A 71,254-nucleotide genomic window follows, 5' to 3' on the forward strand; every position below is an offset into this window, starting at 1 on the left:
AAGCCCAGCCACATTCCCCTCTGCTCCAAACTACCTGCTGAAAAGTGAGCGGGGCAAAGAGCTGCTTCTATCTCCAGCAAGCTGGAGGCAGGCTGGGTGTCAGCTCAGGGAGCATGCAAGAGACTCCCTGCTTTAGTGCTGGTGTCTGGCACCACAGCTGCCGCAGGGCTATAAATGCAAGAAGAGTCTTGCTGAGTCTCTGCAGCACTGCTGGAAGCCTGAGACTCCATCAGGGCTGCAGGCAGGCATAAGGCAGAGGGCAAATGCATAAGCGTCAGGACCAGTGGGTGACATTGGACAGCACAGTGAAGGGGTGACATAGCAGTTGCTATCGGAGCTCTGTGCCACCACAGCGTCCCCACTGCACTGGGGTGACCCTTCCACTGGCAAGCACCCCGGCACCATAGCACAAAGCATCCACATCACGTGATCTGGGCTGTAGCTCCTAGTGCCCGGTAAGCAAGCACCAATCAAGGATATTAACCAACACAGACAGCATTTTCCAGGCTGCCAGCCAAAGACTGGCTAGCCCCTACAAACCCCACAGGGGGAGCCCGATCTGTACGTACATGGAACTCTCTCAATAGCCTTTCTTGGTGGAGAAGCACCCTGTAGTATACTAAGCATCCTCCTCAGCCTCTGGCACACAGAGGAGAGGAAACCTCTCTTGCCTACTTCTGCTCTCACTCAGGGAATCTCAGTCAGCAGTAACCCCACAGCAGTCCCTGGATCTGGCATTGTGAGCTCCGAGCCTATTGGATCAGGAAGTGGTGGACAGACCTTCCCATAGCACTGTGAACCTCAGAGCCAAACACACCCATGGAAAGGAAAGCATCTGGTAGCTGGTTACTGACTCACTGGAGCACTTTCTGCACAGAAAAGCTGGCTACACCAGGGCAAAAGGGGCAGGCTGAGCCCAGGCAAACCTGTTAAAAACACCAGCCATCCCATTTGCAGAATCAGCTTTAGCTGGAAGTGAAAACTCTCCCTAACCCCTCTTCCGGGGTTCTTCCTGCGTCACCTCTCCCTGAAGTCTTCTGCCACAGCTTCCGCTCAACAGGCTGGCAATGTGCCAAGAACATGTGATTATTTCTTCAACTCCATTAGTCTTTTTTATCAGCTTGCTTCTGCCTTGGATTGTGGAGAAATAGCTACCTTCACAGCTGCTGCCAAAGCTTTTGGTGACAGGTGAAGAGCATGAATTCTCCCCCCCTGCCAGCAGGGTGCACGTACACCAGCCCTGGTTGTAGAACAAGCATTCGTTTTGGGGCACAGCGTTCGACTTCCTTAAACAGCACACCGAACCTGAGCAATGAGAACTGGGCTGAGCTTCTCTAGCCGACACCTGAGCATGTTAATTCAGTTAGCCTGTTACTGGTATGTTCTGAAACAAGCCATTCATTCCACATGCTGACATCTGAAAGGTGGTTTTCAGATCTGTAGCAAGTTTGCTGCTTCACAGCACAGTATTCAGCTTCTACCTTGATAACAGGATGGACCCTTTGTTCCTCAGTCTGCTACTGCACACAGCATCAGTAACCCAGGCTTCTCAGTAAGCCAGACTCTGCCCTGGTGGCGTGACCTTGGGGGTAACAAATGGGATGCCGACATAACACTGATAAGGCAAGAGGGACAACGATCCATGATTTTTCCTTACCTCTGCTGACAAGCATCCAGGCCTTCTTTTATAGGCTCTTTGTAACAAGAAAAGCAACAAAACCTGCAGCATAGCAAGGAATAGATGTTTGCACGACAGGATGGAGGCTACCCCATTGTGGTCAGCAGGATGTTCCCAGAAACACACTTCCCTGTAGGCCGGCAGCCTGTTTCACTAGAGTCTCTGTTTGTGTCTCTTTTTCTCATCTAACTGTTAGATCTATAACTAGTTTGCTTTTGATTTTGTGTGTCAAATGTGCAAGGCTTATTTTAAGTTAAAATTTGGCCTAAATGCATCTATGACTTGGCTTTAAAAATGGATGCAGCTAGTTTCCATAATCTCAGAAACAGGAACCTGATGATGACCCTGCTGGCTCTGCACTGTTGCTGATTTGGGGCTAGGGATATTACAGGTACCTGGCCATTAAACCTAGTCAGTCAGGAAATGAGTACTAATGACCGAGAGACTTCTTAACCAGAGAGGCAATTCCTGCTTTGGATTTTGACCATGATGGTTTGGGGCAGAGAGGGTCACTACGAATCAGAATGTTGCCACCTCCTGGAGCTCCAGCCCTTTAATGCTGTTTATCCTGAGTAAGTGAATTCCCGAGTTGAAGCTGGCACAGAGAAGTGTGGAGCTGTCACAGACAGCCAGGGAAGCAAGGGGTCCGGATCCGTCAAGGCACAAGGTGACCAGGCAGGCTGTGGAGAGAACAGGGAAACGTTAGTCAGTCAGATGTGTTTTGTTGTAATTCAGAAGTATATTGAAACAACAAACAACTCACCTACAGAAAATAGAGGCTTTTTAAAGGGGTGTGTGTGCAGTTATAGGGCCCTTCTACAGACACACAGGAATGACATTGAAAGGAACCCATGGTCCAGCATATGAAATCTGGCCCCACTTTGTCTCCAAGGTCAGGCACTTCTTTCATCTGACATTACCACCACAGCACCCTGCTGTAGGAGCCTTCCTAGGGCTCCCATTGGCCACGGCCCCTCTGCAAGCCAAGTGTTAGCAACTGGTATTTCTAGGATTAAAAAAGGGACATGATCAAGGTTCCCTTTTGCCCCTCTCTCAACCCAAAGAAGTGAGAGCTTCTACTGCTCAACAGTCCCATGACAGATACATGAAAACTAGCACAAAACCAGGCCCCAACTGGGTCATGCCATCTCTTTGCTCTTCTGCTCCCCCCGCAGTGGTGGACAGGAACAGAGATTAAGGGGAGATGACATAACAAACAGGTGCCACGTGTATCCGGAGTTTAGCAACAGCAGGTCACCCAGATTGCGAGCTGGGATTTCAGACTGTTGCAGTGTTTGTTTTGCAGGGGCTGCTCTCAGGATCAGCTCCTCCTGTGCCTCCAATTGGCTGTCTCAGAGTGCTGATCCGAAGCCCATTCAGGTGCCAACATAGCCTTAAGAAACTCCTGCAACCAGGGACGGCTTTAGGTATTTTGCCGCCCCAAGCACAGCAGGCAGCCTGCCTTTGGTGGCTTGCCTGTGGGAGGTCCCCGGTCCCACGAATTCGGCGGCACGCCTGCGGGAGGTCCGCCGAAGCTGCGGGACCAGCGGACCCTCTGCAGGCATGCCGCCAAAGGCAACCTGCCTGCCGCCCTCGCGGCGACCGGCAGAACGCCCCCCATGGCTTGCCACCGCAGGCATGCGCTTGGCGTGCTGGTTCCTGGAGCTGCCCCTGCCTGCAAGCCTGGGACAATGGAGGAGTCAGTCCTAATACACACTGACTGTGACAGCAATGGGGTTGGCACAGTTTGAGACACATTCTCAGGTACCCATTACACAAGGGGCTGTTAGGAACTGTACATCCTCTCATAATAGCTGGTATGTTACAATAGCCTGTGGAAGGATCTATGCTTGAGGGTTAATTGTATTGCTTAGGCACTATAATTTAGCAGATTTCCAACTCAGGACGTTCCTATCACACAAAACATGCTGTTCTCACAGTGATTTGTCTGCAGGATCCTGTTTCACCAATATATTAATTCCTTTGGCCTAATTGTTGCTGGATTTATTGTTCTCGGTCATGGGGATGGGGGTGGGGGTAGGATCACGTTCAGAAAGAAACCTCAGAACTTTAGAGCCTTACTGCTTTGCAGAAGGTGCAGCTGAGACCTGTAACACATTAGTCTCAGTGCAGAAAACACAGTCAGCCCTCATATTAATTCAGCACCTCCTGATGATTTTGATCACCACTAATGAACATTAAAACAAGCCTCTCTTCCAATGCCAATAAAATTCTTCATTACTGCACTTCTGGAGATAACCCTAATTAATGCCACACAGATTCATTGCCCTCCCCCTGCTTATTTCTTTATTACATTTTTTTGGCAATATACATTTGATCACCAAATTGGGGATTGGGAAGGAATTTTCCCCAGGTCAGACTGACAGGACCTTGGGGGTTTTCACCCTCTTTGCAGCATAGGGTGCAGATCACTAGCTAGGATCATCTGGGTAATATCTCACTCATTCAATTCCCTGTCATTGAAGGATCCTTGCGCATTGGCACATCTTGGTCACCCACCAGCCGCCCTGGTTCTCTGCCTATGGTACACAACAGTTCATTCTCCTGAGGGCTGCAATACTTTGGTCTGATTCTGGTTGTGGGGACTGGTGTGCAGGGCTGTTAGATTGACTTAGACTTGAACTTATTTCCAACACAAAGGAGGTTTCAGCACAATATATATTTTAAATGGAGAGTAGAACATCAGACATATGCACCTCTATCTGGAGACAGCCTAATGTTGTGTCTTCTAGGACATTTGTAGTAGCTCCTCCCATCCCAGTGGCACCAACAGTGACTTTCACAGGGTATTTACGAAACAGGCAAACAGAATCAAATTCATTCAGTGTTGTTCTGTATTTGTACAGCCCCTGGGTGCTTGGGGTCCTGGCCCAAGACTGGGGTCCTAGGCACTATCATAACACAAATTAATAATACATGATTTTGCACTCAGAGTCTTAGTTTAGCTACTATTAAAACAAGTGCAGATATCAACTGCTGGTTAAGACTGAGGCTAACATACCAATAATGCCATTCAGCACACTGCAACCAAGCAGGAGGATTAAGGCAGTTTATTGGGGGATCCAGCCTGAGCTCAGGTTCCTTCACTGCCAGGGCTGGAGAGTGGCCTCTACAACCAGCAGACTGTGGAATGAGATCTGGGGAACTACAGGCCTCACCTCAGTCCCTGGAAAAATCATGGAATCAATTCTGAAGCTAATGGCATTTTGGGCTGTATAAGTAGGGGCACTGCCAGCAGATTGAGGGATGTGATCATTCCCCTCTATTTGACATTGGTGAGGCCTCATCTGGAGTACTGTGTCCAGTTTTGGGCCCCACACTACAAGAAGGATGTGGAGAAATTGGAAAGAGTCCAGCGGAGGGCAACAAAAATGATTAGGGGGCTGGAGCACATGACTTATGAGGAGAGGCTGAGGGAACTGGGACTGTTTAATCTGCAGAAGTGAAGAATGAGGGGAGATTTAATAGCTGCTTTCAACTACCTGAAAGGGGGTTCCAAAGAGGATGGATCTAGACTGTTCTCAGTGGTAGCAGATGACAGAACAAGGAGCAATGGTCTCAAGTAGCAGTGGGGAAGGTTTAGGTTGGATATTAGGAAAAACTTTTTCACTAGGAGGGTGGTGAAGCACTGGAATGGGTTACCTAGGGCGGTGGTGGAATCTCCTTCCTTAGAGGTTTTTAAGGTCAGGCTTGACAAAGCCCTGGCTGGGATCATTTAGTTGGGAATTGGTCCTGCTTTGAGCAGGGGTTTGGACTAGATGACCTCCTGAAGTCTCTTCCAACCTTGATATTCTATGATTCAATGATTCTATGGGTGTGTGCAGGAAGCTGAACTGTCTGTGGGTAAAGGGAGAGTCTATGCTGTTTTCCAGTAGCTCTCTCCTCTCTGTATTCTAAACTGGATGGTAGATAAGCAACAACTAACACAAGCTTCCCAGTATAATAGTGCTTAGAAGGTATTTGCTCTTTGTTCTCAGATCATAGTAAGGCCAAACCTCATCACATGCCTTAATCACTGTAATTCCCAGTCACAAAAGTGAGTATGAACATTCAGGGCTGGCTCTAGGTTTTTTGCCGCCCCAAGCAAAAAAAATGTTGGCTACTCCCTACCCCAGCCCTGGGCTCCCCCACACCCTCCTGCTGTCCCAGCCCTGGGCTCTCCGCCCAGTTTTAGGCCCCCCTCCCACCCGCAGCCCCCTGCCGCCCCAGCCCTATCCTATGACTGTCCTACATAAATGAGGAAAAGTTGAGGTGCTTTTATTATTCTTTTGTTCCACTCTTTGTTTCTATGGGGAATTTGCCAATGCAATATCACTGTCTTCCTTTTAAACAAATAAAAACTAAAAAAAAAAAAAAGGGGGCAATGGCTGTTGAAAATAGCAGTTCCAGTCCTAATAACCCCTGGGAAGCATTTCTTGCTCAATTTTATCCTACTTTTTCTACAGCAGGTTACAGTGGCTCAGTATATCCGATTTGGGAGAAATGAAGTACCAGCTGCCCAAACTGAGCTTGAGCACTCCTGAATTTTGAGGGTTTTCAAATCTGGAAGGCAGATGCTAGATTCCCTTTCTGAATATTAACTAAATCTGGAAAGGAAAAGACAATTTCTGCTTCCATGGCTCAGAAGTGTAAATCCTCCTGCGTGCCTGGTACTGTATCTAAAGCTGCCCAGGTCCAGTAGAGCCTCCCCCCTTACTTTTCATTTTAAATTCTAGTGGGATCCATGTATCTCCCTTGCCAGGCTTCAGATAGAGAGGGACTCTGTCCATTTAGTCCACCCAATTCTTACTTTGGGGGCTGCAAGGTGAGGTCACACCAGTATCCCTAATCCAGTCTGGGGATGTCTTCTGAAGGGGATATCTGGGCCAAAGTCTTCTACTCCTTGGGCATACGTGTTCCCCATTCTAGGGTTACCTACCATATGTCCATATTTCCACGGACATGTCCGGCTTTTTGGGTTTTAAATAGCCGTCCGGGAGGAATTTGTAAAACTCTCAAAAAGTCCAGGATTTCCCTTCCAATCCAGAGCGTGGCACGGCTGACAGGGCGGCCCAGCCAGATGCCCTCCTCTACTTCTCCCCTCCCCTGCAGCCTCAGCATGCCACGCTGGCAGCACTCTGGGGGGATGAGGCTGCGCCTCTGCGGGGGAGCACAGCAGCGTGTCTGACTCTGCGCGGAGCCACACTGCTCTAAGCAGTACGGTAAGGGGGTCTGGGTGGTTTGGAGAAGGGGCACGGGATCCCAGGAGGCGGTCAAGGGACAGGGAGAAGGGGGGGTTGGATGAGTCAAAGGGGGACCTGTCAGGGGGTGGGGGTGTGAAGAGGGGTCGGGGCAGTCAGGGGACAGGGTGCGGGGGGGGGGGTTGGATGGGGCAGAGATTCAGGGGGACAGTCAGGGGCAGGGAGTGGGGGGAGGTTAGATGGATATGGGGTTCTGGGGAAGGGGCAATCAGGGGACAGGCAATGGTTGGACAGGCGTGGGAGTCCCAGTGGTCTGTCAGGAGCAGGGGTGTGAATAGGGGTCAGGGAAGTCAGGGGACAGATAGGGGGTGGAGTTCTAGGGGGGCAGTTAGGATGGGTGGGTCTCAGGAGGGGGCAGTCAGGGACAAGGAGAAGGGAGGCTTAGATAGGGGGTGAGGTTCCAGGGCGTGGTTAGGGGTCCTGGGTGGGGGTGATCAGCGGACAAGGAGCAGGGGGGTTGGATGGGTTGGGGTTCTGTGGGCGGCAGTCAGGGGGCAGGAAGTGGGAGGGAGTGGATAGGGGGCGGGGCGGGGCTACCCCCATGGAGTGTCCTCTTTTTTGAATGTTAAAACATGGTAACACTACCATTCACAGTGCCACCAGTTCTAGCAGTGAACTCTCCATTCACAACAAGCTGCAGCAGGAGGTCTCAGCTACCTCACTCCCTCCCCCTCCCTTTCCTGTTGAGAGCTACCAAGGAAATCCTGGGAAATGTAGTTCTTTCCCTGCTCCAGGGCTGGTTTTATAGGCAGGGAGCTGACCAAGGAACTTCAGCTCCCAGGGCCCCGTTGGTTCTCAGCTCCTATGCTGGATCCCGCTTGCCCCTGCAAATGTGCCATCCCAAGCACCTGCTTGCTTTGCTGGTGCCTGGAGCCAGCCTGCGAACATCAACCAAAGTGAGCGGGAATGTTCAGTAACCAGGCCCTGGCCTCAAAATGCAGTTACAGCATCTAGTCCAATTGGGACAACTCCCTGGCATTTCCCTTCACATGTTATCCTGTCCTCCCAGCTGCTGGACTGTCTCATGTGTAAAACTCCACCCTTTATAGCATCCTTTCACTTGAATCAGGATGTGACTGAGTTCCGAGGTTACAAACCTGAGCACTCGTTATTTTTGTGATATAGAAACTGAGTCCAAGCTGTTTATCACAGCTCATGAAATAGCCATTTCTGTCAAAACCCCATAGGCTGGATCTGCGTCAGTTACTTACAGAACAAAGCAGAGGTCCCCAAACTGTGGGGTAGCATGGAGGAACATCTGGGACGGTGCGGTGGGGCCCAGGCCAGCCCCCATATGCGGTGGGGAGGGAGCGCCAACCACTCCCTCCCTGCCCCCACCTGCATCCCCTTCCCCAGCCTCGGTGCAGCTCCGCACCCGGCCAGAGCTCCACTCCCGGCCCCTGCCAGCTCCCAGCCTCAGCTGCTAGCTGCGGCATTGTTCCCGGTCTGGGGCCAAGGCCAGCAGTGGAGCTGCACCTGGCCACAGGCCCAGCTGCCAGCCCCCACTGCAGCCCAGCTGCAGCTCCATTTCCGCTCCTGGCTGTGGCCCTGCCTTCGGCGCTTCTGCTGGTGCCGATGAGTACTCAACCCGCCCCTGCACCGCCCCGATTCCAACCCCTTCCCCAAATACGTGCCCCAGCCCCGTCTCTTCTCTGCCTTCTCCCCTGAGCACGCTGCGTTCCCACTCCTCCCCTCTTCCTCCAAGAGCTTGTTATGCCACGAAACAGCTGTTTTGCAGTGGCAAGTGCTGGGAGGAGAAGCGTGGACGCAGCGTGCTCGGGGAAGAGGCAGAGGTGAGGTGAGTGGGAGCAGGGAACTTGGCAAATTTTTCCCCTATGGCTCCCAGCACCAGACTCATCCCCAGTTTGAGGCCCCAGCCTTGGCCTCCTTAATCCTTTCCTTGTCTTTCCCCTCCCCCCTCACCTGGAGCCACATCCCCACTCCTGGCCCCGGGGAGGAGGGGTGTGGACATGGGTAAGGGGGGCGCAACTCTCCAATGTTTGGAGACCGCTGGGATAAAAGTTCAGTAGCACATCACCAACCATCTGAGAGAGGAATAAAGAGGGACGTTTTAACACCCCGTCAATACGTGGTCCCTCCTAGGAACATGGCTACACTCACAGATGTAGAGTGCTGGGAGTTAAACCAGGCTTTGGAGACTGCAGCAGGGAAAACGCTGCCCTGTGTTTACACACTCAACTGGAAGCATCCTGGTGTGGCCACATTAGCAACTCTTGCAACATGCATAATAGTAGTTATCCCAGCGTGCAAGTGGCTGCAATGTGCATTTCAAATGTGACAGGGAGTGTGGTGTGTGTGTGTGTGGGAAGAGTGGGTTTTTGGGGTGCTGAGAGTGTGTCAGCATGCTATCTTGTAAGTTCAGACAGCAGCAGACCCCCCTCTCCCCACACACTCACTCACAGCAAGCAGCATTCCTCAGTAATGTTGCTTTGTCCCGGAGCAGATAAGCATACCGGATGTCAGAAACGGAGCTTTGAAAGGGCACATCTGCATTCCTACAACCGAGTTCAAAACAATGACAAGAGTGGCCACTGGACTAAAGGGGATTATGGGACGTTTCTGGAGGCCAATCAGAGCGCAGTAACGGAACACCTCGTTCCCACTGACGCTCAGGTGTTTCAGCCAAGGCACAGCAAACACTATGCTTCTCGTGGAGCTGGATTACCAGGAGCACTACAGCTGTAGAGTCCAGGCGCGCTAAGTGCCTCGCTAGTGTGGACGGCTCAGGAGTTAGAGTGCATTAACGCAGCCCCGGGCGCCCTAACTCGCAAGTGTAGCCAAGCCCTAAGTCACATTTCGAGGCCGTACCTCCGCTGTCTTGGTTCCAGATCTTCACCATGCAGTCATGTGATGAAGTGGCAACGACTGGGATCAGACCAAGACCCTTGGGAAGGAAGACACAGGATGCTGTGGTTTGGAAATGCCCCTTGAACTCACGCACGCGGCTTCTTGTCTGCCTTAGGTCCCACAGCTGCAAAGGAACAGACATAAAGAGCTCAACCCGAAGGCCATTTCACCAATTTGTTACTATTCCTTCACCACGCTTGGCTGCTTTACAAAGAAAAAACAATCATTACATCTCCCGGGTACCCCCTTGCTGTCCTCACTCAGCACCTGCCACCACGCTGATACTGCCATCTATCTCGAGCCTGAGACAAACATACCCACGGAGGCTTACACGAGCGTTCCAGCTTGGTGCTCCACTCCCCTCATCTTCCCATTGAATTGCTGGCAGATAGCCTGCTGCCAGTTTTAACTCCTTCACACATCTGTTCTGTGTTTGCTCTCCAGTCTTTATCTTCCACTCCTCCCCACAGCGGATGTGGGATGGCGTATGCCACATTCCTAGAGCAGCCAGGGTACAGCCATGCAATCACCAGGGCAGCTGTGGGACCCAGCCCCGTGCAGTTTTATTTTAAATGCAGAGTCAAACTCTAGACTGACCGAACACAATAGGAATTTTGCTACTGGGAGGGATCAGCATTTGGTCCTATAACTCCCCTGAAAGAGTCAAAACCCAGTGGGATGATTTTTCATTAGTACGCATTTCAAGAGGCATAATTCCCTGTGGTGAGAAGAACACCTCAACAGCCCAACACTGTGGCATTTAATTTCAGAAAGGGGAACTATGCAAAAATGAGGGGGTTAGTTAAACAGAAACAGAAGGTGCATGGACACTTTTCAAAGACACCATAATAGAAGCTCAATTTAAATGTATACCCCCAAATTAAAAAACCCAGTAAAAGAACTAAAAAAGAGCCACCGTGACTTAACAACCATGTAAAAGAAGTAGTGAGAGATAAAAAGGCATCTTTTAAAAAGTGGAAGTCAAATCCTAGAGAGGCAAATAGAAAGGACCATAAACACTGCCAAATTAAGTGTAAAAATTTAATAAGAAAAGCCAAAAAGGACTTTGAGGAACAGTTAGCCAAAAACTCAGAAACTTCCTTTTATTTGTTTTAAACCTGCTGCCCATTAATTAATTTCATTTGGTGGCCCCTAGTTCTTATATTATGGGAACAAGTAAATAAGTTTTCCTTATCCACTTTCTCCACATCACTCATGATTTTATATATCTCTATCATATCCCACCTTAGTCGCCTCTTTTCCAAGCTGAAGAGGCCTAGCCTCTTTAATCTCTCCTCATATGGGACCCTCTCCAAACCCCTAATCATTTTAGTTGCTCTTCTCTGAACCTTTTCTAATGCCAGTATAGCTTTTTTGAGATGAGGAGACCACATCTGTACGCAGTATTCAAGATGTGGGCGCACCATAGACTTATATAAGGGCAATAGAATATTCTCTGTCTTATTTTCTATCCCTTTTTTAATGATTCCTAAAATCCTGTTTGCTTTTTTGACTGCTGCTGCACACTGCATTGTCGTCTTCAGAGAACGATCCATGATGACTCCAAGATCTTTTTCCTGACTCGTTTAGCTAAATTAGCCCTCATCATATTGCATGTATAGTTGGGGTTATTTTTTCCAATGTGCATTACTTTACATTCAGACTCATTAAATTTCATTTGCCATTTTGTTGCCCAATCACTTAGTTTTGTGAGATCTTGTTGAAGTTCTTCACAGACTGCTTTGGTCTTAACGATCTTGAGCAGTTTAGTATCATCTGCAAACTTTGCCACCTCACTGTTTACCCCTTTCTCCAAATCATTTATGAATAAGTTGAATAGGATTGGTCCTAGGACTAACCCTTGGGGAACACCACTAGTTACCCCTCTCCATCCTGAAAATTTACCATTAATTCCTACACTTTGTTCCCTGTCTTTTAACCAGTTCTCAATCCATGAAAGGACTTTCCCTCTTATCCCATGACAACTTCATTTACATAAAAGCCTTTGGTGAGGGACAGGTAATACCAAGGTTAAAGCCAGTCCAGCGCACAGGCTTCACTTCCTGGCAGGATTGCTCTCAGAGTGCCAAGGTGAACCCGCTAAGCCCTGCTGCCCGCAAGACAGGTTACCGTCTATAGGTATCAATTTCTGGAGAGGTCTAGAACAAGCAGCAATTTGCTGCCCAGCCAGAAAACTCACTGTGGCTTCGCAGCCCTCCCCACTGAAGCCATTGCTGCTACTGATGCAGTACCGTCCATCCTGGCTTACATCACAGTAGGTCTGAATATACTGCTTTACCGGGAACCTATGGGCCACCTGCAGCTCCCGGCTGTCCCAGATCCTGGAAAGGAGGAAAAAAGAACAAGTGAGGGAGAGTTAATACAGTGACTGAACTCCTCGCAATGTCTGGCCAGTTATTGGGGCAGAATCTACAAAAGAGAATGCAAGCTGGCTATTTTGAAGCATGCTCATGACAATATGCACAACCCAATCTCTTCACACCTCCAGCCTGGGCCTCTTTGCCTCTTATTTCAAGGGTTACTGAGCTCCATGACTCAACCTCGTGTTCTGGCCCAGACCTGCCAATTCTCTGGTTCTTCATGGTGTTCCACATGTGTGAACCAGAGCCCTCCTTCCCTCGACTCAAGCTAGAGTCATTCCTCCCTTGAGATCTAGCCTCCACGCCTGCAAGCTCCATGGGTTTAGCACAATGGGCCCAGTCTTGGTTGGGGCCTTGAGGAGAAGCTACCGCAATACTCATGTTAAACAACAACGTTTCCCTCTTCCACCCACAACGTGTTTTCAGCCCCATTCCCTTTGCCCCATCCATCTCCCACCCTGTAGCTTGGCTGCATGGGGATTTCCATCTTGGCCACTTTGAAATGCCGGTTTCTTTTCTTTGCTGGTGGCACCTTTACCTGGGAGAGAGCTGGGCAGCCCTGGACACTGCTCCTCTTATAGCTGGTCACCCTCCTGCTCTGCTGCATATCACACATTCTGTCTGCAAACTCACCAGCAATGGTAATAATATTGATCAGAGATGACAAAGACATGCCAAATACTAACACAGGTTCTACCCAGTGGCAAGTGGTATTGCTCACAGCACTGGTGTCCTGATCATGTGCTACCCCGCCGAAGATCATAGTCTCCACGAAATATGAGGTTAGCACAAGGTTTGCTTCTAGCAACAGAGCTTGGGAGACAACTTCACTAACCTACAAAGCCACTCCCTGCTGTGGTTTTTGTGGCAGACTCCAAACAATAACCTCCTTATTACCCCAATTCAAGCAGTAATGAAGTTCTCTATTGGTGTGTCTACTTCCCCTCCAGGGTTAGAGACACTTGGCCTGCCAAAAGATGAGTTGAGGAATGACAGATGCCACTGCCGCCCACCCAGTGAAGGAGAAAGGCGCCCAACAGCCATAGTGTACTGGTCTGGGGATGCCCAGGCACTCATCCTGGACCCAAGTGAACAGCTCTGCAGTCCTAGGCTATTAGCAGCCCCCATCCCACCAACAGGCCTAATCACCAGCACTGTCCATGGGATGGTTTTACAAAACTCTGGGACTCCTTATCCAGGTTCTCCTGAATACACCAAGTCTCACCTCTGCCGGTGGTCCCCACCGCTAGGCTTTACCTGATTGTTTTATCCTCTGACGTCTGAATGACATACGGCTCTGCAGGAACCCAGCACAGGTGTGTTACCTGCTGAAGGGAAAGAAGTACCAGAATCCTGTCCACCTAACAAAGCCCAAACTGACCCCTGCCCACACACAGTGTCACTAGAGAAGGTTTTGGAATTAACTGATAAACTTAACATAAACAAGTCACCGGGACCAGGTGGCATTCATCCAAGAGTTCTGAAAGAACTCAAACATGAAGTTGCGGAACTATTAACTAAGGTTTGTAACCTGTCCTTTAAATCGCCTTCTGTACCCAATGACTGGAAGTTAGTTAATGTAACACCAATATTTAAAAAGGGCTCTAGAGGTGATCCCGGCAATTACAGACCGGTAAGTCTAACGTCGGTACTGGGCAAATTAGTCGAAACAATAGTGAAGAATAAAATTGTAAGACACAAAGAAAAATATAAACTGTTGAGCAATAGTCAACATCGTTTCTGTAAAGGGAAATCATGTCTTACTAATCTATTAGAGTTCTCTGAAGGGGTCAACAAACATGTCGACAAGGGGGATCCAGTGGACATAGTGTACTTAGATTTCCAGAAAGCCTTTGACAAGGTCCCTCACCAAAGGCTCTTACATAAATTAAGCTGTCATGGGATAGAAGGGAAGGTCCTTTCATGGATTGAGAACTGGTTAAAAGACAGGGAACAAAGGGTAGGAATTAATGGTATATTCTCAGAATGGAGAGGGGTAATTTGTGGTGTTCCCCAAGGGTCAGTCCTAGGACCAATCCTATTCACCTTATTCATAAATATTCAACTTATTCATAAATGACCTGGAGAAAGGGGCAAACAGTGAGGTGGCAAAGTTTGCAGATGATACTAAACTACTCAAGATAGTTAAGACCAAAGCAGACTGTGAAGAACTTCAACAAGATCTCACAAAACTAAGTGACTGGGCAACAAAATGGCAAATGAAATTTAATGTGGATAAATGTAAAGTAATGCACATTGGAAAAAATAACCCCAACTATACCTACAATGTGATGGGGGCTAATTTAGCTACAACGAGTCAGGAAAAAGATCTTGGAGTCATCGTGGATAGTTCTCTAAAGATGTCCACGCAGTGTGCACAGGCGGTCAAAAAAGCAAACAGGATGTTAGGAATCATTAAAAAGGGGATAGAGAATAAGACTGAGAATATATTATTGCTCTTATATAAATCCATGATACGCCCACATCTCGAATACTGGGCACAGATGTGGTCTTCTCACCTCAAAAAAGATATTCTAGCACTAGAAAAGGTTCACAAAAGGGCAACTAAAATGATTAGGGGTTTGGAGAGGGTCCCATATGAGGAAAGATTAAAGAGGCTAGGACTCTTCAGCTTGGAAAAGAGGAGACTAAGGGAGGATATGATAGAGATATATAAAATCATGAGTGATGTGGAGAAAGTGGATAAGGAAAAGTTATTTACTTATTCCCATAATACAAGAACTAGGAGTCACCAAATGAAATTAATAGGCAGCAGGTTTAAAACAAATAAAAGGAAGTTCTTCTTCACGCAGTGCACTATCAACTTGTGGAACTCCTTACCTGAGGAGATTGTGAAGGCTAGGACTATAACAGCATTTAAAAGGGGACTGGATAAATTCATGGTGTTTAAGTCCATAAATGGCTATTAGCCAGGATGGGTAAGGAATGGTGTCCCTAGCCTCTGTTTGTCAGAGAATGGAGATAGATGGCAGGAGAGAGATCACTTGATCATTTCCTGTTAGGTTCACTCCCTCTGGGGCACATGGCATTGGCCACTGTTGGTAGACAGGATACTGGGCTAGATGGACCCTTGGTATGACCTGGTACGGCCGTTCTTATGTTCTTATATACACTGCTCTTGGGGCCCAGCCATCCTCTGTCCCAAGCAGCCATCACTGGAGCCAGGAGAGCTGGGTCGAGCTACCTCTGGATACCATCAATGCTGCTCCCTTAGCAACCAGTGTGTAATCTGAGGTGCAACAAAGGAGGAGAGGGGACTTGGTCAGTAGAGTACCACAGAGGCCTCGGGCTCTGCAGAGTTAAACTGCCCTACACAAAATCCCAATGGGACATTTCTATGGGTAATTGACATGTCCTTGTTCCCATTACCTTGATTACAAAATAGAGGGGTAAGAAACCCTCCTGTCTCAGGACATGAGACCACCTGTAAGGGAATCAGAAAGAAGCTTCCCCATGGTCAAGTTACACCACATTGTTCTCTCCAGAGATTCCTGCCCCTCCCTATCAAGTAGTTGGCGCTGCATGCTGTCAATGACAAGAGATGGGGTTAGTTGGACATTGAGTCTGACCCAGTCTGGCCACTTTTGCATTGCGGAGTGGGAAGTGGGAGTTCTGAGTTCTAGTCCTGACTCATTTCAACTCTCTGCCTTTAGGCAAGTCACCTGGAGCCTGATTTCACGATGGGCTAAGGGATGGACCTAACCCTTCAGTGTTCCAGTCTGCCCAGCAGTAACACAGGGATAGGCAGTAGCAGGTTTATCATGGTGCCAGGCCCCGAGTCAGAAGAGGCGCTGGCCAGCCCAATCCCCTGGCCGGCTGAGATGGCCGGGAAAGCTGCCCCCGCCCCTGCTACGACCTGCCCCTTGCCCTCCAAGCCCTCTCCCATGAGCTACGCGCCCTGGGAGACTGCAGCAGGGATTCGACGCCCCCAGCCACAGAAGCAGAGCGGAGCACGCTGGGGCCGGGTCACTCCACTTCCTGCTGCCCCGTGAGTTCAAGGTCAGGCCCGCCCTCCAAATCATCGGGCAGCAGGAAGTGGAAAGACCCGGCCCCAACCTGCTCCACTCCAGCAGGGAGTGCGGGGGGGGGGCAGTTTCCTGCCTGCCCCCCAAGCCTGGGGAAATGGAGCAGTGGGGAAGGAGCATGGGATGGGGAAGAAAAGGGGATGGGGGAATCTGGGGCCCAGCATGCTGCATCCCCTTGGCAGAAGCTGGGGCTTCCCTGTTAAGCAGGCCCATCGAACCCTCACCCTGATGAGCCCCACCTCCCCTGCACCTGTACCAACCTGATGAGCCCCCCCAGACACCCTCCACACTGAGCTCAACCACCTGCACCCCCACTCAAATGAACTCCACCTCCCCTGCACCTAGACCCCCCACCTGCTGAGCCCCAAACACTGTCACCTGGATCCCCTGCAGAGTCCCATTGCCCCTGCACCTGGAACCCCCCACTCAGCTTCTGTGCATCCAGATCTCCCACTGAGCCACCCTCACCCAGACTGCCCCCCAAAGAACTCTCTTATCCCCACCTGGATCCCCCCCCCCACTATGTCCCTCTGCACTGAGATCCTGCTGCCGGGCTGAGCCTGCTCACCTACACCTGGTACACCTGACACATGGGGGCAGGGGCCCAGGGTGTTTCTGGGGCAGGCCTGGCCCTTGCACTGTGTCATGGTCAGGTGCAGCCTCACTGCTGAGTCCCTGTCCCAGGGTAAGGTGGGGTGGGGGGAGGCTGCATGATAACCTCCCACCTCCATGCTCCTGCCATGGTCCCTGCTCCCCACTGCCATGTTGGAGACTCCACATTTATTTATTGACAAATAAAATTTGCAGAATTTTAAAATACCATGCATAGAATATTTAATTTTTTGGTGCAGAATCCCCTCAGGAATATGGACCACTATGCAGCTGTGATGGTGGGACTGTGAGGAAGGTGGTGGGCGGTGGGGAGGTCTATTGGCAAGGGGCGCAGGGCGAGCGGTGTGGCGTGCAGGGTGCTGTGCAGTTGTGATGGGAGGCCAGCGGGGGAGGTCTCCGGGAAGGGGGAGGGCTGGTCACAGAGAGGGTGCTGGACATAAGATTGAGGCACTGGACAGAGGGGCGGTGTGGTGCGGGCCCACCCCTCAGGGGAATGGGCATGCTGGCAGCACATGACTGGGCAGACCAGTGTGTATCTGGCAGCTGCAAGTTTGTAAACAGTGCCCTCCTGCTGGGCTGCACGGAGCGGGGCTACTCCCGCCACACTGTGCCTCATTGCCCCCAGACCGCCCTTCACTCTGGAGACTGACCATACCGCCACCCTGCACCTTTCCCCATGGAGGCCCACTAATATGTTTGGCGCCAGGCCCACAGAAAGTTAATCTGGCCCCGGTAGGACATACCCTGCCTCACATGAGGAGTCATGAGGCTTAACTCACGTGCCAGGCAAAGGCAGACAAGGCGGCTACATGTGCAACAGGTTATCACACTCATTGCTTTGTACAATGATCACACTGGTGTGAGAGCAAATCAGTGTTGCACTATCACAGCTCTCAGACACTACAGCAGGGTCTTAAACGACTGGTAAGAAAGTGGGTGGCCGTGACAGAACAGAACGTGTGCTGCAAGTAGATGCCACCAATGCAGCAACTGAAGTGCGGAGATGATGGAATGGAAGCTGAAGCCTGCTTTACCTCATACCCTCCTGCTGGGGTCTCTTCCTGCTCTTGGGGATGTGTGCAGGATTACGCTAAAATGCTGTTGTATTGTGGCTCCTCCCGTTTTGCATTGTCCACTGAGCGCTCTGGGGCAGGGACCTCACTTCCGATAGGTTCGAGGTGCCCAGGACACATTCAATTTCCTCAGCACGGAAGTCACTGCTGAGTGTGACCCACGCTCACCTAGGCAGATGCACTCATTCACTCCAGGCGGCCTCTGATCCAATGGCCTGAGTGCTAGGCTTAGGACTTTTGCTGGGATTCCTGGCTGATCAAGCTGGGACCCAGTGTGAAAGGCTTCTTCTAAAATTCACCTTAGTCATTCTGGAAAGCTAGGGCTCATGTCCTGGAGCTTTGGGTTACACCTGCACCGCTGGGTTTCCCCAGGGGAGTTTTGGGTTGGTAGATGTGCCAAACCAAGCACTGGGAAGCAAACGCTGCAGTGCACCCAAGAGATGCACCTCTCAGGTACCAGCCACATGATCTGCAGTTTTGCCATTATCTGGAGGAGCAGAGAATGCAATCACTCACCACTGGCATCCTTGCAGAGGCTGCTTTCAAATATGCTGACGAGTGCAAACTGGGCATCTGGTAAGGTGGACCCACCACTTCCAGTCACCAGGGCCCCTGAAGTGCCATCCACTGTGAATAGCTTTCAGTGGCTACTGCCCTGGCCTGCCTGAGCTCAGAGCATTAATGAAACATGTAGCTGGAGTTTGTGTGGGGGGCAAGGCCTGCTCTCATCACATGCACAAGGAAATCGCTGCTAGGGCAGCAGCAAAAATAGCTTCCCCTTTGCATAGATTCACATGCATACGAGCCAGTGGGTAGGGAGCTGCCATTCTAGGGCAAACAGAGATATTTGCTCTTACCAGATTCCTGGAAATGGCAGCTCTCTGCAGACATTCCCCGGTCTCTATGTCCCACTTGCACATGGTGTTGTCCCGTGAACCTGTGCACAGCTGTAAAGAGTCTACAACCACAATGACTTTATGTAAGAGAGGGCAGAGAAACCAGCATTACTGCAGTTGCTAGCAGAAAGAGTCAGCTGGGCCTCACCTGGGCTCACCGCCAGTCCAGTTACAACCAAGTCATGTCCTGGGAAGTGCTGGCTCGGCCCTGAGTTCCTGTGTAGCTCCCACATCATGACTGTCTTGTCACGGGAGGCGCTGAAAAAACTGTTGGATTCAAAGACACAGGCCACCTGCACAGAACAGAATGAGATACACGATCCATTGGCCAGCTCAACCCAACGGCAAGGCAAGAAAAGCCCAGAAAGTCTGCAATGGTTTCAGAGCTCTGCACTTGGCTGCAGCAATGCTCCTACCTGTCAGGCCCAGGAAACACACAGATCTGAAAGGGGGATATTTTGACTTACAAATTCCATTTTGTACTCACACAAAGGTGACTCCAGGCTCACACAAAGGTGACTCAGGGCGATTATTGCAGCACAGTGAATTCATGTCACTTGCTGCAGAGCCTTATAGCTCCTCTCAAGAGTTAAACTAACCCAGAAACACACTCCTCAACTTATATGGAAGAACTGTGGACAAATGTTAACTAGTCGATTAACATGAGGCTCTTAAATGATCCAGGTCACAGTCACAGGCAGAAGAGAGGAAGCAAAGGAAGAGATTTAGAATACATCCAGGATCTTGAGCTCTCAACGATTCCAAGGCAAGGACCCTACTCCACCACTGACCTGAGAGACATAATAAACAGGCAGGCCTATACTTCAAACACTGCATCGGCACAGCTGCCTGCTGTAGTGCTCCAGTGAAGATGTTCCTATGCCAACAAAAGAGCTTCTCCCATTGGTGTCATTCAGTGGGTCTCAGCCTGCGGTCCACGGACCCCTGGGGGTCAGCAGACTTTGTCTAAGATTTCCAAAGGGGTCCACACCTTCATGTGAAAATTTTTAGGGATCCTCTCATGAAAAAGGTTGAGAACCACTGGTGTAATTAATCCACCACCCGCTGACATAGCACTGTCTACACAGAGGGTTATATCGGTACATCTGTGTCGCTCAGGAGGGTAGATTTTTAACACCCCTGAGCCACGCAGTTGTATTGCTACAGGTCTATAGTGTAAACCAGCCCTAAGCTTTCATTAACAAAACTAAATCACACTCGGAGTGTGAAAGGAACTTCCCAGGTACGAACCCAGTGGTTTCCCCAGGAATTGAAATTGGGGCAGTGTTTGAATTTACGGGGGGGGTGTCAGAACCGATGAGGTATATAAAAGAGATATGAATAAAGTAAATGTTTTGTTAGGATAATGCAAATTTAACATAAGGATAATGCAAGTTACACCAAAACATATAACAGGTCTAGATTTCTAAAAACATATAATTTTTTTTAAAATGTATTTAATTTAAATTGACTTTTGAAAAGTAAGCCATCATGGGATAAGAAGGAAGTCCTCTCATGGATCAGTAACTGGTTAAAAGATGGGAAACAAAGGGTAGGAATAAATTATCAGTTTTCAGAATGGAGAGAGATAAATACCGGTATCTCTGGGGGGTCGCTACTGGGACCATTACTGTTCAACATCCTCATAAATGATCTGGAAAAATGGGTAAACAGTGAGGTGGCAAATTTTGCAGATGGTACAAAACTATTCAAGATCGTTAAGTCCCAGGCAGACTGCGAAATGTTGCAAATGGATCTCACAAAACTGGGTGACTGGGCAACAAAAATGGCAGATGAAATTCAATGTTGATAAATGCAAAGTAATGCACATTGGAAAACAATCTCAACTATACATATAAAATGAAGGAGTCTGAATTAGCTGTTAACACTCAAGAAAGAGATCTTGGAGTCATTGTGGATAGTTCTCTGAAAACATCCACTCAATGTGCAGCTGCAGTCAGTGATTCCCAACATTCTGTTTGCTTTTTTAAAAAAACAGAAGTACTTGTAGCACCTTAGAAACAAACAAATTTATTTGAGCATAAGCTTTCGTGGGCTCCAGCCCACTTCATTGGATGTAGCCCACAAGAGCTTATGCTCAAATAAATTTAGAGAGCAAACCGGGAAAGGAGACCAGCTTCGCCGCGGTTTGCTCTCGCGTTCCCGGAGCCACCCAGCAAACCGCAGGGAAGGAGACCTGCTTGCTCGGGGTTCCGGGAACGAGAGAGCAAACCGGGAAAGGAGACCAGCTTCGCCTCGGTTTGCTCTCGCGTTCCCGGAGCCACCCAGCAAACCGCAGGGAAGGAGACCTGCTTGCTCGGGGTTCCGGGAACGAGAGAGCAAACCGGGAAAGGAGATCAGCTTCGCCGCGGTTTGCTCTCGGGTTCCCCGAACCCCCCTGCAAACCGCAGGGAAGGAGACCTGCTTGCTCGGGGTTCCGGGAACGAGAGAGCAAACCGGGAAAGGAGACCAGCTTGATTACCAGAGGCTTCCTCCTTCCACGGAGGTCAAGAAAAGCGCTGGTAAGTGTCTACATTGGATTACCAGCGCTGGATCACCAGCGCTGGATCCTCTACACCCGAGACAAAACGGGAGTACGGCCAGCGCTGCTTAGTCTCTAAAGTGCTACAAGTACTCCTGTTCTTTTTGCGGATACAGACTAACACGGCTGCTATTCTGAAACTTTTTCTTTTTTAAGAAAGAGATAGATAATAAGACAGAAAATATCATATTGCCTCTATATAAATCCATGGTACGTGTACACCTTGAATACTGTGTGCAAATCTGGTCACGCCATACCAAAAAAGATATATTGGAAATGGAAAAGGTACAGAGATGGGCAACTAAAATGATTTGGGGTATGAAATAGGAGGAGAAATTAAAATGATTGGGAATTTTCAGCTTAGAAAAGAGACGACTAAGGGGGGATATGAAAGAGGTCTATAAAATTTTGACTAGTGTGAAGAAAGTGAATAAGGAAATGTTATTTAATCCTTCACATAAGACAAGAACTAGCAGTCACACAATGAAATTAATAGGCAGCACGTTTAAAACAAATTAAAGGAAGTACTTCTCCATACACCATTAAGTCAATCCGTTGAACTCTTTGCCAGGGGATGCTGTGAAGACCAAAACTATAACAGAATTAAAAAAAGAACTAGATAAATTCCTGGAGAATAGGTCCATCAGGGGCTAATAGCTAAGATGGGGAGGGATGCAACACCATGCTCTGAGTGTCCCTAGCCTGTTTGCCAGAAGCTGGGAATGGGCAACAGGGGATGGATCACTTGATGGTTACCTGTTCTGTTCATTCCCTCTGAAGCACCTGGCCTTGACCACTGTCGGAAGACAGGATACTGGGCTATATGGACCACTGGTCTGACCCAGTATGACCATTCTTATGTAAAAATTAATTATAATAATAAAAATGTTTAGTACAGAAACTCCTCAACATAATGACCTCTCAAGATAGCAACAATGTTAGATAACAACCTTGGCAAATAATGCATTTTAAAAATCTTGGCCTACTAGGAAACTTATTTATGTAAATTTCCATTCCCAGTCATAAATCTAGCATTCTGGAGCAAAGTCACAAAAATATAGTCCAACAAACAAATGTTTACTTAACATGCCCCTTATTTAAGCCGTTAGAGGTGCTTTCATGTGAGTACAACTCCCAGGTGGGGGCAAGAAGACACCTTACTCGTTCCTCCAGCTGCTCACTCTTTGCTCTGGCCACGGCTGTTCATTGTGCCACTGTTCGCTCTACCACTCAGTTGCCAATGGCCCTGCACAGTCACCTTCTACTGCCACCTGCCGCTATGACCTCTGCAAGTTGGTCTCTTGAGGTTCCACCAGCTCTCAGTGATTTCAGCTGAGCTCTCAGTGGGGGAACCTCGCTGCTAGTGCAGACTGGGCTGTCTCTTCCACAGAAACACTGTCCCCACAGCAGGATTAAGCACGGACCTGATTATCAGTGATTTCCGCTGCAGTGGTCACTTCACAGAACAAAAGACTATCTAGGGAGCCTAATCAGCTCTGTCTTTAAACAGTGGAGAGGGACAGGTCCCCACCCTCTCTCTTGATGCCCTCAAATTAGCACAGACTAAGTACAGTTCAACTGCCCTTTACTCATACAATAAGAACAACAACATTTCATTCCCAACCCCACCTTCACCCCTCACATTCAAGTGATTTGTAACCTAGCCCCAGCCAAAATCTATCACTTGGGCAGCACAGCTCTCTCTGTTTGCTGGATACCTAGGTAGATTAGGTATGACTGTAAATACAGTCTGGTCCTGAAGCCTTTCCCTCACCTCATCATTAGCTGTCAGGGAGAGCTCATTTAGACTTTGCTTACAAATCATCACTTGAAATTAGGTTGCCAACATCACTGAAATGAATACACTGACATTGTCATAAAACACAACAGCTGTATAAGGAAGCTAGTCTATGTTCATACTTTTCAAATCTATTATACTTTCAGATACACGTATTTTATCATACACTGTATATGCTTTTAAAGTGTGTATTAATGTTTCAATTTCAATTCAAATTTCCAAACAGTCACTAAATTGGCATGTTTCAGAGTAGCAGCCGTGTTAGTCTGCATCTGCAAAAAGAACAGGAGTACTTGTGGCACCGTAGAGACTAACAAATGTATTTGAGCATAAGCTCTTGTGGGCCCACTTCATCTGATGCATAGAATGGAACTTGTAGTGAGGAGATATATATACATACAGAGAACAGGAAAAGGTGGGAGTTGCCCAACCAACTCTAAAAGGCTAATTAATTAAGATGAGCTATTGTCAGCAGGAGAAAAAAACTTTTGTAGTGATAATCAAGATAGCCCATTTAAGACAGTTTGACGAGAAGGTGTGAGGATACTTAACATGGGGAAATAGATTCAATGTGTGTAATGGCTCAGCCATTCCCAGTCTCTATTTAAGCCTAAACTGATTGTATCTAGTTTGCATATTAATTCAAGTTCAGCAGTTTCTAGTTGGAGTCTGTTTTTGAAGCTTTTCTGTTGCAAAATTCCCACCTTTAAATCTGTTACTGAATGGCCAGAGAGGCTGAAGTGTTCTCCTACTGGTTTTTGAATGTTATGATTCCTGATGTCAGATTTGTTCTTTTGCGTAGAGACTGTAAGGTTTGGCCAATGTACATGGCAGAGGGGCATTGCTGGCACATGATGGCATATATCATGTTGGTAGATGTGCAGGTGAATGAGCCCCTGATGGCGTGGCTGATTTGAATAGGTCCTATTATGGTGTCACTTGAATAGATATGTGGACAGAGTTGGCATTGGGCTTTGTTGCAAGGATAGGTTCCTGGGTTAGTGTTTTTATTCTGTGGTGTGTGGTTGCTGGTGAGTATTTGCTTCAGATTGGGGGGCTGTCTGTAAGCAAGGACAGGCCTGTCTCCCAAGATCTGGGAGAGTGAGGGATCATCTTTCAGGATAGGTTGTAGATCTTTGAGGATGCGCTGGAGAGGTTTTAGTTGGGGGCTGAAGGTAACGGCTAGTGGCATTCTGTTATTTTCTGTGTTGGGCCTGTCTTGTAGTAGGTGATTTCTGGGTACTCTTCTGACTCTGTTAATCTGTTTTTTCACTTCAGCAGGTGGGTATTGTAGTTTTAAGAATGTTTGATAGAGATCTTGTAGGTGTTTGTCTCTGTCTGAGGAATTGGAACAAATGTGGTTGTATCTTAGAGCTTGGCCGTAGACAAGGGTTCGTGTGGTGTGTCCTGGATGGAAACTGGAGGCATGTAGGTAAGTACAGAGGTCAGCGGGTTTCTGGAATAGGGTGGTGTTAATGTGACCATCGCTTATTAGCACAGTAACGTCAAGGAACTGGATCTCTTGTGTGGATTGGTCTAGGCTGAGGTTGATGGTGGAATGGAAATTGTTGAAATCATGGTGGAATTCCTCAAGGGCTTCTTTTCCATGGGTCCAGATGATAAAAATGTCATCAATGTAGCGCAAGTAGAGAAGGGGTGTTAGGGAATGAGAGCTAAGGAAGCTTTGTTCAAAATCAGCCATAAAGATGTTGGCATACTGTGGGGCCATGCGGGTACCCATAGCAGTGCCACTGACTTGAAGGTATATATTGTCCACAAATGTGAAATAGTTGTGGGTGAGGACAAAGTCGCAAAGTTCAGCCACCAGGTTTGGCATGTAACTAGTTCACAAAACTGGGGGGGGAGGGTGTTAGGGAAATTCAAGGGGGGTGTAGGGAAATCACTGTATGTCCAGACACAAACTGAGGCAGCTCTGTTCTCCTGACTCTACAGAAGCCTGAATCAAGCGCTCAGAGAGGTGTGAACAGTTCCTCCCTGGGAAGTGAGAGCTCTGATACCTAATAATGGCTATTTAAATGTCAATAATCACTTTGCTGCTGATCATTTTGGCAGAAACCTGCAGAGCTGTGCCAACCACCTTTAGTGATGCAGGGGTGTAGTAGGGAGGCAGGAAGCTGTCACAGGCTGGTAGGGCAGGGAGAAGGACACAAGGTCTCGATCTGTTCGTCCTCCATCCCCAAATGTCAATGATTGCTGCCATGCTCACCTAGGGAAAGGAGGAGGGGAAGCTTACAAGAAGTGGAAATTTGGACAGATAACTAGGGAGGAGTATAAAAATATTGCTCGAGCATGCAGGGGTGTAATCAGGAAGGCCAAGGCACAATTGGAGTTGCAACTAGCAAGGGATGTGAAGGATAACAAGAAGGGTTTTCTCCAGGTATGTTAGCAACAAAAAGGTGGTTTAGGAAAGTGTGGAACCCTTATGAATGGAAGGGGCAACATAGTGATAGATGATGTGCAAAAAGCTGAAGTACTCAACCCTTTTTTTGCCTCGGTCTTCACAGACAAGGTCAGCTCCCACACTGCTGCACTGGGCAGCACAGTATGGGGAGGAGGTGAGCAGCCCTCAGTGGTGAAAGAACTGGTTAAGGACTATTTAGAAAAGCTGGATGTACACAAGTCCATGGGTCCAGATCTAATGCATCCAAGGGTGCTGAGGAAGTTGGCTGATGTGATGGCAGAGCCACTCGCCATTATCTCGGAAAATTCATGCCGATCGGGGGAGGTCTCAGACAATTGGAAAAAGGCAAATATAGTGCCCGTATTTAAAAAAGGAAAGAAAGAGAACTCGGGGAACTACAGACTCACTTCAGTCCCCGGCAAAATCATGGAGCAGGTCCTCAAGGAATCCATTCTGAAACAGGTGGAGGAGAGGAAGATGATCACGAAGAGTCAACATGTATTCACCAAGGGCAAGTTATGCCTGACCAACCGGATTGCCTTCTATGATCAGATAATTGGCTCTGTGAATTTAGGGAAAGTGGTGGATGTGATATATCTTGACTTTAGCAAAGCATTTGATACAGTCTGATGACATTATTCTTGCCAGCAAGTTTAAAAGTATGGATTGGATGAATGTACTATAAGGTGGATAGAAAGCTGGCCACAACGTTGGGCTCAACAGGTAGTGATCAACGGCTTGATGTCAAGTTGGCAGCTGGTATCAAGTGGAGTGCCCCAGGTCCTGTGACTGGTTTTGTTCAACACCTTTATTAATGATCTGGATGATGGGATTAATTGCACCCTCAGCAAATGTGCAGATGAATCTAAGATGGGAGGAGAGATAGATATGCTGGAGGGTAGGGATAGGGTCCAGAGTGACCTAGACAAATTGGAGGATTGGGCCAAAAGAAATCTGATGAGATTCAACAAGGACAAATGCAGAGTACTGCACTTAGGAAGGCAGAATCCCATGCATCACTATAGGTTGGGGACCGACTGGCTAAGCAGCAGTTCTGCAGAAAAGGACCTGGGGATTATAGGGGACAAGAAGCTGGATATGAGTCAGCACTGTGTCCTTTTTGCCAAGAATGCCAACGGCCTATTGGGCTGTATTAGTAGAAGCGTTGCCAGAAGATAGAGGGATGTGATTATTCCCCTCTGTTTGGCACTGGTGAGGCCACATCTGGAGTACTGCATCCAGTTTTGGTCCTTGTACTACAGAAGGGATGTAGACAAATTGGAGAGAGTCCAGTGGAGGGCAAGAAAAATGATTAGGGGGCTGGGGCACATGACTTACAAGGAGAGGCTGAGAGAACTGGTCTTATTTAGTCTGCAGAAGAGAAGAGTAAGAGGGGATTTGATGGCAGCCTTCAGCTACCTGAAAGGGGGTTCCAGAGAGGAATGAGCTAGGCTGTTCTCAGTGGTGGTAGATGACAGAACAAGGAGTAATGGTCTCAAGTTGCAGTGGGGGAGGTTTAGATTGGATATCAGGAAACACTATTTCACTAGGAGGGTGGTGAAGCACTGGAATGGGTTACCTAGGGAGGTTGTGAAATCTCCATTCTTAGAGGTTTTTAAGACCAGGCTTGACAAAGCCTTGTCTGGGATGATTTAGTTGGTCTTGGTCCTGCTCTGAGCAGGGGGTTGGACTAGATGACCTTCTGAGGTCTCTTCCAACCCTAATATTTTATGATTCTATGCAGTCCCTCCCCAGTGCAAAAGCCTCTACTGAACTCGGGTGGCAAATGCCCAAACTGCCTCCCACCCTAACAGTCTCCATCTCCGCTGCATGGGTGAGGGGTATACACACCACGAGCGGGAGCCACACACACTCCTGCTTCCTCTGCAACCACTTCAGTCCTCAGGCAGCGCAAGTACAGCATGCCACAGCACACAAGACACTGGCGGGCAAAGTAAATCAAGTCCTCCTGCAATGGAGATTATACCAAACTATCGTCACACAAGGGATATTGCCCTGGCTGGCCTGTTCACCTTACATTCAGCCTACTTGTCTCCTAGGGCACTGTGGGATTCAGCACTGCCATCCCTCAAAGCCTTGTCACAGGAGTTAGGCCCAGCTTACCACAGAACGGACAGGGCGCAGGCCACATGAAATACTCTACAACCGTGTTTCTCAAACTGGGGTCTGCAAGGGCATACAGGAGGCACTGGGAGGGAGGGGGAGTGCAAGGACAGGGCATACTTCGGGGAGGGGGTGGAAGGACGTGTGGAGGAGGGGCACCGTTGGAGAGGGGGTGAGGCCCAGGGCTGAGTGGGGAATTTGGGAATCTCTGAAAATTTTTAAATCAAAACGGGGGTCCTCGGGTTGCTAAAATTTGAGAACCATTTGATAAAGAAAGCCGACCCCAGGCCCAAAGACCGGGTCTTAATCAAGTTAATAATCATATCAAGGCCTTAGGCCTCAATCACACTAACATATATAGCAAAGTAAAAACATTGATTTTATACTAACCCTCCTGAGGCTCACTTTCTGATTTAACTATATCATACACTACTAATATGTTACTTAATGCTGCTAAATCACAGAATGCTGCTATAAGGGGTTAAACTGACATAAAGTCCCTTAAAAAACCCCATCCATTACTGCCAAATAAACTAACAACTGCTAGGCTACTATAGTTTATTAAGCAGCTTATGCACACAGAAAATTAACCTCTAATAAACTTGGCTGAACATGCAGTTTGGGCCCAAGTTCCTCAAATTTGCTTAAGAAACATAGCTGCTGACACTGCAAGTAGGCGAAAACCAGGTGTCAAAGTCCTGACATTAACAAAAAACCCGTATAAAGGGGAAGTTGCAAAAAGCAGGCTTGCAGATTAGCTCATAACCAGTATAGTAATGGTAAAAGTTTTTTGCAGATGGTTAAAAAATGTAATTGTATTAACCAAATATGGTATCCTCGGATGTATAAGCTCATATGGTAATTTGCGGTTTTAAGCTTTATAACCCCAGGTATTATTGCTGTAAGGTAGAGCGACTTCCCTCTTGCTAGAGGTCCTGTCGTCTCTCCCTGCATATATGCTTGTAATCTATGATTAATCAATAAAGGAGCCTCAGGCTGTCTGATCAACTCAACTGACTGGTGGTCAATTTCCCCGACAATTTGGTGCATTGGCCGGGAACCCACAAGAGGGCTTCTCCTGGATCGGAGGACCGCAGGCAGTCTCCTTCCAACCCCCGGGCCCAATTAAAAGGTAAGAGACCTTTTGAAATCTCTATGGGGTTTGGCAGAGGACTAGTCTGTAGGCTCCGGTTTGGGTAAGTCACAAGCTGGGTTCGAACTTTTAGCTATCAGACAGACCAGATGCCCTTTCTCTAAGGTTTCTAAGATTCCAAGGTTTTAGCCTTTCCAGAGGCTCCCGTGGTTTCAAAGGTACCGCTAACAACCCACGGACCACGCTCCTTTTGGTCCGGAGAGTCCTGATCCAGGCGTGGATCAGGGGTCCCCTTCCTACCAGGTCTGATGGGGATCCGGGTTTAATGTTCCAGTGTTCCGTGGTTTCGCCTTGACGTCTGTGTCAAGAAAGTGCCTGTGTCTGTGTGTGTGAGGGCCAAGCGGCCAGAGTGAATGCAGCTGTGGGAAGACGCCCCGAGCCTCCTGCGAAGCGAAAGCTCGTGACCGGGAGTGTCTCGAAAGCAAGCCCCACAGCTGAGCTTCTGTATGTGCAGAGATTGTGAAGCTTCCCAGCTGGCAAGCCTTGGTAAGTGGCTAGCCTGTTGGGTGCTTGTGTGTTTCCCCGTCCCTCTTCCCTTCCCTTCCACGACCTATGACCCTGTGACCGCTCCTCGAGCACTGTCCTTACAGGACCGCAGAGTCCCTATTTTGCCCACTGGAGCCATAAGCTCCCTTCCCTTCTCGGAGAGGAGGGAGGCCCCCAGGAAAACCGTACCACTGAGTCTGTAGCTTCAGAAGCACCGTTGGCTTAAGGCTGGTGCTCTGGGCTAACGACAGGCGTGCGGGGACCGCGGGTTCTCCGGAAAGGAGCCCGTCCCATCCTTTACCTCCTCCCTTGTAGGTACCTGCTGTTTGGCGGGTCAGAGAAAGCCTACTCCACCTAGTTCCCCTGCCCAGGGCAGGTAAAGACACCACCGGTGTTAGAACCGTGGTAATCCTGATTAGCGCTTCCCTGGTGTGAAAGGCTTGTGTGAAACAAAGGGCTGAAGTGAAAATGGGGTCTACCCAATCTAAAGGGATCCCAATCCCACCAAAAGGCACTCCTGCTGCTTATATGTATGTGCACCGTGGCCCGTCGACATGTAGATATTTGCAAAAGTGGAATTGGTATACTAGAGACGACCCAAAACTGCAATTTCCTGCGGAGGGCAGTTTTGATCTTGATAGGATTGTGCACCTCAGGGGTGCTCTTGTTGCCAACTCTGTAGGACAGGGACAGTTTGATGCTTATTTTGAATGGCATGATGAAATGGGTAAAAGGCGTCAGGAATCCCAAGTTAGGGGGTTAAAAGATACCCAAGAAAAACTAAAAACCCAACTTAAAGAGGCACAGGAAAAATTAAATAGTGCTCAAAATTTGCTCAGTCCCCCTCCCTTAAACGTAGTTCCCCTCTGCCCGTCTCAAACACGCCCGAAACCGACTGCCCCAAAAAGAATCTACCCTTCACCCCCTTCCGATGAGCTAATTGATCTGTTCTTGGAATGTAGACAGTGGCCCGATAATTCTAATAGGCCGCCCGCTTATAGCCCAGATGCTCAGGCAGGAGGTGGGGCTGGACCGGGAGATAGAAGTGAGGCAGAGGACAATCAAGGTAACCATCCAGACACCACATCTCCCTCATCTCCCTCAAGTTCTGATAAACAAACACCTCCCAAGACCCCTTCAGGTGGGTCTACGCCCCGGTCTGATATGTCCGACGACTTAAGGGAAGCTCTAGCTATAGTAGAAGTGGGAGAAAAATGTATAGACGATTGGCAACAGGTATCAGGTGAAGAAAATATAGATTGGGAATGCAAAGAAATTAACTGGGACAAATTATCTCCAGATTCGCCGCTACGGCGGCTGTCAAATACTATAGCAGAGATGAAGCAATTTGTGACATCACCAAAATATGACTCCCTTTTAAATCCCCGCCACCCCCCGGTCTCTGACGACCCTGATGCAGTGGCTTTTCGTACCCGCCGTAAGGAGTTTCTGCGAAAGGCTGAAAAAATCCCCAAACCACCTAAATCTGTTGCCCTTTGCCCCCTCCGTCAGCTGCCAGGAGGCCAGGGAGGTTTAATGACAGTGCATGCTCCCTGGTCACCAGGTGATCTTTATAACCTTATCGAAAAGTTTCCAAAAATCAGGGAAGATCCCGTTAAATTCCAAGAACAATTGGAAATGATAATCAAGTGCTATAACCCCTCACATGCTGATATGCACCAGCTATTATCGGCTATAGTGCCCAAAGAGACCCTCACTCGCCTCTATGCGAGGGCAAATTGGCCGGATGACCCCAGCCAGATGTCAGAGGCCGATTTGGTCCAAAGAAGAAATAACCTAATTGTTGAAGTTCTCAATGTATGCCCAAGGAAAACAGATTGGGCCAAAATAAATGCCTGTAAACAAAGTAAGGGAGAAAATCCGGCCGATTATATGGAACGTATAAAGCAAGTGTTTGAAAGACATTCAGGGATCAATAATGCAGAACAAACGGCCACACAAGCAGTAGTGGCAGCCTTTGTGCAAGGACTCTTGCCAAAGGTAGGAGAGCAGTTAAGGGTTAATTTAGTGGATTGGGAAGGTAAAAATTTAGAAGAAATTCTGGCAGCTGCACAGCACTTCCACCGCCAGTTAGAAAGAAAGAAAGATGAAACAGAATCTAAACTTATGGCTTTACAAATCCAAAGTATGCAAAACTCTGTTGGAAAAGGGCCCGGGAAAAGGTCAAGACAGGCTGTAATTAAAAATCAACCTTTTGCTGGAAGTAGCCCCCTGACTAATCTCAGTTCCACAGCCTGCTTTTCGTGTGGGCAGGTAGGACATTGGAGAGCCAATTGTCCCCAATTAGGGGAAAACCAGTGTCGGTATTGTAAAAAGGAGGGACACCTTATTAAGGATTGTCCCACACGACCCCCTAGACAGTTTCCAAAACAGGAAGGATTGCCTTTTCCTGCTCCACCAGCCCCAGTTCTTAACTACTAGGAAAGCCAGGAGACTAATAACATCGTCGTCGCCCCCCTTGTTCATGTGGATCAAACTGGCCCAACCGTTTCTTGTCTAATAAATGGTGTCCCTACCCCTTGCTTGGTTGATACAGGAGCTTCTAGGTCTACCTTAAAAGCACAAGATTTCCCTACTGTACCTCTTTCCTCTGAAGTCGTAACTGCTGTGGGGGTAGGAAATACTCCTATTCCCCACCCTGTGTCATCTCCTCTATCTATATCTATCGGTCCTCTTTCTGCTGACCATGCCTTCCTCCTCAGTCCATGCTCCCCTGTAAACCTTTTAGGAAAAGATCTATTATGCAAACTTCATTGCACTATCTTTTGCTCCCCAGAAGGGGTCTTTTTAGAGGTCCCAGATCCGGCTCATAATGAGGTTTTAGGTCTCCTCCAAATTGATCCAGCCCCAGATCGGGAACCTGATCCCAGTCTTTCCTTGTTGCAACAGGAACTACTGGCAAGGGTACCCCCTTCACTGTGGGCTGAGCATGCTAACCAAGTAGGACGCATTTGTTCTGCTCAACCTGTTAAAATTCGACTTAATCCAAGCAAACCTCTTCCTAGAGTCCGGCAATATCCCCTCTCTCAGCAAGCTGAGGAGGGGATTCGTCCAGTTCTTTCTGCTCTACTTAAACAGGGGGTCATAGTTCCAACAGTAAGTGAATGTAATACTCCCATTCTACCCGTCCGAAAACCCGGGAAAAACACCTGACGATTCGTACAGGATCTACGTGCTATTAATGCTGCTGTCCTCCCAACTTTTCCGGTGGTTCCAAATCCTGCTACTATTCTCTCTTGTATACCTCCCACTGCTCAGTACTTTTCTGTGATAGATTTGTGCTCTGCTTTCTTTTCTATTCCTATTCATGTGGATAGTCAGTTTCTTTTTGCATTTACTTATCAGGGAGCTCAGTATACTTGGACCAGATTACCCCAAGGTTATACTGAGTCCCCTACTATCTTTTCTCAAATCTTAAAGAAAGATCTAGATGATATCTCATTTCCAAATGGGTCTGTCTTAATACAATATGTAGATGATTTGTTGCTTGCTTCTGACTCTCTGGAAGCTTCAAAGGCGGATACGTTGGTTTTGCTCCAAGCCTTAGCTCAAAAGGGTCATAAGGCTTCAAAGGAAAAGTTACAACTCTGTCTCCCTGTAGTGCATTATCTGGGCCATGATATTTCTGCAGGAAAACGCGCTTTGTCTTCTTCGCGGGTACAGGCAATTCAAAAGATCCCCAGGCCAATTACAAAAAGGCAGCTCAGGGGATTCTTGGGAATGGCAGGCTACTGTAGACAATGGATTCTGGGTTATGCGTCTCTTGTGCGGCCCTTACAAGATTTAACTCTTAATAAGATCTCTGACCCTATTCCATGGCCCACGGAAGCAGAGGAAGCGTTTCAACAAATAAAAACTGCTTTAACCAAAGCCCCTGCTCTCGGTTTACCCGATTATAAAAAACCATTTACCCTCTTCTGTCATGAAAGAGAGGGCTCAGCCCAGGGTGTTCTTACTCAGACTCACGGAGAAAAACACAGACCCATAGCTTACTTTAGTTCTACATTAGACCCGGTAGCAGCTGGGTTACCCCCCTGCCTCCGGTCTGTTGCAGCAGCTGCAATATTAGTTGAAGCCTCCGCCTCCCTAGTTCTCGGCAGTCCGTTAACTGTTGCAGTTCCTCATGCTGTCACCGCTCTCTTGACTAAAAGCAAAACACAGCATCTTTCAAACTCTAGACTCACTAAGTATGAAATGCTTCTGTTAAATGCTGCAAATGTTACTTTGGCTAGATGTCCGGTACTAAATCCTGCTTCTCTTCTCCCCACGGTAACCGATGGGGAACCCCATGATTGTCTATCTATAACTGCTGAATTATCTGCTCCCAGATCTGATCTACAGGATATTCCCCTGCAAAATCCCGAGTTGATTTATTATGTAGATGGTTCCTGTTTAAGAAATGCGGAAGGGCAGCTGGTAGCAGGCTACGCTGTATGCGATCAACACAGTACTATAGAAGCATTCTCTCTCCCTTCAGTAAAATCAGCTCAGGTTGCTGAACTGTTTGCTCTTACTCGAGCCTGTTGCTTGGCAACCGAAGCGTCTGTTACTATTTATACTGATTCTAGATATGCTTTCGGAGTAGTACATGATTATGGGCAATTGTGGAAATATAGGGAATTTCTTACTTCTGCCGGAGCACCTATTAGCCACGGCCCATATGTCAATGCTCTTTTGTCTGCTTTACAGTTACCGTCTGCTATTGCTGTAGTCAAATGTGCAGCCCATAAAAAACCCCATGACGATGTTACTCGAGGAAATGCACTGGCGGACTCCTCCGCCAAGCAAGCGGCCCTTTCCGGGTCTCCGGCTCCTACTGAAATATTTACTCTTTGTATGTCCCAGCCCGTCTCTTTAGTTGACTCTTTACAGGACTTAGCACTTACACAGGAGTCAGCATCAGACGATGAAAAAAACTGCTGGAGACAGTCTGGATGTTCCAAACATCCAGAGGATGCCTTGTGGTATGCTCCAGACGGTCGCCTGGTGGCACCCTTGGCTCTGCTCCCACACCTTGCCCGGCTAGCACACGGGCTAGCCCATGTAGGCAAGGAGGGAATGATTGCTTCTGTAGCTAAATATTGGCATGCTCCAAAGTTTACAAGCATTGCCCAGCAATACTGCCAAACATGCCCTATCTGTCTAGCATACAACAGTGGGCGACCGGTTCGAACCACCCAGGCAGCACACCCACCACCCTGGGGACCGTTTGTAAACATCCAAATAGACTTTATAAGTATGCCTAAGTGCTGTTCATATGAGTATGTACTTGTGTGTGTGTGCATGTATTCTGGATGGGTGGAAGCTTACCCATGCGCCAAGGCAGACTCAACCACTGTAGCAAAGAAGTTGCTCAAGGAATTTATTCCTCGCTTTGGTATCCCTGTCTCAATTAACAGTGACAGAGGAACCCATTTTACAGGTCAAATCACTCAACAAATCTGTAAGGCCCTTCATGTGGACCAACGCTTGCACTGTGCTCACCATCCTCAAAGCGCGGGAGCAGTGGAACGCAAAAATGGGGATCTAAAAAACAAGCTAGCAAAGCTGTGTGCAGAAACAGGCCTTAAATGGCCGGATACACTCCCTCTAGCACTAATGCAAATGAGGAACACTCCCATGCGTAAACATGGGTTGTCTCCCCATGAAATTCTCATGGCTAGACCAATGAGAATGCCAGTGTCTCCGCCCCTATCCCCAAACTCCCAGCATTTGCAACTCAGTGATGAAAATGTACTAAAATATTGCAAGACGCTAACTAGACATGTCAGATTTATTCATTCACAGGTCCAAAGTGCCCTACCAGATCCAGCTGAGACCGCATGCCATCCCTTGGAGCCTGGTGACTGGGTCTACTGTAAGGTGTTCCAACGAAAGTCTGCCTTGGAGCCCAGGTGGAAAGGTCCGTTCCAGGTCTTACTGACTACTCACACTGCAGTAAAGTGCCAAGGACTCCCAAATTGGGTACACGCATCTCACTGCAAGAAGGTAACGCCTCCTTTGGATCCCATCAGTACCCCGGCTGTTCTACAACCTCGGCTGACAACGTCAGCAGGTGAACCTAAGCAAAAACCCAAGTATCACCTTCGAAGTCGGCAGGTTATATAAGGCATCATGACCAATCCACAGACCAAGATCAAACAGACTGCTCGAGTGCGAAAGTGGCTGTTGCCCTCTATCTGGTTTATTACCATTCTAATGTTCTTTATGTTTCTTTTGAACATTTATGACTCTTACCTACTCTCAGTTGCTGCCCGAAAGACTACTTCGCTACGTCTCCTGTCAACAGAAAAACCAAAAGCCAAAACAACCACTCCACCCTACCCAATGTGCGGGATAGCAGTTAAAGAAAAGGGAAAAATCACTCCCCGTTCCACTCCGTGTGACGAACAAAACCTTGCTGCCGAACAAAGGAAGAAAGTAAGAAGGTCTCGAGAAGCCTCCACTGCTAAACCCAAAACTCTTACTATAGAGGACGTTAAAAATTGGCCATGGTATAAAAGACGTTACGTGATGTGGTATCAGGGAGGCTCTTGTGGCCGACAGGCTTGGTCATGTGGGGTACATTGGTATTTGGGATTTCTCCCCGGTACAGCTGATTGCAACCCACCACAGGTCCCCTGGCCATGTTACGTCATTCCAGAATTACTAGACCACACTTCCACTGTTCCCCCCACGGTCCCTCCCCTAAGTAATCCTCCCATAGTAACCCCATCTATTAGTATTTCAAACAGTCGTACCCACCTTGAGCCCCATGCAAATCCATACTTACCCAAAACCTCAACCATCAGGCAATGGCCTAGGCCCTCTTCCACTAATTTGTTTTCCTACTGTCTAACTAAGTTAATTTTCTCCTTGCAGGGTCAAGTGTACCAACGGTATGTTAAATGGAATGCGTTTGGTATGGTATACCTTAGTTATCGTAATATAACCTCATATTTAACATACACAGGAGAATCTGACCAAGCCGAAAATTTTATAGACACATGGGACACTGACCATGATATAGACCTTATGTTAATCCCAGGCACATGTTGGCCCCTCACGGACGAGGGTCCCGAATGTTTTGTAGCCACTCATGCCACAAGAACTAATGTTACTGTTAACAGAATATGTTTAGCTGCTGTAGGGTTTGTTTGTGCTCAGGACATTCCCATCACTGAAAACCTGACTTGCACATTACTTCAATACACCCCTTCACACTCAATCAACATCACACTGGCCAAAGAGGGCATTCAGGTGCAAAGCCAACAATTGTGGTATGAGCCCACTGAAAACCCCCATTTATCAGGGTTCAGATGGACAATACTAAATGCTACCTTGGGAACTGTCCATTTCTCCATACCTCTCACTCACTTCCAAATTACTAGTACTTATTCTAATTGCTCTAAGGGTGCGGCTATACGCCTACTAGAGCAGCAGGCTAGACTTGCAGAAAGAAGAAAAAGGAGAGATATTGTTGACACTCTACTGCATGGTGCCAACACTGCAGCGTCAGCCTGGACTCTATATAAAACGCAGGAACATGACAGTCATCTGGGACAACTAGACCAAGCTCAGGGGTTTATTTCCGGGGCTCAGATAACTGAGGAGAAGGCCGGTATAGGCGCACTCCATACTATTTCGGCACTAAGTATTGTTACCCAGGACCTACTTAAGCAAATGGTTCACCAGGTTGCCACATCAGGAAAGGCATTGCAGTGGGACCAAGCATGTTCAGAAGTACAGGATTATCTTAACACTATCCTTTTTTCCTTACGTAAGGACCTTGAACAGCAGCGCTGGCCCACTGCCCTTACTAATACATCGGGTATACCCTTCGATTTGTGGCCTTGGAGACTTACGTGGAAATTCTCTAAATGGAGGTGTTGGCGCTCACAGTGTTCCTTCCGGGCTTATGGACCCGTGAAAGGATTTTGGGCCCCCACTTACCGTATCCTTCCAGGCCCTTGGGGTGGTTGCTTATGGGACTGGGTAATTCATCGAGATGTTTGGGAAATTAAACCCCCTGGCGGTCCTAACCGCTTCTTAATCGGTGCCCCAGCTATAACCCCTGACCTTTGGATAGGTCTAGGTGATCTTTGGACCTATTGGCCTTTACAACCCCCACAACTGCAATGTTTTAGAAAATTACACCCAGGGGAGGTAGTGACTGTTCATCACCGAGTATGTTGGGAAGGTCTTGGTACTTTACAAGACCTAACCTCCCATGATCTATTATCTGCTAACAGCAGTTGCGTTCATGTTAATTCCTCAATCATACACGATGTGGCTTTTAACCTCCACACCAGCTCAGGCACTCACAACATTTACTGGCCCGCAGAAAAGGATTATCAGGTTTATTTGGAATTTCAGGTTCCTTTTGACTGGACCTCTGTTGTTCCTGACCGATTCCATTCATTGTTATCCCTCCTACCAGACATTCAATCTATTTCACATTTGCAAACCCAAATTCACTACTTAGAAACTGTTTACCAAGAAGCTTTAAATGCTCTTCAAACGGTTCATTTGGTCTCCACCCTTTGTGTTAAAGGTGATGTTCTGTGTCAGTGCACAAAAAGTTTTCAGTCGCCCCAAAAACACCCTTGGTATGTAGGGCTTCTTTTTGCCATTGGTACCGTTACCTTTGTATGTATTTGCTGTTGGTACATTGAAACCCCCTCCAGTGCTCCCCAGGAAGGTAATCCAGGCCAGGAAACAGTAAATCAGCAATTAATTGAAAACATTGCGCAGGAACTTATGAATATTTCAAATTTCGATGAAGTGTTTGCTGCTGAGGAGAGCCCAGTAGCAGCAAACAAAGGAGGGGATTGATAAAGAAAGCCGACCCCAGGCCCAAAGACCGGGTCTTAATCAAGTTAATAATCATATCAAGGCCTTAGGCCTCAATCACACTAACATATATAGCAAAGTAAAAACATTGATTTTATACTAACCCTCCTGAGGCTCACTTTCTGATTTAACTATATCATACACTACTAATATGTTACTTAATGCTGCTAAATCACAGAATGCTGCTATAAGGGGTTAAACTGACATAAAGTCCCTTAAAAAACCCCATCCATTACTGCCAAATAAACTAACAACTGCTAGGCTACTATAGTTTATTAAGCAGCTTATGCACACAGAAAATTAACCTCTAATAAACTTGGCTGAACATGCAGTTTGGGCCCAAGTTCCTCAAATTTGCTTAAGAAACATAGCTGCTGACACTGCAAGTAGGCGAAAACCAGGTGTCAAAGTCCTGACATTAACAAAAAACCCGTATAAAGGGGAAGTTGCAAAAAGCAGGCTTGCAGATTAGCTCATAACCAGTATAGTAATGGTAAAAGTTTTTTGCAGATGGTTAAAAAATGTAATTGTATTAACCAAATATGGTATCCTCGGATGTATAAGCTCATATGGTAATTTGCGGTTTTAAGCTTTATAACCCCAGGTATTATTGCTGTAAGGTAGAGCGACTTCCCTCTTGCTAGAGGTCCTGTCGTCTCTCCCTGCATATATGCTTGTAATCTATGATTAATCAATAAAGGAGCCTCAGGCTGTCTGATCAACTCAACTGACTGGTGGTCAATTTCCCCGACACATTGCTCTACAGAAATGCCAGTGGGTTAGGAAGGAGCTGCAGTCTGCAAAACAGCATGTCTTTGGTTTAGTTCCTTACACACTGAGGGGACTGTCCAGAGTACTCTGTATTTCGGTAGGGCCTCTCATCTGAGGCCAGCCCTTTTCTAAGCAGAAAGCACATTATTAATCCCCATTTGCAGAGGGGGATGTTGAAGCACATGGAGGGGAAACGACTGACCCAAGCAGGTTACCAGCAGAGCCAGGAATAGAACTTGAGTCTCCTGAGTGCCAGCCTCCTCTCCCAGTCACTAGTTCCCACAGACAGTCAACAGGGGCTCTTTAAAATAAGAGATTACTAGCAGAGGCTACAGCCAGGTATGACCTAACACAGTTGCACAGTTTAGCTATGTACCTGCAACACCCCATCTATTCCAGCCCTCCATGTCTGGTAAGCTGTGCAAAGTGCACAGTGGCTTTGTGATGTACACAACTGGGGACCAAGCAGGGCCATCCCTAGCTATTTTGGAGCCCTATTGGGGGGGGGGAGCTGTATGGGGCCACGGGTCTCTGTGGAGGGGGGGGGCTGGCACCAGGCCTCTGTGGGGGGAAGGAGTGAGGGGGACCTGGCCACTTCCTGCAGGAAGTGGAGTGACCCAGGCCCAGCCTGCTCCACTCCCCTGACTCCCAGGCTCGGGGGGTAGGGGAGAACCGACCTCCAGCACTCACCAGCAGCACAGCTGGGAGCAGGGGAGTGGAGCAAGCTGGGGCTGGGTCACTCCACTTACCAGTGAGGGTAGGCCCAACCACTTCTGGAGTCCTCAGGGGAGTGGAGGTGGGAACAGGCAGGGCTGGGGCAGAGCAGGGGCTTTGGGGAAGGGGTGGAGTGGGGGGCAGAGCAGGGGCAGAAAGAGGTGGGGGCTTTGGGGAAGAGGCAGAATAGGGGCTGGAGCAGTATGCAGCTGCGCAGGGCACCAGGAAATGTGGTGCCCCAAATTTCCTGGTGCCCTACACAGCTGCATACTTTGTGTATGGGTAAGGACGGTCCTGGGACCAGGAGGAGGCCAAACACCTGCGCTAGCACTTAAACTTTAGTTTATGGAGGTGGCAGGGGGTGGGTAGGCAAGCAGAATTAACCTGCTTTCCTAAAATTGAGTGCACAGATGAACTGAGCGATCCAGATCCAGTAACGGGATTGTGTAAGCCAGGGGGCCAGTTTAGTCTCCAGGGAGTAAACTGCTGCCACGATACCCCTGCAGCAATCACTTCAATTTAATGTTTTCTATATCTGCTGTTACTCCCTGTGACCTCAGCGGTTAGCTACTATTCAGGCTCCTAAAGGTTGTTTCTGCTAGGGAGAGAAACAGATCATTGAATCAGGCATTTCTTGATGCAATCATATTTATCTACAAAGAATGTACAAAGGTTGTTTCTCTGAACACAGTAGGAATCATACAGCAGGAGACAGTTTCTTTGTCCACAGCTCCAAGCCTCCTTCCAGCCAGCACTGTACCCAAAAGCTCTCTCCCCTAGCTCAGGGTCCTGCTACAAGTGTTTCTATGGCTGTCTCTGGGGCTTGCTTGCTGCTTCTGTGGTGTTTTTGCTGCTTTTCTCCACGTGCACATAGCTTCCTCAAACAGTATCCAGCCACCCATGTCTGCATCCAGCCCTGAGTCCACACGTCACCCACACATACCTCAGATTCCTGAACAGCCTTGCAGATGGCCTGCGTTTTGGGCAGCAGCTCCTATTGTTTCAACCATCTATTCTGTAAAGGTGTTTAAATGGTTTGTACATTTATCCTGAGTGAAGGGCCATCTTCAAAAAGGTTTCATGCAGCGTAACAATATATCTCACACAAATCTACACTAAAAGAACATATTCAGGTTGTAAGCTAAGTACTCAAAAGTTAGCAAATACCATAATTAAGGTTGCTGGTGCAACCTTAATTCAGCTCCATTGTGTGTATCCATTATGATCATCTTTAATTACATGAGCTCACATACTGGTTTTTGCCTCACTCAGAGCCTGGTGCTCACTGAATGAAAAGCTAGTCAAGGTTTTATTTTCTCCTTCTTGTTCAATGAGTGGCCACATCCTGCATTGACAACAGAATTATTATTTTCTCAAGGGCTTTTTGATGGGGCTCATCACTATAATATATGAGTGTTTCACTAACATTAATCTTCACAACACCCCCATAAGAAGGGAGGATGGGATTATCCTCATTTGACAGATGGGCCGCTGAGGCAGAGAAAGATTAAGGACAAAACTTCCCACTGATTTGAGAAGCCGAATTTGAGACACTTAGGACCTGATTTGCAGAGTCCTTAGCGTTCTATAGCACTTTTTATATTTATACCACAGCTGCCAGTGACTTCAGTCCCAGCCGAGAGTGCTCCGCACTTCTGCACAGATCCCAGGGAGACCAGAGAATAAGGAAGCCCCACAGCATCCCAGTTCCAATCTCTGTGTCCAGCCAATCCCAGTTCCCCGTTTCCCCTAGCTCCTTGTCTAACCTCCCGCACCAACTGGCTCCCAGTCCCCCCTCCCGCACCTGTTCCCCGCCCCAGCTCCCAGTCTCCTCCCCTCCAGCTTCCTTGTTCCACTCTACTTCATTCCCTCTCCCCCACCAGACTGGCTCTTCTCCCTCTGCATCTGAGGCAAGTGGCTTCCTCCTCCACGCTGCCTGGATACTGGCAAGGGGGTCCTGAGAGCACAGGAGAGACTGGCTCCCTGCTCTCAGTTCCAGTGCCAAGGCCTTGGCCTAGCCAGGAGGTCCAATTACAGGGAAAGTCCAGCTTTGCCCCCCTAGCCCTGGGTTAAGGCTGCTCAGTCACTCCGCGGGGACGGTGCGTGTGCAGCCCAATTGCACAGAGGGGCTGGAATATCCTCAAGGAGGATGAAATGTTTGGAGATTTTAGCTGCTAAACTCGAGGGAACTTTGCACATGAGCAAACAGATTTTTTTCCAATGGCTTATTACTAGGCCAGACGAGGGCAGATTTTCACAGGAACACCAAACAAACACTCATCCCTGACACAAAGGCCATTTTCTGCCAAAGTTTATGTTCCTGCTCCAATGCATAGATGCGCTCGAGCCTCTCGATGAAATAGTCACCAGCATTTCAACATTTTGCAAAACAATGCATTTGCCCCAGCCTCGCTCACAGAAACAGCTGACCCATTTTGGCTGAAACTTTGCAAAACAAGTTAGCCTGGGGCCAGCATGGAAAATTTCAACCAAAATGGTTAAAGTCTGGCAAAGTTGTAAGCAACAAAAAAATTATCTTATGAAGGGAAGTCTTAGGCAACCTTAATAATAGGTTGTACTACCGGTCCTGCCTTGCTATAAATGCGGGGGAGGGTGCGTACACATTCACACGCTATTTGCTACAAAGAAAGCCTAACTGGCTACACAAACAAGATACCAGGTCTCAGATCAAAGTCCTCTGGGGCCTGTGAGTAGCTATTAGTCTGTACCCATAATCTAGTAGCATAAGACTTGAAGCCAAACTGATATCATACCTAAAATAAAAACCTGACCCAGCAATTCATCCTGCTGTCATGGTATCTTGATATGAAGGAATGAACACATATTAAAGCTGCACAGAGCCAGTGCTGTTTGGATGTTGTCACCGCAAATTCATCTCTAGGGAGCAGAAACTCACTCTTCCTAGTTGTGAAAAATCAACTCTTAATGCAGCAAGAGGATCTACCCAGGGCACCTGAGGCAGCTTACCTGGCATGTTTCATCCCTTCCTTGCTGACCAAGCAAAGTCACATCAGTTCTGGATGAGGACTAATCACTGTCCCTTGTTACATCTGTCTTTGACGGAAGACAGTGATCCACATAAGACTCACCCTGCACTTTTGATATTTACCTTAGTCACTTCGTGTTGATGTCCCACAAACCTCCTCAGCACTGCTCCTGATCTCCAATTATACACAACTACAGCCTGGAGAGAGAAACGTCTATGTGAATTCAGTCAGCCCATCCATGCATGCAGACTGACGTTACTTCCTACCCGTCAGAACAGTAAGACAATGGCACAGATTGCCTAGGGAGGTTGTGGAAGCTCCTTCATTGGAGGTTTTCAAAAGGAGGCTGGAGATCCACCTGTCTTGGATGGTTTAGATACAACAAATCCTGTGTTTTAACAGGGGCTTAGACTAGATGACCATTGCAGCCCCTTCTAAGCCTGTGGTTCTATGATGCCCTTTGAATTGGAAGATTGCACAGCTGTGTGTGGCATGCCAGACACCCTGGTAAGGGGGCAGTGATGTAAAAATAAACATTTGAAACACTATTGCCACATCTTAACATCCTCCCGACTTCACAGCCTAACTCAGTCTCTGCTCTGGTAGTGATCCCCCTGTGCCAGCAAGGCCTGCATGCTCCGTGCCATCAGCTCAGCCTTCTCTAACTATGTTAGCATCACAAGAGACATAATGCTTATGGCAGGGAAGGTATATTTATTCTGGAACCCCTCTTCAGAGGTGGGCTGGGTAATTTGTTGCCCACCAAGGGGAATTTCATGGAGCCATGATAGTTGGTTTTGAGTTTCTCACTCTGAAATAAACGGATGTTTCATGGTTTGAAATGCTTCAGAGCAAACAAATTGCCTCACAAGAGCTGTTTGTCTAGCACAGGTGCCAACAATGGCTCATGGCCAGTGTTCCTCCCCATCACAAGTACCTGGAAATGGGAGGGGCACTTCTTCCCCACCCCAGCTGGTGGACAGTCAGTGGCCTGGAGTACTGACAGTTTTGCATTTTTATTTTAACCAACTGTTGGTCTGATGCCTGTGAACACATAAACCCTGTTGTTTGACTCTCGCCAAGTCATTTGCCCTTATCTGTATGGCAGGGAGTTCCAGACACACTTGATTTCCTTGCATCCATTTTCATCTTGTTCCTGTGAATTTTGACCCACCCTACCTTGTCCTTTCCTCCCGACACACAGAGATCTGATGTTAGAGCAGCCACAGAAGTGACAGTGCCAGTGTGAGCAGGGGTGTATTGCTGAACAGCCTGCGCGGGCCTGTCCTCTTCCACATAATCATCAGGCCTGTCAAAGAGGGAAAGACACACAGCAGCGGGAACTTCAGTACATGTTACAGAGAAGTCATTGTATGCCGCAGATCACTCATCCCATTTCTCAAACCACATGGCATTGGCTCCAATTAGACTGAACGTAAGGATAGCAGCACCTTGTTTTAGGAAAAAACGCTACATGTTGAGATGCTGGAGAAAGGCAAGCCAACACACAAGCTCTGGACAATGCAGAGATCAGCTCTCCTGGGACACAAATGTGTTTCCTAGATGTGACATAATAGGTCTCTTCCACCTCTAATTCCTAAATCTGCAGAACGATTACTCACCTCCACTATGGTGCATGGGATCGACTTTAACCAAACGTTACCAGTCTCCCCGCTACAGCTGGCAGATGATGATCTGACTGAGCCACTGTTCCAATAGTTCAGACATTTTTTGCTCTCTCAAATATCCCTCACAATAACAATCCTGTTCTCCTTCCTGCTGCTCTGTGCCCTTGGCTTATCTCCAGTACTTATGGGCCAGTTCTCCCACCTCCCTACTCATGGAGAAAGGGAGAATTTAACCCTTTCTTTGCAGGAGGAGCCATGCATCTCACTTGCTCAGGCTAGAGAGGGTATCTCTCTCACTCTCAGAGACTAGACTGCTCACCATTTCTCCCATGCAAAGTTAAATCCCCTCCTGCAGTAGCATATCCCCACCCCTACAGCAGGAGTTCCCCTCTCCCTCCCACAAAAATAGCTTGCAGCACATCATTCCAGCTCAGGAATACAGGAACTGCTCCCAACACAGGCTGTCAGCACCACCACTTGGTTCATTATGAGAGCAAGACAAAGCTAAATGGGTTGCTGTTAGGATACTCTCAAATCAGAGATCCCCTTTTTCCTGCCAGATACTTTGATATAGCTCCCAGACTATTCAGTTTGAGGGAAGCTCTCCATTTCCATGTGTGGTTGGGAGAGGGAGAGAAGGTGGGGAACTCTATCTGATCTCTTCCATGGTGGCACCAGCACCTTCCTTGGTTTAAGGTATCATTGCTTGCCAGTGCCCACCAGAATTCCCCCTTTGCCCTGGCTAATAGCTATGAAAAGAACGTGTGTGTGACAGTGCAGCTATTCGCATCCCAGCTGTACTGGTAGACACTATACTGCAGGGCTAAGGACAACTGTTTGCTAGATGGCCCAGGGTGCAGGACTAGCAGAGCAGTATCTCCTTTGTCAAGAGGAGCCATATTCCACCCAAGATAGTACACCCAGGTCCTTTGCACCCTTGCCTAGGAACTGCCCAGGTGGCTGTCAGTGACACTCTCTAGAGAGAGGATGGGTTAGTTTGAGTGAGCTGCCAAAACACTCCATCCACTAAAGCAACTTTTAATGTTCAGGGCTACAAACAAATGCAGAGCGGGGATGGAGTTGCCATTTTAGCCACACAGTCATTGAAGTGCTGGGATCTAGGCCACTGCTTTCAAATGTGTGTGGAGGCAGAGACAGGTATTTTAGACCATTGAGAAATTAAGCAACCTTTAGATTCAAAAGGATATGTTACAGTTCATAAAACCCAGATGATTGCATATGATCACTAACCTCCCTGCCGTAATTGGTGGGGTTTAGTAATTTAACACGGAGCTAGCATCCCCAGGAGATTGTTTACCTGTATTTGGAGGTGCTGCAGTTGATTTTACTCTGCAGTTTCCCCATGAGCCAAGGTGAGCAGCTCCGTAATACAGCATGTAGTGCTCAGCATTGAAACCTCAGCATCTCAGGCAGTCTCTGGGAACTGGGGGATTAGGAGAGGGCACATTATGGAGAATTTATAAATCAATTCTGATCTTTACATGCATTGGCTCCAATGCTAATAATGCATCATTTTCACTATAGACTCAGTCATTAGCTTCCTTGCATTTCCCTTACTCCTCTTCCCGTCCCCACACCCATCACTTCTGACAACATATGCTTGCTGCTTCTCTCTGCACAGTGCCAGGTGGTAGGTGTGGCCAGCAGATGCTGCTTTATCGGCAGCTCAATCAGCATCTTATTAGCAAACACTCCAGATGAGAATGGCCCGTAGTACTAGCTGATAGGAGAGTATGTTTCCTGGGAGCGTGCTGTCTGGGTTTTACTGTTGTTTTGTTGGTCTTTGTGACTGTTTGTTGTAATTAACTGAATTCTGTGCTGGTGCCAGGCTGGCAGATTGTTCCCCTGTGGCCGCAGAACAGGCGTGACACAGGAAGTGTCCTCGTTATGTACCTCAGTCCCTACGTGAACTACCTCAGCCTTACCCAGTCAATATGGGCATTCAGTCTTTGACCTTCACGGTGCCAGTTTCTGATGTGGACAACTACCAACTCACTTGTCTGTCTGAGGCTCCTAAGCTGCCTACATTAAGGATCATGTTGGTCACAACAAGAATAGAGATGAGCCAGAGACCTAGAACTGTAAGTCTCTGTGTCCCATCACCAGGCCCCCGATCCACCCAAGCTCCCAGAGAGCATCACACGAATCTTCGGGGAAGCCCAAATAATGCTAACCAGAGGAAAAAAATAGGCTGTTCAAGAGGTCTAAGGAATGCTGAACCAACCTAGCCCTGTATCACCCAGAACCCAGTGAAGGTGCCATTCCCAGCAGCAGGGAACAAGCATCAAATGGGTCCTGGGGCCAGTCACCTTGGGGTGATCTCTCCAGTTGATACACGCTGGCAAGGTAGCAAAGGGGAAGCCTACACTGTTGTGCCCATGTTCTAACTGGGATAAAGGCTTCAGTCACCCCACTGCCTTTTACTAGCACTAAACTCACTAAAAGCATTAAGTCAACATAGGAGAGGTGCAGCTGTCCAGGGGCGGCAGGTTATATGGGCTCGAGGTGCTCAAGCACCAGGAATATTCACAGCTGGGGCTGTGCTCCACCAGTATTTGGAGCTGGGTTTCTCCTCTGGCCCTGCCTGGAGCGGGCCCTGGCCCCAGAGTGTCTTCCCCCTCCCCCACCACAGAGCTTCCCTGCCTGGAAAAAAAACAAAACAGCCAGTGCCTCTCTCCCTGGCCACTGCTTCTGCCTAAGGCTATAGAGAGCAGAGACCGGCAGACTGTGGGAGCACCTCAGGAGGGGGAGGAGACAGGCACGTGCTTGGGAGCCCTCTCTCCTGCCCCCTGGCACCCACCTGGAGGAGACGCCAAGGGGACTTCCGGCCAGGAAATGGACAACTGGAGTGGACCTCACTCACCTGAGCAGCTGCTGGGGCTTCGGTGAGGTTTGACCCTGTGATCCACCCCCTTCCCCGCAGCCCCCACTCCTGCCCAGTGCTGGGCAAGGGGCAGCCCCATCCCCAGTGAGACAAGGGTGAGGGGCAGCAGGCTGCAGCAGGGGAGGAAGGAAGCCACATGTGCTGGCAGTCCCACCGCCCCGCAGCATCTACCACAGGGGAGATGGGGGAGGCGGGCTTCCTAGACCTGAGCAGCTGGGGCTTGGGTGAATTTTGTGACACCCTACCACCACCCCCCCAACCACCACCCTGCAGTCCCCACTCCTGCCCCACACTGGGCAAGGGGCAGCCCCATCCCCCATCCCCAGTGAGGCTATGGTGAGGGGCAGCAGCAGGGGAGGCCACATATGATGGCAACCCCCGCCCCTGGTACCCACCATAGGGAGGTGAGTGGGCTTTCTGGACCTGAGAGAGGCCCTAGGAGCATATGCAGTGACCGTGGTGCAGAGTGAGTGTGTTGCTGGGGGGAGGGGTTCCTCCCCTAGAGCTTGCTGCTGCCACTAAGGTGGGGGAGTCCTCTCTGGCCCTAGCCCTGGGGCAGCCTGTCTGCACCCCAAGTTCCTTATCCCCAGCCCTGCCCCACCCCAGAGCCTGCGCCCCCAGCATCCCAACCCCGAGCACCCTCCTGCACTGTGAACTCCTTATCCCCAGCCCCACCCCAGAGCCCTCACCTGAAGGGAAAAACATGCAACTTAAATTTGGTGGTCAATTTGGAGTATCATTGTTTTTAGCACAATACTTGATTATTTTACACCCATTAAAGTATATAACTAGTTGTATACAGGTGTTACGAAGTGGGAATGTTCTTAATGTTTTCTCTGAATCCTGTGTGGGTACCTCAGTTTCCCCTATGCATTTCTCAAGGATCTAGATGGTGGGATAAGGGGGTGTGATTGTTGTAGAGCCCTAGAAGGCCAGTGTGATGCCACCTGCACAAAGAATGGCCGATACCCTGTCTCCGGGCAACTGACAGCCTGGGCCGCTCTCCTGCAAGGTGCCAACTGAAGATGTTGGAGAACAAAGAGGTCAGGTGGCCTCCTAATGCCTGGAAAAGAGAGAAAGGCCAGAGGAGGGAGTGTCAGTGCCTGTGCAGACTTCCAGGAAGTGCATGGTGTGGAAGGGGATGCTGGGATGCTTTGGATCTACTCCATACAAAGCCAGTCAGGACTCTGGGGGAGCCTCCTCTCTCTGACGCCTTGTCTACACCACAAAGTTGCAGCGCTGGTGAGGGAGTTATAGCGCTGCAACTTAGGAGGTGTACACATCTGCAGGGCATCACCAGCGCTGCAATTCCCTGTTCGCAGCGCTGGCCGTACACCCGTTGAAACTCGGGTGTAGAGGATCCAGCGCTGGTCATCAGGTGTAAACACTCACCAGCGTTTTTCTTGACCTCCGTGGAATAAACAGGTATCCCAGCATACCAGAGGAAGCCTCTCTGGTAATCAAGCAGGTCTCCTTCCCCGCGGTTTGCAGTGGAGTTCGGGGAACGTGAAAGCAAACTGCGGGGAAGCAGGTCTCCTTCCCCGCGGTTTGCTCTCGCATTCCCCTAACCCCTGTGCAAGCAGATCTCCTTCCCCGCGGTTTGCAGGGGGGTTCGGGGAACACGACAGCACACCGCGGGGAAGGAGATCTGCTTGCACGGGGGTTCAAAAAACACCGGAGCAAACCGCTGGGAAGGAGACCTGCTTGCACGGGGGTTCGGGGAACACCGGAGCAAACCGCTGGGAAGGAGACCTGCTTGCAGGGGGGTTCGGGGAACACCGGAGCAAACCACTAGGAAGGAGACCTGCTTGCACGGGGGTTCGGGGAACGCGACAGCACACCGCGGGGAAGGAGATCTGCTTGCACGGGGGTTCAAAAAACACCAGAGCAAACCGCTGGGAAGGAGACCTGCTTGCAGGGGGGTTCGGGGAACACCGGAGCAAACCGCTGGGAAGGAGACCTGCTTGCACGGGGTTCGGGGAACGCGAGAACAAACCGCAGGGAAGGAGACCTGCTTGGGGGGGGGGTGTTCGGGGAACACTGGAGCAAACCGCGGGGAAGGAGACCTGCTTCCCCGCGGTTTGCTCTCGCGTTCCCCTAACCCTCCTTGAAGCCGCCCAACAGCGCTGCAGTGTGGCCACATCTAACACCACTTGCAGCGCTGGTTGCTGTAAGTGTGACCACTCTGCAGCGCTGGCCCTATACAGCTGTACTAATACAGCTGTAACAACCAGCGCTGCAAAATTGTAGATGTAGACATACCCTGAGCATACTGTCTCCAGAGCAAGAAGCTTGCACCTTCCTGGGTCTGACCTCAGAGCATTCAGCATGCCCTTTCCCACTGTGCGCTTTCCGCAGCGAGTCTGCCCAGGCAGGTCCTGGGGCAACCAGAGGTCCCTGCACCCCAACTCTGCAGTCAGACGTGACTCTCAGCCAGCCGGTAAAACAGAAGGTTTATTAGACAACAGGATCACAGTCTAAAACAGAGCTTGTAGGTACAGAAAACAGGACCCCTCAGTCAGGTCCATCTTGCGAGGATGGGGAGCCCAGACTCAAGTTCTGGGCCTCCCCCTATTTCTCCAGCCAGCTCCAAACTGACACTCCCTCCTCTGGCCTTTGTGTCTCTTTTGGACAAGGAGGCCACCTGATCTCTTTGTCCCCAACACCTTCAGTTGGCACCTTGCAGGGGAAACTGAGGTACACACACAGTGTTCAGAGAAAACATTAAGAACATTCCCACTTTGTCACAACAGGTGCAACAAAATATAATACCATATATTGAAGCAGGCAAATGCTGCTTCTGACTTTCCATTTTTAATTGACCCTTCTAATCTTGTGGTGCCGACGCGTTGTAGCTTCATTTTATATTGGCTTACAGGGTGGGAGCGTGGTGGGGCGGCACCATCAAAAATTATACAAACCTGCCACCTATGCAGCTGTCCATAGGCTGGTTTCAATGGTCGTGAATTACCAGGTACAGTAATCGGATTCTTCTCAGCTGATTGATTTCAGTCTGACCTAGCTGGATGCTAAACTCCTGTCTCCCGGGTCAGTAGGAGTCTGCTGACAATTCACTGACTGCATTTACCTTTCTGTCAGAGCAAACAAATCAAAACAACCTTCATGTCACTGATCACTGAAGCCTGAAGCACAGATGCTGGAATTGCTAGGTCAGTAAGAGGACTGGTTTCCTGGCAGACATTCCCTTACTAATTTTACCCTGTTGTCCTTTGCAATTAGCAATGAGTAAAACCTAGTTAAACTCTGCTTGTTCAATCCAGATGTTTATACAGCCAAAAGGTTTAAAGTGTTTAAACCAATCTCATAGGCCAGGGAGTGTATTAATTGGTTAACTAACTTTTGTTCAGTCAGAACAAGACTATTTCAGTGTCCCAGGAATAGAAGTGATTGATTTTTTTTTGCGGGGGGGGGGTGGACAGGACAGGAGGAGGCTGGAAACTCAGTCTGTATTTTATTTAACAGAATGTAACTTTGATTATTTCCTTGACTTTTAATTAAATGGATATTGCAAATATTAAAATTAACTGCATGAAACAGTGAACTAGCAGAAAGAAAGCAAAACGACAACAGTGCATTTTCCTGGGGGTTTGCTTACATCGGCAAAATGCTTTGAAGATTTGAAGGGACTGTCATTTACTATATGTCTGTATAGTGCCTATTACAATGTGAGCCCCTGAGCTGGTGTACAGAAAGTAATAATGGTAAAAGTGCCAAGTGTTTTATTAATAAAGTGAATCTGGAAAATCCAGCATATTTATAAGATTTACTTTAACAAACTGTCTAGCAATCTACTAGTAACAGACATTCATAGCCATTTTGCAGTTCAGTTTTCCTTGTGGCTAATTATTCCTCATTACATGCAAGCAACACAAGTTTTCCATTCATAAACACTTTCAGATTTTAATTGCACTATATAATCAAGGCAGATAGCACTGTGCGAAAAGAAAGATTCAAGGAATAAAAATACAAATTGCATTTTGTATCTCGAGAACGCTTCCTTGCAACTAGCTAACTACAGCATACATCTGCAGATCCCTCTGCAACTTTGAATGCTTAATAAGAATGCAAACTTCCAGAGTCTTGTTGCATTTTGGCAAGCCCAAAACAGTACGTCATTTCTTGGCAGACTTTCCATGTAAATTTACTATCCTCCTGTATGTACCACAGGCAATATTGTAACAGTCTACTAGAATGAAGTTCTACTGTCAGGGCTCCCATGGTAATTGAATGACACCTAAGTATGCTTCAGAAAGAGTGCATTTCATCATAGGGATTTATTTTTTTAAATGTACATTGCTCTTTAGCAACCTGTTCCTGGCAGCAGAAAGTATTTGCATTTAAATGAGTTTTAATCTCCTCATTCTATTGTGACACAGCAGTGAAATCTGCATGCTTGCTTTGGGAAACAACAATACCCCTAACAGCAAACAGTCATAGTATAACACACAGATGTGAAACTAAACCACAAGATCAGACCCCAACATTTGATTATCCAGGTTCTTATCCTGCCATCATCATGGCAGTGTCACAGCACCCTCTAGTCATGCACTGGGCAACACGGCTAAATATCTGTCACCTGTGGCTTGTTCTCTCTCTCATCCTCTCCCCAAGGAGAGCTGTATACACAGTGGAGTGTTTCGACGGATTTGCTGGGTTGTTTTTTTTTTAAATATGTACACACTGATTGGACCAGGCCATGAAAGAGAAGGTGCTTGGCCAGCCAGATCTCTTTGAGGTTTATTTCCAAACACCGTTAATGGGACTTACATGTGATTATGAAGGAGAGACTCAACACAAAGTGAGAGCATACTGTATATGACTGAAAGAAAACTACTCTGTTTAAGCTAATCAGTACTGTTTTGGGGTTCTTAAACGGCTCCTTTGACCCATTTTACAACAGTGCTGGTTAGCAGAATCCCAGCAAATGCATTGCAGTATTAAAGCCTCATTAACATATTGCAATATTTTAAGACCATCAACCACACATTTTAAAGATATGATCAGCAGTACCATACATTATTTAGGCATAGAAGGTTCGGGTTTTCAAATCCCACTGAAATCTGGGCACTGAACTTTCTCAAAGTGCTTGGAAAATTCCAGCAAAAATAAAAGCCTCTTTGTTTAAATTAAGTCACACTGGGTTGGCATTTCCTCTTGTGCAGCTAGGAACACGTCTCCACTGCAACAAACGTGGCTTTTTTACACCTGTTCACTGTCACACAGTAAGACTTGAAATTAGATGAAGGTTTCTAACCATTAGAGGAGTGAAGTTCTGGAACAGCCTTCCAAGGGGAGCAGTGGGAGCAAAAGACATATCTGGCTTTAAGACTAAGCTTGATAAGTTTATGGAAGGGATGGTATGATGGGATAGCCTAATTTTGGCAATTAATTTTGCAATTGATCTTTGATTACCAGCAGATAAGTATGCCCAGTGGTCGGTGATGTGATGTGATGGGATCTGAGTTACTGCAGAGAATTCTTTCCTGAGTGCTGGCTGGTGAGTCTTGCCCACATACTCAGGGTTTAGCTGATTGCCATATTTGGGGTTAGGAAGGAATTTTCCTCCAGGGCAGATTGGCAGAAGCCCTGGAGGTTTTTCACCTTCCTCTGCAGCATGGGGCATGGGTCACTTGCTGGAGGATTCTCTGCAGCTTGAGGTCTTCAAACCACAATTTGAGGACTTCAATAACTCAGACATAGGTCAGTGGTTTGTTACAGGAGTGGGTGGGTGAGATTCTGTGGCCTGCATTGTCCAGGAGGTCAGACTAGATGATTATAATGGTCCCTTCTGACCTTAAAAAGTCTATGAACCCTAGTTCACTTTTACTGCAAGGTAAATAAGCGAGGTCAACCCCAGAGAGGGCACCGTGTTTATCTCACAATGAACACTACAATGCCATCCCTTCGCTGAGATTTTGCAGTAGGATAGCTAACACGCATTCACTATTCCATGGTAAAAGCACACTGGTTTTGGAGGTGAAGACAAAGCCTAGAAGTTTGATTCCTGCATTTTTTTTTCAGTGCTTGTCTTATTGTAACTATCTTCCCACTAGACCCTGGGAAAGTATGGAGGGAATTGTGAAGGGTGCTAACTACATATTAGCCATTTGTTATTAGTTAACTGGCCTTATTTTCCTTGAAGGGACTATTACATGCTCTTTCCCTGGGAAAATGGGTCCCTCTAGCCTTCACTCCAAATGTCCCATATTAATAACCTTCATGTTAGCAACTACACCAACAAATACAGAGCCACAAGTCACTGTTTCTATGCGCCTCGGTGCGATTGATTCACCAAACCAGAGCCTGGCAGAATGGCACCGTTTGCACCAGTGCCAATGACTCCACAACACACAAGGCAGCAGTCAGGGCTTGTCCTTGCATGCGGGGCTGCCATCGCTCCTGGCAGACAGGAGAGCTTCTCCCGGCCGCCCGCGTGGGAACCCCCCGGCCGGACTGCAGCTGCGTGGAGGGGGCAGCGCTGCCTACAGCAGGAGCTGGCGATTCCCACCCAGCTCCAGCCACAAGTCCGCAGCGCAGCGCAGCGCAGCCCCGGCCCGACACGCGCGGAGCCGGGCTGCGCCTCCCACTCTCGCGGGCCAATACCTGCCCGGGAGGCGCATCAGGCTACCGTGACCAGTGCCCTGCCCTGAACGGCGGATACCGACCCGGCCGGGGCACCTTCTTCCCACAGACCGGCCCCGTGGGCCGTCAGGAGCACGGGTGAGCCGGGCTCACCACCATCGCCCCGCAGGGCCAGCCCGGCGTGGGGGGAGCCAGCCTCTGAGCCCATCAGCGGCCCGGGGGGGGGCAGGACTCCAGAGCAATCATCGCCCGGGGAGGAACCGGGCTCCTGACCACCATCGCCCCGTGCGGCCGCCCTGGTCTCTCCGCCGGGGCGACAAGCGGGGCCCCGCCCGGCACTCACCTGCCCGGCCAGCTCCGCTCCTTAGCGACCAACGCCGGAGTCGGGGGTGGGGCCGCGCCGGGAGCCAGCTCCGCCCCCGGCCCCATAGGACAGCACCGCCCCCATCCCTCGAGGCCCGGCCTCCAATGCCGCTCCCCGGTACCGCCCCCCGCACGCCTCCCGCTGTACCCCGCCGTTCCGGCTCCCGTGCTGCTCCTACCCCCGGTACCGCCCCCCGCACGCCTCCCGCTGAACCCCGCCGTTCCGGCCTCCAATGCCGCTCCCCGGTACCGCCCCCCGCACGCCTCCCGCTGTACCCCGCCGTTCCGGCTCCCGTGCTGCTCCTACCCCCGGTACCGCCCCCCGCACGCCTCCCGCTGAACCCCGCCGTTCCGGCTCCCGGTGCCGCTCCTACCCCCGGTACCGCCCCCCGCACGTCTCCCGCTGAACCCCGCCGTTCTTCTTCGAGTGATTGCTCACATCCATTCCAGTTAGGTGTGCGCGCCGCGCGTGCACGTTCGTCGGAAACTTTTTACCCTAGCAACTCCAGTGGGCCGGCAGGTCGCCCCCTGGAGTGGCGCCGCCATGGCGCCCAATATATATCCCTGCCGGCCCGCCCGCTCCTCAGTTCCTTCTTACCGCCGTGTCGGTCGTTGGAACTGTGGAGCGCGGCATAGCTGTCCTCCACGTCCCTAGCTCTCCTAGTTTCTATCGCTTGTTTATCGCTTATCTCTAGTTCTATAGATAGTTGTTAATTAGTATTGTTAAGTAGATAGTTTAGTAAATAGCTGTTAAGTAGTTCCTGGCCGGGGGGCTTAGCCCTTCCCGGCACCGGGCGCCAGGCTCATGCCTGTTTCGCCAGGCTTCAAGCAGTGTGCGGCCTGCAAGAAGCCCATGCCTACCAGCGATCCCCACGAAGCGTGCCTGAAGTGCCTCGGGGAATCGCACAGATCTGACAAGTGCCGCATCTGTAAGGCTTTTAAGCCGAGGACAAAAAAGGAGAGGGATCAGAGGCTCCGAACTCTCCTAATGGAGGCGGCACTTGACCCGTCGACTTCGCAGACCGTGGTTTCGGCACCGGCACCGGATCGCTCCGGCACCGAGAAGACTCCTCGGCACCGACCTTCTCCGGCACCGGAATCAGTGCCTAGGCCGTCGAAGTCTAATACTCCGGCCAGGCAGACCCGGCTTGAACGCCCGGCCTCGACATCGGCCGCGGCGCCGCCGGCACCGTCAGCACCGTTGACTCCGGGCCCGGCGGGTCTGTTGAGTCCGGTGCCGCCGAGCTCCCCCATGAGATCTGGGGTTGAGATAATGGTCCCATCCACACCGGAGACCTTTGCCTCGGCTCGGGACCTTATTGCCCTGACGGAGCCTACTCGGCTGCCACCCCCGGTTCCTCCGGTGCGGGTCACGTCCAGAGGCAAGCCCATGATGTCGGCACCGCCCTCGGACAGTCGTTCGCCATCCAGGCCCCGACGTCTTGGGCGCTCCAGATCCCGACGCCGCTCGCAGTCCCGGCACCGCTCCCCTCAGCGGTACCGGTCGCACTCGCGGCACCGGTCGGCATCGAGACGGTCGCGGTCAGGCTCCAGTCGACACCGGCACCGCGACTCCAGGAGCAGGTCCCGACGCTACTCGCCGCACCGGTCGACCTCCCGGCACCGAGCTGGTGGCAGGTCCCGGTCCCGATCTCGCTCGACCTCCCGGCACCGAGCTGGTGGCAGGTCCCGGTCCCGGTCGATCTCCCGGCACCGAGCTGGTAGTAGGTCCCGGCACCGAAGCGGCGCCCGGCACCGTGACAGATCCCGGTCCCGAAGCAGCGCCCGGCACCGTGACAGATCCCGGTCCCGGTACCGTTATGACTCCCGGCACCGGTCCCCGGCACCGAGACGATCCTCCGTGCCGGCCCGCGCAGACCCGTACCATCCAGGGTCGGCCCCGCCGTGGCCCTCCAGGCAGCCGTCCGTGTCCTCCCAGACGGACAGCGGCTATGCGCTGGGCACCGACCGGCAGGCGGCGCTGTTTGCTGATCCGCCGCTGCAGGACCAAGGCCCCCCACAGTGGGGATTCTGGACACCCTGGGCGTACCATCAGGCCCAGGGCCCCCAGCAGCTCCCTGCTAGGCCGGCGACTGCGGAGCGTAGGGCCCCTGAAGCCTCTTTGTCTCGCCCCCCTCCCTCCCCGGAAGGGGACGAAGGGTCCAAACAGCAGGACTCTGCTGCGGCTCCGGAGACAGAGGCGAGGGCTGAGGAAGACCCTCAGTTGGACACTATTGTGCCTGGGGTCTCATCATCCTCCTCCCCGGATGAGGCGGTGGCGGGTACCTCCTCCAACAGTCCCCCCCCGCTGGATCTCAGGGCCCACCAGGACCTCCTCAGGCGATTGGCTCAAAACCTGAGTCTGCAGGCAGAGGAGGTCTCGGAGATAGAGGACCCAATTGTTACCATCCTCTCTTCCGATGCTCCCACCAGGGTCGCCCTGCCGTTTATACGGACCATTCAGGCCAATGCCAATACTATCTGGCAGTCCCCGGCCTCCATCCCTCCGACAGCGAAAGGAGTCGAGAGGAAGTACATGGCCCCTTCTAAGGGGTACGAATATTTACATGTTCACCCGACTCCCGGTTCACTGGTAGTGCAATCGGTGAACGATAGGGAGCGTCACGGCCAGGAGGCTCCGGCCCCCAAATCCAGAGAAGCCAGGCGGATGGACCTCCTTGGCCGTAAGGTGTATTCGGCTGGGGCGCTGCAGCTCAGGGTCTCTAACCAACAGGCCCTGCTGAGCAGATACGCCTTTAACTCCTGGGTGGCAGTGGACAAATTTAAGGAGCTGCTGCCACAGGATGCTCGCCAAGAGTTCACGGCCATCTTGGACGAAGGCAAGAAGGTCGCGCGCACGGCCTTGCAAGCCTCCTTGGACGCTGCGGACTCGGCTGCCCGTACCCTCGCGTCAGGAGTTACGATGCGTCGCATCTCCTGGCTGCAGGTTTCCGGCCTTCCGCCAGAGCTCCAGCACACGATACAGGACCTTCCTTTCGAAGGCCAGGGCCTGTTTTCCGATAAGACAGACCCCAGACTTAAGAGTTTAAAGGACAACCGGGTCATTGCGCGGTCCCTCGGGATGCACACCCCCGTGACACAGCGTAGACCCTTTAGGCCGCAGCAACAGCAGCACCGTCGGCCGTTTTCCCAGTTCCGCCAGCGGCAGGACCCTTACAGGCGCCGCGGCAGGAACGGGAGGCGCAGGCAGTCGGGGAACCAAGGGGGGCAGAACCAAGGCTCCTCAAAACCCCCGCCTGGTCCTAAGCCTTCATTTTGAAGGTGCGCTCGAGGGCGCAGTAACAGTTTCCCCTACGGATCCTTCCCCTCCGTTTTCCAACCGCCTTTCGTTTTTCCTCCCGGCGTGGTCCCAAATAACATCGGACCGCTGGGTCTTGAGCGTGGTGCAGACGGGGTACCGCCTGCAGTTTGTTTCGTTCCCTCCTTCCCGCCCTCCTTCCTCGTCCCTCTTCAGGGACCCCTCTCACGAGCAATTCCTTCGGCAGGAGGTGCGGACGCTCCTCAGCAAAGGAGCTATAGAGGCGGTTCCCGAAAACGAGAAAGGCAAGGGGTTTTATTCCCGCTATTTTCTGATCCCCAAGGCCAAGGGGGGCCTCAGGCCTATCCTCGACCTGCGAGAACTCAACAAATACCTCGTGAAGTTGAAGTTCCGCATGGTATCCCTGGGGACCATTATTCCATCCCTGGATCCGGGAGACTGGTACGCCGCCCTCGACATGCAGGACGCGTATTTCCACGTTGCCATTTGGCCACGCCACAGACGCTTCCTCCGCTTCGTTGTGGGGGCTCGTCATTATCAATTTGCGGTCCTCCCGTTTGGCCTGTCCACGGCCCCGAGGGTGTTTACAAAATGCATGGCAGTTGTCGTGGCGCATCTTCGGCGCAACCGTGTCCACGTGTTCCCTTATCTGGACGATTGGTTGATTCGGGGCACGTCGGAACAGCAGGTGTACAGCCATGTCCGCGTGATCACCGGCATGTTTGCGAGTCTGGGCCTCTTGATAATCACAGACAAGTCCACCCTGAGGCCCACTCAGAAGGTGGAATTTATCGGGGCCGTCCTGGACGCCACTGTGGGCAGGGCCTCGCTGCCTCGGCAGTGGTTCCAGACCATGGCGGCGATCGTTCAACGCTTGCGGTCAGCCCCGTTGACGTCAGTGAGGACATGTCTAACCCTGTTAGGCCACATGGCGGCGTGCACTTTTGTGACCGACTACGCTCGGCTCCGCATGAGGCCTCTCCAGCTGTGGCTTATCAGTCATTACAGACCAAGGCAACCGCTAGACATGTTAATCACAGTCCCCCAGAAGGTCTTAGATTCCCTCGGCTGGTGGGTGGACCAGTCCGTATTGTGTGCGGGTCTTCCCTTTCACCCGTCTCAGCCCTCGGTATCCCTGACAACGGATGCCTCAGATCTAGGCTGGGGGGCCCACCTAGGGACCCTGCGGACGCAGGGCCTATGGTCCCAGGAGGAGGTGGGGCTACATATCAACATGAGGGAGTTGAGAGCGGTCCGCCTTGCTTGCCAAACGTTTTGTCATCAGCTTCAGGGTCGTTGTGTAGCCGTGTTCACGGACAACACGACGACCATGTATTATATCAACAAGCAGGGCGGCACCAGGTCCTCCTCCCTGTGCCTCGAGGCGATACGACTCTGGGACTTTTGCGTAGCCCACTCCATTCACCTCAGGGCTTCCTTCCTTCCCGGAGTACGGAACACGCTGGCGGATCGATTGAGCAGATCCTTCCTGTCACACGAGTGGTCCCTTCGACCGGACGTCGCTCTCTCCATTTTCCGGAGGTGGGGTTATCCCCGGGTGGACCTCTTTGCGTCCAAGGGGAACAGGAAGTGCCAAGCGTTCTGCTCCTTTCAGGGCAGGGAGCCGGGGTCGATAGCGGATGCCTTCCTCATCCAGTGGTCGACCCACCTGTACTATGCGTTTCCTCCGTTCCCTCTGGTTCACAAGGTCCTCCTGAAGGTGCGCAGAGACAGGGCTCGTGTGATCATGGTGGCCCCGGCATGGCCCAGACAGCACTGGTACACCATGCTGCTAGACTTGGCCGTAGCCGACCCAGTTCCCCTGCCCCTTCATCCGGACCTGATTACCCAGGACCACGGGTCCCTCTGTCACCCAGACCTGCAGTCGCTGCACCTAGCGGCGTGGCTCCTGCGTGGCTAACTGGTTCCGAGCTGCGCTGCTCCACGCCTGTGAGAGAGGTGCTCTTGAGCAGCAGGAAACCATCCACAAGAGCCACATATTCGGCAAAATGGAAACGCTTCTCCTGTTGGTGCGTAGAGAGAAATCTCCGCCCTATGGAAGTTTCGGTATCCGAAATCTTAGATTATGTTTGGTCCCTCAAAGAACATGGTCTGGCCTTATCGTCGTTGCGAGTCCATCTGGCAGCTATCTCCACCTTTCACCCGGGTGCGGACGGTCGCTCCGTTTTTTCTCACCCGACGGTGTCGAGATTCCTTAAGGGGCTGGAACGGTTATTCCCTAACGTCCGTCCCCCTGCTCCAACCTGGGATCTTAACCTGGTGTTGTCCCGGCTCATGGGGCCCCCCTTTGAGCCGTTAGCTACTTGCTCCCTGCTTTACCTCTCTTGGAAGGCTGCCTTTCTAGTAGCTATCACCTCAGCTAGACGGGTGTCGGAACTCCGAGCCCTTGTGGTGGACCCCCCATACACGGTCTTCCACAAAGACAAGGTGCAGCTTAGACCACACCCTGCCTTTCTACCCAAGGTGGTCTCAGCCTTCCACGTCAACCAAGAGATTTTCCTCCCGGTTTTTTTCCCAAAACCTCACTCCTCAGGCAGGGAGCAGCAGCTCCACTCGCTGGATGTCCGTAGAGCTCTCGCGTTCTACATAGAGAGGACCAAACCCTTCCGCAAATCCCCCCAGCTTTTCGTGGCGGTAGCGGACCGTATGAAAGGGCTTCCTATCTCCTCCCAGAGGTTATCCTCGTGGGTTACGTCCTGTATCAGGACCTGTTATGACTTGGCCCATGTCCCTACGGGCCGTGTGACTGCGCATTCTACCAGGGCGCAGGCGTCGTCGCTGGCTTTCCTGGCCCGTGTGCCCATCCAGGAAATCTGTCGGGCAGCGACCTGGTCATCGGTCCACACCTTTGCTTCCCACTACGCCCTGGTCCAGCAGTCGAGAGAGGATGCGGCCTTCGGAACTGCAGTGCTCCATGCCGCGACTTCTCACTCCGACCCCACCGCCTAGGTATGGCTTGGGAGTCACCTAACTGGAATGGATGTGAGCAATCACTCGAAGAAGAAAAGACGGTTACTCACCTTTGTAACTGTTGTTCTTCGAGATGTGTTGCTCACATCCATTCCACACCCGCCCTCCTTCCCCACTGTCGGAGTCGCCGGCAAGAAGGAACTGAGGAGCGGGCGGGCCGGCAGGGATATATATTGGGCGCCATGGCGGCGCCACTCCAGGGGGCGACCTGCCGGCCCACTGGAGTTGCTAGGGTAAAAAGTTTCCGACGAACGTGCACGCGCGGCGCGCACACCTAACTGGAATGGATGTGAGCAACACATCTCGAAGAACAACAGTTACAAAGGTGAGTAACCGTCTTTTCCGGCCTCCAATGCCGCTCCCCGGTACCGCCCCCCGCACGTCTCCCGCTGTACCCCGCCGTTCCGGCTCCCGGTGCCGCTCCTACCCCCGGTACCGCCCCCCGCACGTCTCCCGCTGAACCCCGCCGTTCCGGCCTCCAATGCCGCTCCCCGGTACCGCCCCCCGCACGTCTCCCGCTGTACCCCGCCGTTCCGGCTCCCGGTGCCGCTCCTACCCCCGGTACCGCCCCCCGCACGTCTCCCGCTGTACCCCGCCGTTCCGGCTCCCGGTGCCGCTCCTACCCCCGGTACCGCCCCCCGCACGTCTCCCGCTGAACCCCGCCGTTCCGGCTCCCGGTGCCGCTCCTACCCCCGGTACCGCCCCCCGCACGTCTCCCGCTGAACCCCGCCGTTCCGGCTCCTGTGCTGCTCCTACCCCCGGTACCGCCCCCCGCACGTCTCCCGCTGAACCCCGCCGTTCCGGCTCCAGGTGCCGCTCCTACCCCCGGTACCGCCCCCCGCACGTCTCCCGCTGAACCCCGCCGTTCCGGCTCCCGTGTGCTCCTACCCCCGGTACCGCCCCCCGCACGTCTCCCGCTGAACCCCGCCGTTCCGGCTCCCGTGCTGCTCCTACCCCCGGTACCGCCCCCCGCACGCCTCCCGCTGAACCCCTCCGTTCCGGCTCCCGGTGCCGCTCCTACCCCCGGTACCGCCCCCCGCACGTCTCCCGCTGAACCCCGCCGTTCCGGCTCCCAGTGCTGCTCCTACCCCCGGTACCACCCCCCACACGCCTCCCGATGAACCCCGCCGTTCCGGCTCCCGGTGCCGCTCCTACCCCCGGAGCCGCCCCCTGCACGTCTCCCGCTGAACCCCGCCGTTCCGGCTCCCGGTGCTGCTCCTACCCCCGGTACCGCCCCCGCACGTCTCCCGCTGAACCCCGCCATTCCGGCTCCCGGTGCTGCTCCTACCCCCGGTACCGCCCCCCGCACGTCTCCCCCTGAACCCCGCTGTTCCGGCTCCCGGTGCCGCTCCTACCCCCAGTACCGCCCCTGGCACGCCTCCCGCTGAACCCCGCCTTCCGGCTCCCGGTGCCGCTCCTACCCCCGGTACCGCGCCCCGCACGTCTCCCGCTGAACCCCGCCATTCCGACTCCCGGTACCGCGCCCCGCACTTCTCCCGCTGAACCCCGCCGTTCCGGCTCCCAGTGCTGCTCCTACCCCCGGTACCGCCCCCCGCTGAACCCCGCCGTTCCGGCTCCCAGTGCTGCTCCTACCCCCGGTACCGCCCCCCACACGCCTCCCGCTGAACCCCGCCGTTCCGGCTCCCGGTGCCGCTCCTACCCCCGGAGCCACCCCCTGCACGTCTCCCGCTGAACCCCGCCGTTCCGGCTCCCGGTGCTGCTCCTACCCCTGGTACCGCCCCCGCACATCTCCCGCTGAACCCCGCCGTTCCGGCTCCCGGTGCTGCTCCTACCCCCGGTACCGCCCCCGCACGTCTCCCGCTGAACCCCGCCATTCCGGCTCCCGGTGCTGCTCCTACCCCCGGTACCGCCCCCCGCACGTCTCCCGCTGAACCCGGCTGTTCCGGCTCCCGGTGCCGCTCCTACCCCCAGTACCGCCCCTGGCACGCCTCCCGCTGAACCCCGCCTTCCGGCTCCCGGTGCCGCTCCTACCCCCGGTACCGCGCCCCGCACGTCTCCCGCTGAACCCCGCCATTCCCACTCCCGGTACCGCGCCCCGCACGTCTCCCGCTGAACCCCGCCGTTCCGGCTCCCAGTGCTGCTCCTACCCCCGGTACCGCCCCCCGCTGAACCCCGCCGTTCCGGCTCCCAGTGCTGCTCCTACCCCCGGTACCGCCCCCCACACGCCTCCCGCTGAACCCCGCCGTTCCGGCTCCCGGTGCCGCTCCTACCCCCGGAGCCACCCCCTGCACGTCTCCCGCTGAACCCCGCCGTTCCGGCTCCCGGTGCTGCTCCTACCCCCGGTACCGCCCCCGCACATCTCCCGCTGAACCCCGCCGTTCCGGCTCCCGGTGCTGCTCCTACCCCCGGTACCGCCCCCGCACGTCTCCCGCTGAACCCCGCCGTTCCGGCTCCCGGTGCTGCTCCTACCCCCGGTACAGCCCCCCGCACGCCTCCCGCTGAACCCCGCCGTTCCGGCTCCCGGTGCCGCTCCTACCCCCAGTACCGCCCCTGGCACGCCTCCCGCTGAACCCCGCCGTTCCGGCTCCCGGTGCCGCTCCTACCCCCGGTACCACGCCCCGCACGTCTCCCGCTGAACCCCGCCGTTCCGACTCCCGGTACCACGCCCCGCACGTCTCCCGCTGAACCCCGCCGTTCCGGCTCCCAGTGCTGCTCCTACTCCCGGTACCGCCCCCCGCTGAACCCCGCCGTTCCGGCTCCCAGTGCTGCTCCTACCCCCGGTACCACCCCCCACACGCCTCCCGCTGAACCCCGCCGTTCCGGCTCCCGGTGCCGCTCCTAGCCCCGGAGCCGCCCCCTGCATGTCTCCCGCTGAACCCCGCCGTTCCGGCTCCCGGTGCTGCTCCTACCCCCGGTACCGCCCCCGCACGTCTCCCGCTGAACCCCGCCATTCCGGCTCCCGGTGCTGCTCCTACCCCCGGTACTGCCCCCCGCACGTCTCCCGCTGAACAAGACGGTTACTCACCTTTGTAACTGTTGTTCTTCGAGATGTGTTGCTCATATCCATTCCAGTCAGGTGTGCGCACGCCGCGTGCACGTTCGTCAGAGACTTTTTACCCTAGCAACTCCAGTGGGCCGGCAGGTCGCACCCTGGAGTGGCGCCGGCATGGCGCCTGATATATACCCCTGCTGGCCCGCCCGCTCCTCAGTTCCTTCTTGCCGGCTACTCCGACAGTGGGGAAGGAGGGCGGGTGTGGAATGGATATGAGCAACACATCTCGAAGAACAACAGTTACAAAGGTGAGTAACAGTCTTTTCTTCTTCGAGTGCTTGCTCATATCGATTCCAGTCAGGTGATTCCCAAGCCTTACCTAGGCGGTGGGGTCGGAGTGAGACGTTGCGGACTGCAAAACCGCTGCGCCAAAAGCGGCATCGTCTCTAGCTTGCTGTACCAGCGCATAGTGTGATGCAAAGGTGTGCACAGAAGACCGTGTGGCCGCACGGCAGATATCCTGTATGGGGACATGAGCCAAAAATGTGGCCGATGAAGCCTGAGCCCTGGTAGAATGGGCGGTCAGGGGTCCCATTGGCACACTGGCCAAGTCATAACATGTCCTGATGCAGGACGTGACCCAGGATGCGATACGCTGGGAGGAGATTGCCATGCCTCTCATGCGTTCTGCTACTGCCACAAACAATTGTGCTGAACGCCGGAAGGGTTTTGTTCTCTCAATGTAGAATGCGAGAGCTCTTCGGACATCCAAGGAGTGGAGCTGTTGCTCTCTTCGGGATGAATGTGGCTTTGGGTAAAAGACTGGCAGGAAAACGTCTTGGTTAATATGGAAGGCGGAAACGACCTTAGGGAGGAACGCCGGGTGCGGTCGCAGCTGTACCTTGTCCTTATGGAACACCGTGTACGGAGGGTCCACGGTCAGAGCCCGAAGCTCGGAGACTCGCCGGGCCGATGTAATAGTGACTAGGAAGGCCACCTTCCAGGATAGGTACTGCAGCGAGCATGTGGCTAAGGGCTCGAAGGGGGGCGCCATGAGCCTGGTTAGAACCAGGTTTAGGTCCCAAGTAGGGGTAGGCCGTCTGACCTGGGGGTAGAGCCGCTCCAGGCCCTTGATAAATCTTGACACCATTGAGTGAGAAAAGACGGACTTGCCAGCCTCGCCTGGGTGGAAGGTGGATATAGCTGAGGTGGACGCGCAGAGAGGAGATCGCCAAGCCGTGCTGCTTGAGAGACCACACGTAGTCCAAGATGGTGGGGACTAGTACGGCGAGTGGATCATGGTTGTGCTGACTGCACCAGCAGCAGAAGCGTTTCCATTTCACTAGGTAGGTTGAAAGCGTGGAAGGCTTCCTGCTGCCCAACAACACTTGTTGTACTGCATCGGAACAGCGCAACTCGGATTGGCTTAACCAGCCAGGAGCCATGCAGACAGATGGAGGGATTGTAGATCCGGATGGCGCATCCTGCCGAAGTCCTGTGTGATCAGGTCCGGCCAAAGAGGTAGGGCAATCGGATTTGCCAGGGAGAGATCGAGCAGCATGGTGTACCAAGGCTGCCGCGGCCACGCCGGAGCGATCAGGATGAGGCGGGCCTTGTCTCTCCGGGCCTTGATCAGGACTCGATGGACGAGAGGGAAAGGTGGGAAGGCGTAGCAAAGGCGACCCGTCCACGGTATGAGAAATGCATCCGACAGGGAGCCCGGGGAGCTGCCCTGCAGAGAGCAGAACACCTGGCATTTCCTGTTCGATCTGGAGGCGAACAGGTCTGTCTGGGGAAACCCCCACCTCTGGAAAATGACATAGAGGACGTCCGGACGGATGGACCATTCGTGGGACAGGAAGGATCTGCTCAGGTGATCCGCCAGGGTGTTCCGCACTCCCGGGAGAAAGGAGGCCACTAGATGAATAGAGTGGGCTATGCAAAAGTCCCACAGATGTATTGCTTCCTGACACAGCAGGGAGGACCGGGTCCCTCCCTGCTTGTTGATGTAATACATGGCCGTTGTGTTGTCCGTGAATACCACAACACAACGACCGTGCAAATGGCGTTGGAATGTCTGGCATGCTAGGCGAACGGCCCGTAGCTCCCGCACATTGATGTGAAGAGTCAACTCTCTCTGTGACCACAGGCCCTGTGTACGCAGGGTCCCCAGGTGCGCCCCCCAGCCCAGCGATGATGCGTCCGTTGTCAGGGACGCGGATGGCTGTGGGGCGTGAAACGGGAGGCCCGCACACACTTGGGAGGGCATTGTCCACCAGCCTAGGGAGCCTAGAACATTCGGTGGAATCGTTACAATTGTGCCTATGGCATCCCTGCATGGTCGATAGACCGACGCTAGCCAGGTCTGCAACGGGCGCATGCGGAGTCTTGCGTGTCTGGTGACGAAGGTGCATGCGGCCATGTGCCCCAGGAGAGCGAGGCACGTTCGAGCAGATGTGGTCGGGAAGGCCCGCAGACTTGTGACCATGGACACTATGGCTTGGAATCGGTGCCGGGGGAGGCTGGCCGTCGCGAGGTTGGAGTCCAGCACTGCCCCTATGAATTCTATGCTCCGCGTAGGCACCAGAGTGGACTTGCCCGGATTGATGGTCAGGCCTAGGCTCGCAAACAGCTCCGTGATGATGGCGATGTGTCCGGTCACCTGCTCTTCCGACGTGCCTCGGATGAGCCAGTCGTCGAGGTAAGGGAAGACATGGATACGACAACGTCGCAGGGCAGCAGCGATGACCGCCATACATTTGGTGAACACCCGGGGGGCCGAGGAGAGCCCAAAGGGGAGGACCGTGAACTGGTAGTGGTCCTGATTCACCACAAAGCGGAGATACCGTCTGTGCGGGGGGAAGATCGCAATGTGGAAGTACGCATCCTTCATGTCGAGAGCGGCGTACCAATCTCCTGAATCCAGGGAAGGAATGATGGTTCCTAATGTTACCATGCGGAACTTGAACTTTTTGATGAATTTGTTCAGGCCTCGCAGGTCCAGGATGGGTCATAGGCCCCCTTTTGATTTGGGGATTAAGAAGTACCGGGAATAAAACCCCTTGCCCCTTAGCTCCCTTGGCACTTCCTCTATAGCCCCAATGGACAGGAGCTTGTGAACCTCCTGGACGATAAGTTGCTCGTGAGAGGGGTCCCTGAAGAGGGACGAGGAGGGAGGATGGGAGGGGGGTGGAGAAACAAACTGAAGATGGTAACCAAACTGCACCGTGCTCAGGACCCAACGATCCGAAGTCAGCTGGGACCATGACGGTAGGAAGTGGCGGAGGCGGTTGAGGAAATGAAGTGGATCCAGAGAGGGGATTGGTAAGCTGCTCTCGGGCGCACCTTCAAAAGTTCGCCTTGGGTCCCTGCGGTGGCTTTTCGGACCCGGAAGTGTTACCCCTTTGAGGACCTGACTGTCATCTGCGATTTGGCCGGCCTCGCCTCCGGTTGAAGTCTTGTCTGGGGCGAGGCGGAGGGTAAGTGCGCTGCTGGTAGGGGCGGAATGGCCTTCTCTGAGTCTGGGACGTGTGCATTCCCAGAGAACGCATGATGACCCGGTTATCCTTTAGGCTCTGTAGCCTGGGATCCGTCTTTTCAGAGAAGAGGCCCTGCTGATCGAATGGCAGGTCCTGGATCGTGTATTGCAGCTCCGGCGGTAGTCCGGAAGACTGCAGCCACGATATACGGCGCATGGCTACGCCCGACGCCAGAGTTCTCGCTGCTGAATCTGCGGCATCTAAGGACGCCTGTAGCGAGGTTCTGGCGACCATCCTGCCCTCTTCCAGGAGAGATGAAAATTCCTGGCGTGAGTCCTGCGGGAGCAGCTCTGTAAATTTGCCGACAGCCTCCCAGGTGTTGTGGCTGTAACGGCTCAGGAGGGCCTGCTGGTTCGCCACACGGAGCTGAAGGCCTCCAACAGAATAAATTTTACATCCCAGCAAGTCCATGCGTCTGGCTTCCCTGGATTTTGGAGCAGGAGCCTGTTGGCCGTGGCGTTCCCGGTCATTAACTGACTGTACCACCAAGGAGCAGGGAGCGGGGTGTACGTAGAGGTACTCATACCCCTTGGATGGTACCATATACTTTCTTTCCACGCCGCGGGCAGTGGGTGGAATGGAGGCCGGAGACTGCCAGATAGTGTCCGCCTTTGCCTGGATCGACTTAATGAAGGGGAGGGCTACCCTGGTCGGTGCCTCCGCCGAGAGGATGCTTACTACCGGGTCCTCTACTTCCGGGACTTCCTCTACAGGAAGGTTTATGTTTTGGGCCACTCGCCTCAACAGGTCCTGATGTGCCCGGAGATCGATCGGCGGGGGCCCTGATGAAGACGTGCCCGCTACCGCCTCATCCGGGGACGAGGACGAAGATACCCCAGGGAGAAGCGGTTCTTGTACTGAAGCCTCCTCCAGAGGGGCCTCCGTTTCCCGGGAATCCTGCTGCCCCATGGTATCCGTGGGGTCTTCCTCCGTACCTGGGGGGGGGGGCGACTGATTGTGGCCTCTGGTGCACGACGCTCCGGTGGGTTGGAGTGAGCTTGTCCCGAAGGTTCACCCTGGGCTTGGTGGTATGCCCAGGGCGTCCAAAAGGACCATTGAGGTGGACCCTGGTCCGTGCGGGTGTGCACATCTGAACCCCCGTAAGAGGCGCTGTCCATATGGGACGAAGTGGACGAGTGCCTCGAGGGCCAGGGAGGAGCCGCCGATGACTGTGGCAGGCCTCTGCGCATCCCGACGTCGCTGCGCGGTGCCGGTGACCGGTACCGGGAGTCATGGCGGTACCGTGATCTAGACTGGGACCTGTTACCAGCTCGGTGCCAGGAGGTCGACCGGTGCCGGCCGCTGCCGTGCCGGGATCGGCTGCGGTATGAACGTCGGTGCCGCGATCTAGACCGGTGCCGAGAGTAGTACAACGGCGACCTGGATCTCGAACGGTGCCGCGAGTAAGACCAGTGCCGCAGTTAGCGGTCTCGGGACTGCGAGCGGCGTCTAGATCTCGAGCGGCGGCGCTGTGAGTGGTCCCTCGATTTAGATCGGGACCGCCACTCGGTAATGCCTGGCGAATGTGGCCGTACCATGGCGGGCTTGCCCAGCGACTGTATAACCCGCACCGGCGGTGCCGGGGGTTGGGGCAGCTCGGGCTTTGTCAACGCAATGATGTCGCGTGCCGCTGAGAAGGTCTCCGGCGTGGAGGGCGCGATGAGCTCGACCCCTGTCCTCACCGGGGAGCTGAATGGCACCGGACTCAACTGCCTCTGAGGGGCCGGAGTCGATGGTGCGGCGACGCTCGGTGCCGCGGCAGATGACGGTGCCGGGCGGTCAGATTTTGAGGCACGCTCTGACTGTGGTGCAGTTGCAGGCACCGCAGGAGCCCTGTGCTTTTTGCTCCTTGGGGAGAGGGAGCGGTGCCGGCTAGGGTGCCGGGCCGGTGCCGAGCGGGAAGTTGGAGCCCTCGCCGGTGCCGGGTGGTCCAGAGCGGAGGCGACACTTGGTCCCGGTGCCGGAGTCGGTGCCGACGGTGGGGGAGTCAGCGCTGCCTCCATCAGGATCTGCTTCAGGCGACTGTCCCGCTCCTTCTTAGTTCGGGGCTTGAACGCCTTGCAGATCCGACACTTGTCCACAAGGTGGGACTCACCTAGGCACCTCAGACAGGAGTCGTGCGGGTCTCCTGTTGGCATCGGCCGATGACAGGCCGCACAAAGCTTAAAACCGGGTGAACCGGGCATGGGCCCCGGCACCGCGGGGAGGAAAAGGGGGTGAACCCCCGATCCTCAGTATAACTATTTACAACTATACTTACTTAACTTTATAACTACAACTAACACTATAATCACTAAACTATATAGACTAGACTACAGAAGAGTGAAACGCTAGGGAGGTAGAGAACGGCTAGGCGTGCTCCACAGTTCCAACGACCGACACGGGCGGTAAGAAGGAACTGAGGAGCGGGCAGGCCAACCGGGGTATATATCAGGCGCCATGCCGGCACCACTCCAGGGGGCGACCTGCTGGCCCACCGAGTGTTGCTAGGGTAAAAAGTCTCCGACGAACGTGCACGCGGCGCGCGCACACCTGACTGGAATGGATATGAGCAAGCACTCGAAGAAGAACCCGCCGTTCCGGCTCCCGGTGCCGCTCCTACCCCCGGTACCGCCTCCCGCTGAACCCCGCCGTTCCGGCTCCCGGTGCCGCTCCTATCCCCGGAACCGCCCCCCGCATGTCTCCCGCTGAACCCCGCCGTTCCGGCTCCCGGTGCTGCTCCTACCCCCGGAACCGCCCCCCACACGTCTCCCGGTGCTGCTCCTAGACCCGGTACCGCCCCCCGCACGTCTCCCGCTGAACCCCGCCGTTCCGGCTCCCAGTGCTGCTCCTACCCCCGGTACCGCCCCCCGCACGTCTCCTGCTGTACCCCGCCCTTCCGGCTCCCGGTGCTGCTCCTACCCCCGGTACCGCCCCCCGCACGTCTCCTGGTACCCCGCCGTTCCGGCTGCCGGTGCTGCTCCTACCCCCGGTACCGCCCCCACATGTCTCCCGGTACCCCGCCGTTCCGGCTCCCGGTGCTGCTCCTACCCCCGGTACCGCCCCCGCACGTCTCCTGCTGAACCCCGCCATTCTGGCTCCTGGTGCTGCTCCTACCCCCGGTACCGCCCCCTGCACGCCTCCCGCTGAACCCCGCCGTTCCGGCTCCCGGTGCTGCTCCTACCCCCGGTACCGGCTCCCGCACGTCTCCCGCTGAACCCCGCCGTTCCGGCTCCCGGTGCTGCTCCTACCCCCCGGTACCGCCCCCCGCACATCTCCCGCTGTACCCCGCCGTTCTGGCTCCCGGTGGTGCTCCTACCCCCGGTACCGCCCGCTGCACGTCTCCCGCTGAACCCCGCCGTTCTTCTTCGAGTGCTTGTTCATATCCATTCCAGTTAGGTGTGTGCGCGCGCCGCGTGCTCGTTCGTCGGAAGATTTTTACCCTAGCAACACTCGGTGGGTCGGCTGGGCACACCCTGGAGTGGCGCCGCTATGGCGCCGGATATATATCTCTGCCGACCCAGCCACCCTTCAGTTCCTTCTTACCGCCCGTGTCGGTCGTTGGAACAGTGGAGCGTGGCTTAGCTGACCTCCACTTCCCTAGCTACTCGTAGTTCTCGGTATACAGTTATAATCCTTTTATATATATGTTTGTATAGTTATATGTTTTTTCTTTGCTAACATAGTTAGTTTAGTAATAGTTAGCGGGGTTCAGGAAGTAGCCCCTTCCTGCTCCTACCCCCGGTACCACCCCCTGCACGTCTCCCGCTGAACCCCCGCCGTTCCGGCTCCCGGTGCTGCTGCTATCCCCAGTACCGCCCCCGCACGGCTCCCGGTACTGCTGCTATCCCCGGTACCCACCCACCCCCGCCCCCCGCAGCCTAGCCAGTATGTGGCAAACACCATAACAAGCCTTTTACACTTCTTACTGAAGATACAGAAAAGATATCTGAAATGTAAAGTATTAGGCATGGCTTTTATTTGAACAGCGTCCTTTGTTTCACTTCCCTTTAGCTGCAGAGAGTTTTGGAAGGAAAACCCCCCTGGTTTGGGAGTCTGTTAAAGGGGATCAAAGACAATCATAGCTGCCCTTTCAGGTAAAAAAAAAAAAAAAAGGGAAAAGTTTGCTGAGCTGGCAAGTGCTGTTGTTTCTGTTGTCAAATGTCCAACTCTCTCTACCTGGGGGGTGCACAGAATAAGATTAAGGGCCTAGCTAGAGTTAGGGTTGCCAACTTTCTAATTGCACAAAATTGAACACCACTACCCTGCCCCTGCCTTCCCCCTTTTCTGAGGCCCTGCCCCCACTCACTCCTGCCCCCTTCCCTCC

At 51.9% G+C, this 71,254-nt stretch overlaps 1 protein-coding gene across 2 annotated transcripts; it reads right to left on the reverse strand.

Moving 5' to 3' along the window:
* Positions 1-927: 927 nt before the first annotated feature.
* On the reverse strand, positions 928-54,225 carry WDR31 (WD repeat domain 31). Of its 2 annotated transcripts, none has more exons than XM_030535539.1 (10): positions 54,166-54,225; positions 45,633-45,758; positions 43,866-43,995; positions 42,809-42,883; positions 18,964-19,108; positions 18,777-18,877; positions 13,446-13,513; positions 12,008-12,149; positions 9,769-9,931; positions 928-2,358 (listed from the first exon to the last, which is right to left on the reverse strand). In XM_030535539.1, the coding sequence occupies exons 2-10, from the start codon at positions 45,677-45,679 to the stop codon at positions 2,198-2,200; spliced, it is 1,032 nt and encodes a 343-aa protein (XP_030391399.1). In that variant the 5' UTR covers positions 45,680-45,758; positions 54,166-54,225; the 3' UTR covers positions 928-2,197. The 2 variants fall into 2 exon arrangements, with proteins under 2 accessions (XP_030391399.1, XP_030391398.1); XM_030535538.1 differs by having other exon boundaries at positions 13,446-13,516.
* Positions 54,226-71,254: the final 17,029 nt, after the last annotated feature.

The sequence above is a fragment of the Gopherus evgoodei genome, chromosome 16 (genome assembly GCF_007399415.2).
Source record: "Gopherus evgoodei ecotype Sinaloan lineage chromosome 16, rGopEvg1_v1.p, whole genome shotgun sequence".
In the NCBI taxonomy this organism is placed as follows: Eukaryota; Metazoa; Chordata; order Testudines; family Testudinidae; genus Gopherus; species Gopherus evgoodei.

Excerpts from the sequence above, each read along its gene's own strand:
- WDR31 (XM_030535538.1), bottom strand. The coding sequence starts at position 45,679 with ATGGGGAAACTGCAGAGTAAAATCAACTGCAGCACCTCCAAATACAG. Across the intron at positions 43,996-45,632 it reads TGCAGCACCTCCAAATACAG|GCCTGATGATTATGTGGAAG; the intron begins GTAAACAATCTC and ends CCTCTTTGACAG. Across the intron at positions 9,932-12,007 it reads GGGAGGGCTGCGAAGCCACA|CTGTGGGACCTAAGGCAGAC; the intron begins GTGAGTTTTCTG and ends GTTCCTTTGCAG.